General features: G+C 43.5%; 1 protein-coding gene across 4 annotated transcripts; it reads right to left on the minus strand.

Moving 5' to 3' along the window:
• Positions 1 to 4,629: 4,629 nt before the first annotated feature.
• Positions 4,630 to 56,751, minus strand: WNT7A (Wnt family member 7A). Of its 4 annotated transcripts, none has more exons than XM_080996822.1 (4): positions 56,181 to 56,751; positions 53,941 to 54,167; positions 20,607 to 20,878; positions 4,630 to 6,707 (listed from the first exon to the last, which is right to left on the minus strand). In XM_080996822.1, exons 1-4 carry the CDS (start codon positions 56,249 to 56,251, stop codon positions 6,228 to 6,230), a joined length of 1,050 nt encoding a protein of 349 aa, XP_080852948.1. In that variant the 5' UTR covers positions 56,252 to 56,751; the 3' UTR covers positions 4,630 to 6,227. The 4 variants fall into 4 exon arrangements, with proteins under 4 accessions (XP_080852948.1, XP_080852947.1, XP_080852946.1 ...); XM_080996821.1 differs by lacking the exon at positions 56,181 to 56,751 and adding an exon at positions 54,500 to 54,628 and having other exon boundaries at positions 53,945 to 54,167; XM_080996820.1 differs by lacking the exon at positions 56,181 to 56,751 and adding an exon at positions 54,477 to 54,628.
• Between the last annotated feature and the right edge of the window lie 4,197 nt (positions 56,752 to 60,948).

Here is a 60,948-nt window from a genome sequence, read left to right on the forward strand (position 1 = left end):
CGTCCCCAGCATTCATCTGGCAGCAAAGTTTCTCCACAGAGACCATATGTTCCATACATTTATCGCCTGATCAGCACTGTCAGCTCTACGTAACATCAAGCACCAGTAGGAAGAGGGAGAACAAGAGAGAAGTAAAGGATTGATTTGGTTCATGCACAGTCTCCCCCAATGTTTGCCCACTGAAGAACTGGGTGTGGGCCTGACTCAGCTCCCTGCATGTCACCTGACCAGCATTTTCAGTGAATGACACTTGAGGTGGGAGCAGGGCCCACAAGCACCTCAGCAGGTGAGCAGCCTTGTGTTCTGCTTGTGAATTCCAGGACTGAGGTTCATACCTTCATTGGAGCATCCATGGCATTCGGGATCATGAATCTTGATGTATAGTAATAATCTGAATGTGAATGTAACTGGCAAAGTATCATAACAACAAGGCAAATTCACTTCATTGGAAGTGCAATTCTAGCTATGCTGATACAAGTCACACCATGTGCCTTTTCAGCAACACGCATCTTTAGGACTGGGTCTTCCAGTTTGTTTCCATAGTCTTTTCCCTTTGTTTTTATTTATTATTTTATTTATTATTACAACATTTCATCTCATAATACTATAGGTGAATGGGGGTTTTTTTCATTGCTGGTTATTTGTTATACTTTGAATTGCTATAGAATGGCAGTGTGATTTTTGTTGAACTTTTGGTCATTTCTTCAGCCTTCAATATGATACAGTAGAAGGGTGGTACACAAATTATAAATTAAATGAAATATTTGCTTTCAAATATCCCCAGGGTTCCTACAGGGACATTCACTGAACACTTTGTTCATCTGGCAAAAGCCTTTTTGAGGGGAATCATATCATAAATTGCTATTGTGCCAATCTTTAATAAAGAAAACCCCAAGAGATGGTGAATAATAGGTTGGGGAGAGAGATAAAAAAAATACAGAGGTATCTCTTCTTCATGTTTATTTTTCATGCCATTGAGGCATCATCCATCTGTTGCTTCAGATGTCCTGGTTTCCCCTGATTTGTAAGACTGGACCCTGTTATCACTGTATGTCTGTTTTTAATCTGTTTGCTATAATATTTTTTATGTTTAAATCTGCATTTAGACTTTTATTTTTATTGTGTTCTATTTTTTATATTGCTTAGAGATTTTCAAATATTAAGCAATGTTGGTCATTTCAAATAATTTATTCATTTAACAATTAATTCCCAATACATGGCTGATGGATCAGATTAATTTTAGTAAGAGAAGATGTGGTTGGACTAACCTGTCCTCACTGCACAATTTAAAAGGACTGCTAGTTATAAAAGTTTTATTGACTTGAAATAAGCAAGAGAGATAGTCCAAACTTTTAAAAGGTTCTGTTCAAGTTAAAGCTGATTTCTAAACCTAAATTAGTGCAATATTCATGTACTTTCTCCCTAGTTCATTATGAATTTTCTAAAAATGAATTTTCTTTGTTATTATTGCAAGTAATTCTTATTATTGCAAGTAAATCTATTTAAAGAAACCAGATCTTTAGGAGTCATTGAGATAGTTATACACTGTGCATCATTAATGTAAAGATATACAGAAAGAGATAAATTCTACTTAATGTTTTCGTAGAGTAAAAACATACTGCAAATGTAATGGTTGGCGTTTTCTGTAATCCACGAACAATGTCTACATTACTAAATCACATGTCCACTTCACAGACATTTAGCTAATAGTGATTAGTGGACTACATAAAACTTTGAGAATCAGTTCTTATTAATGCAGTGATAGAGTTAGATGTTTCTCAAATCATATTTTGTGGATGAACCATAAGCTGAAAATCTACTTACTGTCAATGCATTGAACATTTCCTAACCCATAAGGTGCCATCTAAAGACATGGTTCATCCAGTGTTCCTCCTCAGTGCTTTGTAGATTGTAGCTTGAAAACTGTAGAGAATGTAATAAATGGGTGTATATAAAGTGTGACACTATTGAGCCAACCCAGCTTGCAGCTTCATTTTGGGAAGTTGCACCTGTTGCATTTATGATACAACTGTTCTAACACATCTTAATGATGTAGATGAGTATATTCCAGGCTTTTAGTTCCATAATTCATTGGTTCTCAAATTTCTTTGGGCTCTCAAATTTGATGAAACTAAACCACCCCCTCCACCGCTCTCATTCCATTCTGGTCCCTTCCAACTCTATGATTCTACAGCATTGTTGTGGCGCCCCCTGCAGCGCGGCGCCCAGTGCGACTGCCCTACTCATGCTAGCCTAAAATGGCCTCTGCTTAAACGCCACTGCGCAATTCAGCAGGTACAGCTCTCATTGCAACCCTGTAACAAGAGATGCTGCACCTGAGGAACTTCTGTCTTCCTCTAGGTTATTAAATTGTGAAACTCTCTATCCCATTGAGGATATTGGTGAGCATTAGCCCTAATTCCTTTTACACTTACCCACTCCGTTGTTGGAGGAAGTTGCAGGGAGGCTTGCTTCCAATGCACTCTTCTGCCCTTTCACCCCAAGTGGTTGTGCCAAGGAACAATTCAAACATTACTTCAGTGGTGTGTCTGCTACCAAGAAATTAAGTCCTGCTCTGATCTACATGGTACCATTTGTATGAAGTGACCCCCATGCGGTTCATGTGATTTAAATCATGACTCAAAATAAGGCTGTGTTTCCTCACATTCATTTCTGATCTCCCAAATGTAGCCCTTAAGACTAATTTAGAGTGCTAATAGTTCCTAAAGAAGGTAAACTACTGGGCATGTATGCATTCTTGTGATAGTTTTTAATGAGACAGGAGGACCTCACAATTTGACCACTGTCACTAAAGTCCTTGTGTGTATACTTTACCAACTTAAAATGCAGCAAGGTTGTTCCTTCTCTCGATCAAAGCTGTTTTGGGGAAAGATGAATCAAAGCACAGTAAAGTAAAGGTAAAGGACCCCTGGATGGTTAAGTCCAGTCAAAGGCGACTATAGGGTTGTGATGCTCATATCGCTGCAGGCCGAGGGAGTCGGCATTTGTCCACAGACAGCTTTCTGGGTCATGTGGCCAACATGACTAAAGTGCTTCTGGCGCAACGGGACACTGTGACGGAAACCAGAGCGCACAGAAACACTGTTTACCTTCCTGCCACAGCGGTACCTATTTATCTACTTGCACTGGTGTGCTTTCGAACTGCTAGGTTGGCAGGAGCTGAGATAGAGCAACGGGAGGCCATTATACAGATTTGAACCGCCAACCTTCTGATCAGCAAGCCCAAGAGGCTCAGTGGCTTAGACCACAACGCCACCCACTCTCCAGATCAAAGCACAGTATTTCATAAGAAACAGCAGGGCAGACATGGGATAGATATGGGTTGTGGCTAACGTTATATGTACACCGGTTCCCAAACCAGCAGTGGGGGACACATTAGACGCAGGACACAAAGCTGTAGACACATTCATTTAGAAGTAAATCTCATTGGTTTTAAATGAAAGGTTGGAATAGTGATTGGAATAGCAGCTTTAAGGAGTTGTCATATTTGATGCAATTGATTTAAAAATTGTTTTATGTTCTACCCCTTCCTAAAGCCTTAGGTGGGGCATAATAAAGTGATGTTTATGTCTCTAACAACTAGGTCCTGTATTTCCAATACATCAGTCTGAAACACACTGCCCAGGGTTTAAATGGCAGCCTTTTCCATCACATCGTGAAAGATAGTGCACACACCAGAGCACATCTGATGTGGCTCGAGGGGGCTGCAGCCTTGAAGAGAAATAAGCAGCCCCTCCATGCATACACACAAGTTCCTTAGGCATGGGGCTCTTTGGAGCCTTACAACCCAGAGGGCTGCATGCACAAGACAAAAAATTGTGGATGTCCAAGACTTCACATAAGCAACCTTCGTATACCTATGTGAAATAGCTTACATCAGGGATGTCCCTGGTTGATCCTGATCGATCGCGGGACCCTGATGCCCCCCCCCCAAAGGCTCAACAACTTTGATTAAGCTTTTCCAAAAAAAGAGCTAAACAACTCTGCTCAATCCAATGGGTAGATCACTGCTGGGTTTTTTTATAGTGGGAGTAGATCACACTCTCTTGGGAGTTGGACAGCCCTGGCTTACATCATGCAACAGATTTTCATGTACAATTTTTTACATTTCCTTGTGTGAGTTTCTTGCATGAAAGTTTCTCTGGATATAATGTGGAAAGGGGTCCCATTAGTTTCATCTTGGAATCAGGATGTGAAATAGCAAATTCGGGGGAACGAATTTTCCGTGATCCTGGTGGAATGATCACAACAATTCCCCCAAAGCAAAACAATTTAATTGAACATAATTGCAGAAGAAAATCTTAGGGATAAGAAAGGAAATGCCACAGTGCAGGAACTGAACACACACAAAAAGTAATGGGGGCGTGATTGAAAGTTTGTCTAAAATGTGACTTGATCTTTTTCACTAAGAACCTTCCGAGAGGGAAAGAGTAGGGCAAATGCCAAAAACTAGTTGGACAAAACCCGTAAGCTTTGTGTCTTATCTATGAGAATCAGTCTATGCGTGTCATGCTAGTTTTTACAGTCATAGTCTACAGTCTTGCACTGATAAAATCAAATTTGACAGTAGCACAATATAGAGGTTTAACTGACAGCACACACAGCACATTTGCTAGTCATAACGCCACAGTTTAATGACTGATGCATCTGGGAAGCTAATTCAGATTTTTTTCTGAATGGGATAAAGGAGCATCCAGTTAATACCAACCATGAATTCAAACCATGTGACAAAACTGATGCTACATACCCTGTTCTTGTTCTGCATATTCTGCAAATTGAACTGCAGGAAAAGAGCCACGTTGTACATACATCCGGAGAGAAAATTCATTCTGTATTTTGTACATCCACCAGTAACAACTGAATGCATCCAGCTTGCTACTTTCAGGTCAACAAAGTAATCAGCCTTTATCTGTTAAATAGCCTAACAATTACAAATTGTGTGCCTGTTTTGAGAAAAAGTACAGGTTATAGAATTATACAAGCAGACATAGTATAAATAAAATATTCATATAAAAATAGTCTCTTACAAAATATACTCTTTTATCCTATGGTTCATTTTCCAAAGATGGAAACTTGTCTGGAGTTTTGCATTTATGTGTGATGCATTATTTCCAACTGGATTTATGTAATGCTCCTTAAAATAAAATAAAAAACTGGACAGGTTATGCACTGGTATCTAGGTGAAGATGAATATCAGTTTGAGATTCCAGACAACTAGCAGCAAACAGCCAAACAAATTATAAAAGATGCCTGCTTTTGTACTTAACATCTATTATTGCAGGAAAAAAACATCCTGCAATTCCAACTAGTAGAAATATCTGAGTAAACAATAATATATACAGCTCAAGGGTGTCCCCTCCTTTCCATATCTACAAAATTATTCCACAAAAAAAGCAGGCTATCTAAATGCAGAATGGTTTTCAAAAATGTCGGTAGAGTTCTTTTTAATTAAATAAATTAATATTAGCTTTATCTGGATAAATTGTTAAATATTGCTATTATTATTATGCCCAGATGTCCCAAATCCCTGTGCTAAAATATCTGCAGCACGACAAAAAGGCAGATAAACCAGTGTTTATATGGAAAACATCAACAATCCTACTTGCAGTAGCACATTGTCTGAAAAAAACGGAAAGACAGGACCAGCAGAAGCTTTTCACAAGTGTAGAAATCCCTAAATCTGCTTAATCCACTCTCTTTAAGTTGAAATTCACACTGGCGCATTGTCACCCCATCCTGTGCAAAGACCATGTTTAAGAATTGTTTGTTCCCCCAGCCCTCTCTTTATGCGTGGTGCCTTTCAATCTCTCGCTCATCCAGTCCCAAAGAGCCCCTTGCCTTGGTCTGGACATGGGCTTTTCCCCTTAAGGCAGTCAATAAATTATGTTCTGAAGGCGCAGAATATCTGAGAGCATTTCCCCCCACTTATTTTTTTTTTTTTTTTTTTTTGATTAGGTGACTTGTTTGTTTCTGTTTCCTTTTTTAAAAAGTCTGATGTTGTTTTTGGACTATTTCTCTAAGTCTTTGATGGGTCTCCACTTAAGCGCTGATATATTAAGAGGGGAAGATGGGATCCATTTGCTGGTTTTCCTTTTGGAAACAGTGTGGGTCTTTGCTACAGTCGTGTGTAGGTGCACTGAGCTTATGTGCAAAAAAAAAATGTGTTTATTCCAAGGCTGTAGGTTTCCCCCTCCCAAGCCACACTTTCATTTACAGGTGTACACTTCTGTTCTTTCACTGCACGTATTACATTTAACATAACAGCACCAATGAAATTTACAGTTGCACTGCCACACTCTTGAATACTGATGAGTATTATAACCTCGACCGCAACACATCAGGTCACAGCCACTGGTCTGCTGGGCTGTTTTGTTGCACATTCTGCCCTGTGTTCCCACACTTCCAGTGACAGGGTCCTCTTCACAGTAGTTGGGCGATTTCTCTATGTACACTAAATCTGTATCCATGGGTTTACGGTAGGAGAGTGGTTTCTTTATCTTAAGAAAAGTTGGGCGTTTATTACGACTTGCCCTCACTGGTTCAACCTGAACGGCTTCGTTGTATTTGTCCTTAAGGATGTAGCCCAGCTCCCTGAATTTAGGAAGAGTTGTCCAGCATGTCTTAGTAGTACATGATCCCGACACACCGTGGCACTTGCATTCCAACTTCATGTTCTCTTCAAGGATCTAGAGTAAAAGGAGGAGAGGGTGTTATATTTAAAACCACAAGAGAGGATGGAGAAGAAGGGTGGTGCGCTTAAATCTGTTTCAGAATATGCAATAAGGACCCCTGATCATTAGGTCCAGTCGTGGCCGACTCTGGGGGTGCGGCCCTCATCTCGCTTTATTGACCGAAGGAGCCGGCGTACAGCTGGTCATGTGGCCAGCATGACTAAGACGCTTCTGGCAAACCAGAGCAGCGCACGGAAACACCATTTACCTTCCCGCCGGAGTGGTACCTATTTATCTACTTGCACTGGCGTGCTTTCGAACTGCTAGGTTGAATATGCAATACTAAGCTCTAATTTCAAAAGTTCTTTATCTTCATAATTACAATGAAGAACAAATGGTAAAAACCAGGCCAGGCTTAAAACACACATTGATGCTTATGGAGCCATTTAATCTAAAAATGCAGCAAACACAGTTTTGTTGCCCTTATTTTTCTAGCTTTACACCTTATGTAGTCATGCTACAAAGTCTACCAACTGGTGTCTTGACCAATGTTTAGAATGTGTTGCCCTAATCTAGAGACCCCTTGTAGGGACAGGGATGCCTACAGAAACAACAAAGAGCCTCATCACACCTTCAAGCAGCTTTTAAATAACAATAAATAAATAAATAAATTTATTATTTATACCCAACCCATCTGGCTGGGTTTCTGGCTCGGTCAAGCACTGCAATATGCTTCAAAAGCTCAGCAAAAAGAAATGGGAGACAGGAGCAATCTGACATGCAGTGTACGCTCGGGTTGCGAACGTGATCCGTGCGGGAGGCACTTTCGCACCCCACAGTGTCCGCAACCCACAGCGCCGCATCTGCGCATGCGTGGGTTGCAATTTGGCACTTCTGCACATGTGCAAAGTGCGATTTAGTGCCTCTGAGCATGCTTGAGCATCGAAACCTGGAAGTAACCCATTCCGGTACTTCCGGGTTTCGGCGCGTCCGTAACCCAAAAACGCGCAACCTGAAGCATCTGTAACCCAAGGTATGACTGTACATCTATTTTACAATTGTCACAGACTGTACTTTTTGCATTTCATGGCCTACATTTTTTTCTTTTCACGTGTTTGTGCTTAAATAAACCTGCCATCTGAGGATAGCGCTTTATGCATCTACTCCATGATGCCTTACATAATAAGTCTTCAAGGTGCTATAAGACTCCCTTTTGTTTTTACTACAATAGTCCAACATAGTTACATCCTCTGAAAATTAAATCTCTCTGTTTCAGGTGGTATAGCTTACCCTGAAATTTAAATGCTGCTGTTTTGAATTCTAGCTAGCCGTGTGGCTTTGTTCAGAGCAGTCTACACTTTTACAGTGCCCAAGTTCCAATTCAGCCCATGAACAGACAGTGACCACAGAGGGAATAAACAGCTCCATTGGAAAGAGCTGAGTAAGCTGCTGCAATGGATCAACAGCTGAAAGGACTTGTGACATGTGTTGAGCTTGCTGTTCTCTGTGATGTATCTTGATGCCAGCTGGAACCAGCTTTGAGACCTTTCTCGTCTAAAAGCGGGGCTGGGCACATGTTGCCATGCCCAAGTTTTCATTCATATCGAAGTGCGAGTCAGACTATCTTTTTTTAGGGACAGGTTATGAGTTAGAAGCAGATTTCGCATCTAGAGATTTCCAGTTAGAGGAGCTCAACTAAGTAAGTAGGAATGGGAGAGATTATTGCCTGGCACCCTGGAGATCTACCAGCAGGCAAGTGTAGTTAGTTCCTTTGTAGATGGCAACTGCTCACATCTAACTTCTGTGTGTCCTCAAAGCTCACTGCAATTGTTTCAAAAACACATGCTTCCTGGTCTAGCACGAGTTCCCCTTTTCATTTACCCCTCCAGTTTTGAAGTCCTGATGTCTTTGGTGAAAACATTCCTCTCCTCTTTCCACACACCCCTCCAACCACTTCCTTGTTAATATTGTCTGACAAACAATATAACAACTTTAACAAACCTTGGCATATTAGTATTCTTGTCACATTCCACAAGTTCCTCTCAGGTTCCTGTCCTTTTTTTCAAAGTCTTGCCAATATGACAAGAATAAAGAACTAACACAGATTACTGGTTTCCAGGCAGGTCCCAGTCCCAGTTAGCAATAGCCAAAATATACTCAAAGACTTCTGAAATACAATTTACACTATTTCTGTTGTTTTTGTTACCATCACCACCACTGGGTTAGCTGGGTTAGTCTGTTGCAGCAAAAGCAACAGAGTATTGTGGCACCCTAAAGGCTTAACACATTTAATATGGCATAAATGTTTGTCATCCAGAGTCCACGAACGCTTGGCCCATAATAAATGTGTTGGTCTTTAAAATGCTTCAAGGCTCGTTATTGTTATGCTTTTCTATTGTATCTTTCAGTGAACAAAGTGCCTTCCTGCCACCCTTTGACACAGGCTAGTCTGAGAGACACTGACTTGCTTAAGGTTACCAAGTGACCTTCATGACTGAACAGGAATGTTAAGCTGCATTTTGACCCAAATCCAAACCCAGCACCCTATTATTGCTATCTTCCTGGTCCCAGCAGAGCCTGAAAGGCTTGACTAGTTTGCCACAGGTAATAGTTCAAATTATACCAGCATATAATAATAAACACAGCAAGATGTGCAGTCTTCAAATTGCAAGCTTGCTTACACACACACACACACACACACACACACACACACAGTTCCAGCAGCAAACCTGTGGTTTGAAAGCAAAAGGTTTAGGCTATCCTAAATGCTGATATAAGCAGTCTTTTTAACCTTGCCCACATTTTCTCTAAGCCTCTGGGATGAATTGATGGCACTTGTTAATCTATCCATCTGTCTCTTCTCCCCCCTCAACTAATTAGCATCAAAAATTTGGGTGTGTGCACTGTGTATTATCTATAAGTAGTCAAAATTGAACTATGGTATTCTATACTTAATGCATAGCAATTCTACACTATTTCTAATCACAATGCAGAACATACAATCAAGAGTTTAAACCCTTGATTTCTTTTCTTCTGTTGCTGTACTACACTTCCACTAAGGAAAAATAAATTCTGGGGGTGGCGCATACTTGCAAAAATGTGTATACCCAAACCACCCCCTTGGAACTGCCCCTTACCTTCCAAACAAGCCAGAGAGCTTTTAAATTTTGGGAGGCTCTCACAATATCTCGCAGGGCCATCTGAGCTTCCACAAGATTTCTCAACAGCCTCCCCAAGCCCAGTAAGCAAGTCAGAGACTTTAAAAGTGTTTTCGACACTGGGAAAACTCAGAGCATAGGAGCTTTCAAGATCTCCACTTTGCGTGCAATTGATTTGTGGGATTTCAACCAGCCAGCTTTCAACCACGTAAGGTTGAAATGGGGCAAATTAATTGCACGCAAGACACGATTGTACTGTACATGCAAATTCCCCTCAATTGAAAGCAAATCCATATACTTTAGGGCCTGTCTGTTAACATCAGGTTTTTTTGACAGGTAAGAGCAACTTCGGCCAAAATGGGAGTGGTGCAGATGACCGCGTTGTGGCTTAACTAATGAAGAAATCCCAGCCTGCTCAACAGCGAGGAAGCCATGCAGCCATATTTTGCCTTCTCTGTGCAATTTAGGGGTGTTTGAAGCTGAAAGGGCAAAGCTACACATCAGAATAAAAAATCCCCTAAAAAGTGGTGATGATGACACACTTGGCTAACATTACCACTTTCCCCAAAGAGGAAAGAACCATCAAATATTTTGTTGAAACTGGCCATCCAGGATTTCAGGACACCTTTGACACAATTATCCCTGTCCTCCTAAATTTAGGTATGACTAATGGCCTATGGTTTTCAACTGGACTTCATCCTACTTGATTGATTGATTGATTGATTGATTGATTAAGGTGTTTTTATTCTGTATTTCACCACAACCATCACATGGAAAATAAAATCCAACAAAACATAATACATAATAAAGCCATTAAAACCAATTCACAGAGAATTAGTTGTACTCCTATTAATAATAATAATTTTATTGTTTATACCCCACCCATCTGGCTGGGTTTGCCCAGCCACTCTGGGTGGCTTCCAGCAATATAATAATAAAATGTTAGACATTAAAAACTTCCCTGAACAGCGCTGCTTTCAGATGCTTTATAAAAGTTCCCATTGCCCATGACTACGGTCAGGGGCATTGGGAATTTGCAATAATTTGTTATAAGAAGCCTACGGGGGGAGGGGGTTCCCTTTGCTATTTGCCTGTGTCATTTGACAAGAGAAACCAAGTAAAGGGATATTTTAATGTGTTGTTTGTATTTGTTGTTAACTGGATTTCTTACCTACCCTTCACCATAAGGTCCCAGTGCAGGTTACAACAATATAAACATGCAAGATTGAAATCAGTTGAAACCATTTACAATCAGAATAATATTGAGGGATATAGATAGATGTCAATATCAGGTGTCAACGACCAGGGCAAAGATGTATGTCTTTAGTAGGTTTGAATCAAGAAATGCACTCAGTACTGTTCTGCTTACACTTCCTCTACCCCCTACAGCCCCCTGTGTATCCTGCAAAGCTTCTCAAGAGTTGAGGGTTCTTAAAGTCTAGGACAACATGGAAAGTGATGCTGTGGGCTGGAGCGGGAACTATCAAAACCACTCCCTTTCTGTGAGGAACCTCTGCTGGTTCCCAGTTTCCTCTGTTAATTGAAGGAGCAAGTCTGGATCCAACCCATTACATTTATGGATACAGCATAAATTAGAAATTGAAATTTAGCATTTAACTTTTAATAGGAATAGATTTGTTCCTTCATTTTCTGAAATCAGCTTTCAAGTTCTTAATATATTATTGCTACTGTTTGTTACTTAAGCTTGATTTATCTTTAAGCTGCTTTCTGTAGTTAAAAGCTACTGCTTTGGTAGTTTGTATTTAAGTCATCTTCTTCCACCGACACCAATATACAAATATCATAGATGAATCATTACATATTGCTAATAGTTTTCAGCTATGTAAACAACTCCTAAAAAAAGGTGAAGAGTTGTCTGCTATTACATACCCACCAAGGCTAAAGTAAAAGCCAATAGGCTTATCAAGAGCAATTTTCTGACCAATCAGAATAGAAAGCCTATGAAAAATAAATTACTGAAGAAGTTGTAAATCCTTTTCATTGGATATATTTTATGGTGGACAAACACACCATTATATGGATGTCTTCCCAAGGATGAATCATGAGCTGCTTCCTTGGAAATGAACCTCAAAGAAACCAATAGGACTAACTTCTGAATAAATATAATTGGGGGAAAGTATATGTTTTAAGACTTAAATGTTGAGGAGACTTTAATTGCTGTGATTCTTCTGAGAAAATTCCATCTGCAACTGCAAAATTGAAATAGCATCCTAATTCCATTTTTTATGGAGAGCCCTTAAAAAGACAAAGGTCGTGGATCTATATGTCTAGGGGATAACATAGCCAGCAGCTTCTTTGACATTTGGTTTTTCTCCTCAGCAATGTAAGTGGCTAGATGGGAGACTTCAAATAAACCTCTGGCTGTGCAAGCAGTTCTCCAACATACACATGCCTACAGCTCCTTTGGAATGTAGCCATAAAACTCAAAAGGTTTGAAAGCAAAGATCAGCAATGCTAATCAAACAACAGCAAAGTGAAGGGGAGGAAAACAATTTTAAATGGCAAGATTAACACCTGAGCTTCAAGGCCTAGGTGGCTTTGCTGCTGATACCATAATATCACTTGATTCCAGAGGTATCAGAGCAGCCTCAGTCAGTTTTTAATTATTCAACAGTAGGATGTTCTTCTAGACTTCCTGGAGTCTATGGTAATTTTCAAAAGTTCCAGACACGTGAGGGCATTGAAAGCTTCTTCTTTTTTTCTTTTTCTTTTTCTGCTGGCATGACTTGAGATAGCTGAGTGCTATAGCACATATTTTTGGTTACCGTGGTTGTACATCAGATTTTTTTTCTATACGAAGCTTCTTGACTTCAAGGCCAAACTAAGAATGGCACATGTAGAAGAAGAAAAATCTTTCTCCTTGAGGTGCCATCTCCACAAATACACAACACATCAGCAAAGAGACCACACGCTGTCTCTCGTTCACTTTCCCCATTGTTAAAATGGTATACACAAACACCCTAGCAGTTTGCCACGGAAATTAGAAGCACAATTCTAATGAGGAAAGATGGAGGACAAAAATACCAGTGTTGATGGAGGTAACTTGCAATGACTAGCAAATAAAGAATGACCAGTATTCCTAGAAGGACAAAATAATAGGTGCATTACATCCACTTGCAAAACCAGTACAGGTATTTTGAGTTCTAGGAGTGGAACTTGAAAATGCAGGGGTAGCCATTGCTCTACCTGTAGAGTCATTCTGAAATTCTTTGAAAGTCAGTCCATTTATTTGAACTTTAGGTTTACCCAGTGCTTTTTTCCTATAAAAACGGTGTGGTACTCACCATGAAGTTGTTACAGTAAGTGCCACTCTTTCAACCTGTGCTTTTCTTCTAGAAAAAAGCTTGCCAGTGGACTGGAGTAAATTTACGGATTATTTGAAAAGTATTTGTGACGACCAGATGACATTTGTAGGTTTGCAAGAAGTTCTGTGAGGAATAATATTAGAAATATTGCAAAAATGGAGAAGGAGACGTGATATGTTAAGAATGTAAAGGCAATATTAAGTTAGGAAATGCGTAAGAAGTGATTAAGACGGAGGATTGTCAGAGGTGCTGATGGAAGTCCAATAAGAATGTATTTGTGATAAATTGTTTTATGTTTTATCAATTTGGATGTCAAAAAACAATAAAAATATCTTTTTTAAAAAAAGAAAAAAGGTTGCCAGTACTTACATACCCTTGAGTACCACCAGAAAAAAAGCATGAGGTTTACCTTTTCCTTTTTATCTTGATCTGTTCTGCTGCTGCTGCTACTACTGCTGCTGCTGCTGCTGCTGCTGCTACTACTACTACTACTACTACTAAGACTTGTGAAGCTAAATTGCACAGGAGTCCTCATCTTGACCCACAGGTTTATAGAGCAGAGAAATGTAACATGACTGGGTCAGTGGAGCATGAGACTCTTAATCTCAGGGTCATGGGCTTCAGCCCAACGTTGGGCAAAAGATTCCTGCATTGCAGGGGGTTGGACTAGATGACCCTCATGGCCCCTTCTATAATTCCACGACAAAACATGTTCAAGTTCTAATTCAAGGGTGGAGGCAATGGGCAGATATTATTTAGCATGGACCTAGTGAAAAGAAGGGTGGAATATAAATTGGAAAAAGAAATGGGAGAGGAGGAGGAGTCTGGGAGTGATATACCAAAATTCAAATTTTCACAAGCAAAAATATCCAAAGAGAATAGAGGAAGGCCTGTAGCCCAGTGGCAGGGTTCATGCCTTGCATGCAAAAGGTCCTAGGTTCAATTTATGGCATCTCTAGGCTGGAAAAGACCTCTATTTGAAACCCTGGTGAGCATCTCTATCAGTTGAACAGGTAACAAGGAGCTTTGTGGATCAATGGTCTAATACAGTATGAGGCTGCTTCCATGTTCAGCCACTCTCACACAACTGTTTAGAAATCGAGATTCTTCCATTGACCTTGCCTTTTTCATCTCCTTTCAAATCAGTTCCTATTTCGGCGTGCTCATTTTGTAACTTATGATCTCATCTTGATCAGCTATGTAAGACTTCATTCTTTGTTGTATTTGCTCCGAACTCTCTTATACCACAGATTTCTACTCGAGTGCTGAAGGAAAAGCAAAGTGCTCCCTGTGCAGGACATGATAGGATTACTAAGTCAGCACACCTATGTCCCTCTGCTGAAGAGACACATCAAATAAAAAGCCACCTTGATATGCCCTTGGTTGCAGGAGCCTTCTAATGCAGCCTGTGTCATGATTTATAACAATGACTCATAACACGGTGTTATATTTAATATGATGTAATGCTGATGCAAAATGCCATTCAGTGAATTTCAATGTCACGAAAGAGAGAGCAGGAGCACAATTCAATAATTTGCTTTCCGCTCAGAACCAAAATGTTGTTCTTTGAAAGGTATTGGCTCTTTCTTACACCCTATCTTATTCTACAGTAACACCGTCTGAAAATGCATTTCTGTTTTTCTCTAATAAATGACAGGCTTTCCCTGCTACACTCACATGGCCTCAGTAAAAAGGAAGTTGAATTTGCTAAAGCTAATGCATGAACATTTCTCAACCACAGCATGACTTTCAAACAAGCACCTTGTGGCAGAGAACCTCTTCATCACCCATCATTCTACTCCACTGCCATTTAAATGTTCCCACAAAAAGCCCCAACCCAAGGAGGCTGACAATTTTTTTAAAAAAACACAGAAAATAATGAATTCATGTTACAACATCAGCAAAAAAAAAAAAAAAAAAAAAAAAAACCATAATAAAACTATATAAAATTACAAAAGAGATTTTTTTAAAATCAGAAAAATGGCAACTAATTAAAAACATGATTGCATTTTTTTAAAATACAACGCGTAGGAAAGAGCAGCAGAGAATCATGAGGTGATATCCAACTTTCTCAGAGAAGATCCACCGAAATCAACAGACATACATGACTTAAGTCTATTGATTTCAGTTTGTCTGCTCCAAGTATGGCTGCTGGATATAGTCCACGGTCATTCTGCTATCTTGGAGTTTGCTTATAATAACGTTTTGGTGTTATGGTAATGATGAGCTTTGTGTTCACATGCTCCACCTGCCCTCACTCAGTTAACTAGCTACTTTCTCTTTAATGTAAATCCTAGCTTCCCATTACATTCCAAGGAGGCTTTGTGCTAAAGTGTGCTAATCATTCCTCAGCATCTATGAAATTATATTAAAAGTGCATTAAAGGCATCTTATGATATTAGAGTCACTCTGATGAAGTACTCCCAAATATCAGTGTTGATGTAGAACACAATTCCATATGTGTCCTAAGTCAAATATGTTGTAAGGGAGCAATCCTAAGCTTTTGGGAAAGGCAGCTAGGACAATGTTGGATACTGCAGATCTCCATTTCCATGGCCAGAAATGGAGGCCCACAGTTGGATGGAAAGGTCCAAGGATGAAGGTCTGCCCAGTGTGGAGCCAGAAAGTCCCACATTTACTGATCCAGCCTTGGAGTTCCACTGACTCCAAAGCTCCCTACATTTCCAGAACCAGCAAGGGAAAAAGGGGAAATAATAATAAAAACAAAAGCGTCCACCTCACCATCTGCTGTAGTCTGTGCAAGTCCAGTCCTCTGCTGTGGACTTTATCCTGTCAGCCCACATAAGATTGTTTTGTCTAATAATCAAGAATTTGGTAGATGTTCTAGGATATTGGTCTTTTGGTGGGTTATAATAAAGGTTATACTGAGTACTTTTATTATATTTGCAAGTATGAGGTCAACTCCATGTATTAGGTGTCCCCCAGCAAACACTCAAATTATGTGAGGATATATTTATACCACATGAAATAGCATCATTCAACACTTCTATCAATTTCTCCACTTCTCTGTAGACCTTCAGTAATACCATCCGGTCCAGTGTTGGACTACAACACCAATAGATTGCCAACAACTCCAAACAGTTCAGCAGTTCTACCCAAGGCATGCAGGAAAATATCTCCACATCAAAACAGATTCTTTGCCTTCTGGGGAAATGGCAGGTGGCCAAAGTCACCACACACCCTATCCCTTCAGATAATACCCTCAATAAAATGAAAGCTTTCATGATCAGATTGTTGGGTGCATATGGAGTGCTTAAGAGCCAGTTCTGCCATGATGTTTTACATCTCCAGGATGCCTTTGGAATGGATTCTGTGATTTGAACACTTTTCCATGAGAATGGGTTGGCCATACATCATATTCAAATGTGACACCCTGAGCTGAAGCTCCTCCCACCCCCCATTTATTGTTTGAAGAGCTAGTTCATTGAAGGATCTCTGAAATGACCCATTTCCAAAATGGAATTGGAATCTATATGAATAGTCCCATCAGCTAATCTGTAGATTCACAATGCTACACTAAAACTTGCACTAGCTAACAGAAACAACAATAGGTCTGTTTACACAACTCCATTGCCACCACCACAATAGATTAGCAAATGCATGACAGGAAGTGAAATTGTCTTCACTGGTGCATTGCCAATGCACTTGTTAACTATGTCCACTAGTGACTGCACATTTATCAATAGAAAGAAAAGTTCCCCTATATGTGCTGTGTGTATGTGACTTTTTTTTACCCTATTAGCAAATGTGTGCACTGGGACATGTGATCAGCTGGTACAAAAGCATATGGAGCACAGCCAGCTGATACAGTAACTGCTCCCTCGTCACATGTTCACTGAATCTGTGAGTGAGGATGATGTGTACAGTCTTTATGATCAACTCTGGTATGCAAGATTAGGGGAAGAGCACACCATGATACTTTGCACACACATGTTTATAAGGAATCTCTTGTTCCATTTATCTCTGACTCTGAACGCCCTGGTTAGCGCCAAGGTCGAGTGCATGTGGAGCCTTGTCATTCATTTCTGGGAAATGAAATTCTACTTGTCTACATAAATATTCTTCAGCAAATATATGTTAAACTCCATGAATCGCAGAATAAAACCTAGAGCACAAAGGAGGCACATCAACATTCTCACAGAGAAACTGAAGTATGTGCCATATATAAGGCCTTTTAAATTCAATTTGCAACTATATTTTAGCTGCATTTGCAGATTTGAATATGACATCATTTGTGGAGGTAGGATACTGAAGAACTCAAGTGCCTTGAAATGCATTGTCCTGTCATCCAAAATATAATTGTTGCATGATCCTACCCAGAGACATACATGCAGGGACAGCCATTGGGTGAGAGTGTGTGGAAGATGCTAAAGCTATAGTTCAGAAGGATGTATGGATCTAGAATTGGCCTCCACAGTCACTTACTGACTCACTGTTAAAACTGTGTTCATGGAAGACAATCCTACTTGTCTACGAGTGATCGCCAAAGAAGAAGAAGATAGTTCAGATGAAACAGATTTGGGGAAACACTTCCTGTCACTGCCAGCAGCATCACATTCAAAGTCATTCTGAATACCGTGATATTTTTGCTTCCATATTTCAGAAACCAGGTGGAACACAATCATTAATGTACAAAGCTTGAAATACCATGCACATCTCCTTCATCCCCAGTGTTTACTTTATTAAGTAATTTGTGCCAACCACACAAGAAAACCTGCATGCTATTTTTAAGGCATTGTTTTCTTGCCAATTGGGGTGGCAGGGGGAATTACCCAGGTGCCATATAGTAGTATGGTTTAATTGCTAGATTTAATTAAGTTTAATTGGTGCAACAAACCTTCAGATTAACGAACAACACAGGCAGACTATGATGAATCTTCACACTTCAAAGAGTTCAAAGCCAGGTTCCTGATCCAATGTTCAGGAGCAGTTATTAAAACTACTTTAAGCCAGGAGAACCACAAATATGGTAAATGAAAACGCTTAAAATGCATTCATATTTTGCCTTTGGAACCAGCTTTCAGAGATATCAGTTCTGAATACAAAGGTCAGACCAAGGTGTTTGGGCCACAAAAATAAGTCTATAATTCAAGCCCCCTTTGTGCTGGGTGTATCTCTGTGTGTGGATTGGATGGAGGTGGGCAAAGGGACACTAGTGTTGCTCTGCCAGCACAGACCCTGTTCCACCCGCTGAACATGCAGCTGGGTGGAAGTACCACTGGTGGGATCCCTGTGATAGTCTGCAGAAAAACCCAACACAGGGTGCTGCAAGAGTGAAATGGGACTGGAAGAATGGAAGCTGCAGCCACATCCTCTTTTTCCTGCCACTCAACTGACCTGCCAGAGGGACATCACAATTTACATAAGATTGGACTTTGCCCTGGGAGCAATGGGTTGCCCACTTCTGAACTAGAGACAGAAACAAACAAGAGGTTTCTGGGCAAGTACAGATACTAACCTGAGAATGTGCATGTTTCCCAGTGAATCTGTAAAATGCAGTCAACAGATGCACATTCCCTAAGGCCTGTTGCTGATGATGGATCTTGCCTGGAGAATGTACAAAAACCTGTTGACATATGCACATTACTCAAGGCCTATTGTAGACTAAGCAGTTATATTGAACAGGAAATGTGTGTGTTACATGTACGTGATCCATGAGATGTGGTGTATGTGCACAATGACCAGTTGTTATGCACATTAACCACTCTACTCACAGTATCTCTAACATACACATGGGTGTAGAGAGACAGAAATGTGAGGTCAGATGGAAATGAAATGGGGGGGGGGAGTCATGTAGCAAATACATTAAAACTGAAATGTGTGCAAAATAAACACAGTGACCATTTACAACAGCAGCAATTGATAAAACAAACATCTTAGCACTGCTTGATTCATGAGCTTTCCCATGTGCTTCTGTTCCACATTTTGCTGTTGGGAGTTGAATCCTATACATGCCTACTCAGGAGTAGCTGAACTACATAGCTGCAGAATTGCAAACTGAGGGTCCCAACCCTTTATTTTAACACCTTAGCAGCATTAGTGATTGAAAGCTATTTGCACTGCAGCCTCATCCATTCAGTTTTGAATCCCTTCCAGATGAGGCCAGAAAAAAAGCACAAAGTAAATACTGTCAGTGACAAAAGAGTCAAATGAGGGTAAGGCTTTCCTGAATAGCATTTTAGCTCTCTGAAATTTATCAGAGCTATTATGTACAGAATTGGTTAAGCAGCAATATCCATCATTAGTAAAATTGTTTTCTGAAATCAAACATTTTGTAAACAGCAAATCCAACTCCTTGTCAGCTGTAATATAGCTCAGGCAACATATGCTGGCTGTGGTGTGTTTTTTTTAAGGGATAACTAATTTGGTGTCCTCCGGTGTTGTTGGACTCCAATTTCCATCAGTCCCAGCCAGCATGGAAGATGACAGACATAGTCCAACAGCATATGAATGGCACCATGTCAGATCCTCCAAGTGTCCCTATATTCCAGGGACAGTCCTGAATTTACAGAAGCCATCCTGGTTTCTGATTTGATCCTGGAGTGTCCCAGTTTTCCTTAGGACATCCCTAATTTCATCAGAGAAATGTCGGAAGTATGGAGTTATGCAACCCCCAAACCAAGGAGATAAATAACTATACAGTACAACCTTTAGAAGACATCTGAATGTAGTCTTTTATACGGAAGTTTTTTAATGTTTAATGTTTTATAATGTGTATATATATGTGGGAAGCCACCCAGAGTGGCTGGGGCAACCCCATCAGATGGGTGGGGTATAAATAATAAAAAAATTTGTTATTATTGCAAAAATATGGGACTCACTCCTTCTAGAAAAGGTAAACCAAAGTTTCCTGCAACAGATTTGCCTCTCACTCACCCCCAGGAAAGAAAGCAGTATTAGGACAGGAAGTAAGCATGCAATTAATTGGTTCTATGTGATCTGCTAGATTCAAATGTTACCAAAGCAGAGTAAGAATTGAGTTCTTACCACACCTGTATTGTAAAGGCTAGCCAAAGAAGCTGCCACGTGGTGGGGGTTGCCAGGCAATCTAGATTACAGCATTCATCATTTCCCTCTGTTTATTTGTATATCTACTTGCTTTCTATAAAAAGCAAGGGTGGACCTTTGTATACCCCAAATCCCCCAAATAAATAATGAGGTGGCCATATGCAATCTAGAAACTTTTAAATGCTAAAACACAGTTTGCTCCATTTTGTTCTTTCTTCCTATTTTATGACTGTAAAGCATCGAGATGCAGTAAACCTTTGACTGGCTGCTGGTCTTGTGAAGTGCAAGTTTGCATACCTTGTGGACCAGCAAGTGACATTGGCTTCAAAGCATATGCACATACGGTAAATGTTGCTGTAGACCTGAGGTGGCCCTATTCAGAGGTGAGCAAAGGTGCCTACCTTTCGCCCCGCCTCGTTGTTGTGCAAATTCATGAGCGTCCTTGCATTCTGCTTAATCTCCCTTGCGTCCACAAACACTTTGGCGAATCCTATTCCGTATCGGATGTCTGCAGAGCAGCCTCCCCATTTCCATCCTTCGTCTTTGTGGTACTGTCCCTGTTTTTCCTTGTCGCAGCCACAGTCGCTCAGGTTCCCCTGGGTGCAGGCAGCAGTGATTGCATGTGCTACTCCAGCAGCAATGATGGCGTAGGTGAAGGCTGCTTCTCTACTACCTGAAATTAGGACACATTTCTCAGTAAAGGATAGAACATTTGGAAGAACAGGGTAGGGGGTGGGGTGGGGGTGGAAGAGGGTGGAAGAAACTGTGCAAGTCCATGCAGTGGAAATGCTTCAAGGTTTTTATTAGACATGCTATAAATATGCAAGGCATAAGCATTTCTTGACATTTCAAAGTCCTGGTCTTTTGTTGATGTTCAGGCACTCCCAACAGAATCAATACACATGCTGTAGTGAAGGCAGTGCATTTTGCCATGTCCATAAAGGTAAAGTTACCAAACCCAAAGCGAATCAATCAGTGCTTAATGATGCAGGTAAGACTGCTGTATCAGAGTGCAACCTTGAGTTCACCATGGCTTTCAAAAACCCAAGCACACAGCTTCGGATCAGGCCAACACACGGCCAACGCAAGTGCTGTGCTATGTGTATTCAGGGAACCTTGATGGTGTTGACTTAACATTGGTCATGGTGATGAAGTTCATCCCACAGAAATCCAGAGTGTGGATCACCACTTGCATGCGATTTGCCAAGTGCTGGTTGTGAAGGGCGCAGACTTCTCCGCCACACAGGTGTGCCCTAGGCAGGTCTAGGACAAACTTTCCGTGAAAATAATCCAAGCTGAATTTTAAATAATGAAGCGGAGTTATTAAATGGCCTCTGTTCTGTGCTTCACCCTGCCATAGTGATTATGAAGGCTTTGGCAGCGATCACTAACATAACAGAAGTGTGTTAAGTTAAAAATGTGTGTCTGCACACAAAATCGAAACTCTAGTTTTCACAGCCAAACTAGTCTGGGAATTGTATTTGTTTGAACTTGGGGATCTCACAAAACTACAGGTCCCAAGGATTTCTTGAGTGAGTTCACAACACTAAAGTTTGGTGTACAGTATATTTGGGGTTGTGGATGTTATTATTTTCTTTGTTTTAACCTTTCAGGACCAGATTGGAGCATGGGCTGCTATACCAAAATATAGACTAGGAGAGTACCGTATTTTTCACCCTATAGGGCACACCGGCCCATAGGGCGCACCTAGTTTTCGGGGGGGGGGGATCAAGGAAAAAATATGACACCCCCCCCCCGCAGCTCTGGGAGCAGCGGACAGGCTGCATGCAGCTTGTGCGCTACTCCAAGACCTTCTCCCTGCTTTTGCGGGAGGTGGCGGAATTCCCCCACTTCCCGCAAAAGCCCACAGGAGCCGCGCGTGACTCCTGCGGGCTTTTCGACCAGGAGGGAGAAGGAACTGAAACGGCCAGTCAGTCCCTTCTCCCTCCTTGGGGAAAAGCCCCCAAGAGTGGCGCACTCTTTAAAGGCTGCGTGGCTCTTGCGGGCTTTTCTGCGAGGTGGGGGAATTCCCCCACCTCCTAGAAAAGCCAGCAGAAGCCGCGCAGCCCCTTTAAAGAGCGCGCGGCTTCTGCGGGCTTTTGTGGGAGATGGGGGAATTCCCCCATCTCCCACAAAAGCCCACAGGAGGGATAAGGGACTGACTCAGCCAGTCAGTCCCTTCTCCCTCCTTGGGGAAAAGCCCCCAAGAGCGGCACGCTCTTTAAAGGCTGTGCGGCTCCTGCGGGCTTTTCGACCCAGCTTGTGGGGCTGGCGATGGCGGGAAGCGCTGTTTTCCCCCACCGCCAGCCTCAAAGAGCAGACTCTCCTGGCTTTAGCGAAAGCAACGCGAAGCCTCCAGAGCGCAGGCTTCCTAGGCTTCGCGTTGCTATCGCTGAAGCCAAGGAGCCTGCATTCGCCCCATAGGACGCACAAACATTTCCCCTTCATTTTTGGAGGGGAAAAAGTGTGTCCTATAGGGCGAAAAATACGGTATATTCTTCAGCCAAGCGTCCCTGAAGTCATTTTGGGTGAAATGTTAAGGACAGCCAACTTTTGGTTTCAAAAATGCTAGTATCTGGTCAGTATCCAGGATAGGTCAGGGGCTATAACTTGGTAAACTGCGGCTGGAGCAGGATCAACAGCATAAGCTTTCTTTTTGCTCCTGTGGCTTGTGCTATGCAAGTATAATGGCCTGAGCCTGCACTTTGGTTAGTGTGAACAGGGCTGTCTTAAGCATATGTGGTGCCGGGGTGCAAAGATCCGCCTGGCGCCCCCCCCCCCCCCAGGTTGCCCAGAGCTTTTTTTAGGGCGTGCTGGCAAGGCGAGCACGGCAGAGCTGGCCTAGCTGGCCGCCTCAACAACAACAGAGGAGGCCAAGGCGGCGGCAGCAACAGAGCAAGGCCGGGGCCGGGTGCCTGGGGGGTGGGTGGGCAAGCAGAGCCCAGCGCAACAGCAGTTGAGCCCAAGGCAGTGGCAACTGATCGCAGCCGGGTGCCTTGTGTGAGCAGCGTGCGCTGGGCAGGCCTCTTGAAGGCCCGTCAATCCCAGGCACGCGGGAGGGCGGAGTCGGCTGGCTGCCTCAACGCCTCACTCGCCCACAGAAGAGCTGCAGCCGCCGGGACCACATAACACCGGTCCTGAGAGATCTGCATTGGCTCCCAGTACGTTTCCGAGCACAATTCAGAGTGTTGGTGCTGACCTTTAAAGCCCTAAACGGCCTCGGTCCTGTATACCTGAAGAAGCGTCTCCACTCCCATCGTTCAGCCCGGACACTGAGATCCAGCGCCGAGGGCCTTCTGGCAGTTCCCTCCTTGCAAGAAGTGAGGTTACAGGGAACCAGGCAGAGGGCCTTCTCAGTAGTGGCGCCCGCCCTGTGGAACACCCTCCCTTCAGATGTGAAGGAAATAAGCAGCTATCCTATCTTTAAAAGACATCTGAAGGCAGCCCTGTTCAGGGAAGTTTTTAATATTTAATGCTGTACTGTGTTTAATACTTGATTGGGAGCCGCCCAGAGTGGCTGGGGAGGCTCAGCCAGATGGGCAGGGTATAAATAATAAATTATTATTATTATTATTATTATTATTATTATTATTATTATTATTATATTCTGACGCACTCTGCTCCGCTTGGCAGCAGTTTTCGGCTCTTCCCAATCCCTGGACTCCAAATGTCAGCCCCAGACTCTTGGCCTGGCACCCCTGACGCACCCCTAGCACCTATGGGTAACACAGCCCTGAGTGTGAAGGAGCTGCACAGGGATCTGGGTGTGTGATACCACAGCTGCCATAGCCCAGTTGCCATATTGCTCTCCCATCACCCATCCCACCTTACAGAGAAGCTGTGGAGGAAGAACACCAGTTGATCTATATTCGGACAAAATCTGATAAGACATCATCATAAATAGCCCTTGTTAGTCAAATGCAGGGATTCCACCAAATTGTGTGATACGTAAACATGCACTGGAGTACTGTAAATCAAATGTCTCTGAATTCCTGCTTCAGGTACTATAAGATACTGACAAACGTTTCACAGTTTGGATCATGTCTTCCAACTCATCTCCCTCAAGGACCTTGCCAAGATTATGGGGCACTTTGATGTTTTAAATGGAAGAGGGTGCTTCTAAAATATAGTGCTCTCAATTTCCATTTAGAACTATGTCTGGCCTCCACCATAATAGTGCCTTCCAGCTGTTTTAGACCACAGCTCCCATCAGCTCCAGGGTGTTCTGTGCTGGCTTTGAAGCCTCTCATGTCAGGGTGATGCATGCTGTAAGGTGATGCAGATTTGATGTCACTAGATAAATAACTTTTTTTTCAACTTCTAAGACAGTAACTTCTGAATAAGAATATTATGGTGAGATGTTTATCAGTATTAATATGAAACCTGTCTAATACACAAAATGGATTCAAATTGTGGATTGATATCCAACTAAGACATTCTCAGAGTAGCTCCAGTGAAAGCAATAGTTAAGTCATTTGATTTCAGTGGCTCTCCTCTGAATATGACTAACATTGGATATTTACATGCAGCCAAGATACACAGTTTAGTCCAGCCAGGGTTGCCATATTTCAAAAAGGTAAAACCAGGACACCCCAGAAGTTGTTGAGCTTTTTATAGGAAGGCCCCAAAATTGTTGAGTCTTTTTTTTTAGGAAACCCCCCAAAATGCCAAAAAAAACACACGAATTTTCGATTGACTTGCCTAAGATCCAGGACAAAGCGCCACATTTCAAAAATTCCCGCCAGGCATCAAATCCACCTTTGAATTCCCAGTAATGTCCAGGAAAATCCAGGCGTATGGCAGCCCTAAGTCCAGCTCTCTTGCCATTTCTGATGCATGGCCTTTATGGCTGAGCAAGCTATCTTTCCCATTCTAAGTTATTGCAAACTTTAAGGACCTAAAATGTTTTGGCACAAATGTGCTATGGTTGGTACTTGAAATTCTTTTCAAACTCTGACCTTAGATAAGTAAATCTTCATAGTTACTTCAAGATACAATCCCAAATCTCTGGTACTTGTACATTGTGATTTGTAGAACAAGCATATTTCTGATGTTTCTGTTTAAAAGAAGCACCAAACCAAAAAGAAAGACTCAGGCACTTTATTCTCAGCGGAATCACTCACCACAAGTGATCTATATATTAATGCTTGTCTCTTAGCGGTTCTTCTACTGAAAACATCTACTTCCTTATCATATGCCACAAATAGCTAGCAGCATAATGGATTCAAGGATGACATCAACAAATTCAGTTAATAGGTACCATCACGGCCACTTAGCTGCAGGATATGTATTAATAGAATTGTATACTATCCTTTTTTAATGTTTAGTTGTAGTTTTTTATCATTTATATAACTGCATGTAAACATAAGAGTTCTATAGTACTTTAGTAACAGTAAACTTTCCAAGGGGCTCCTTTGTCATGAGAATAATTTATAATTTAAACAGCTCCGAATGTATGAATTTGTACCAGCATATTTCATTTTAGCAGGATGTCTTGCAGACTTTGCAGATTACAATTTAGAAGCTCAAGATTTTACCACTTACATGGGCTGTGACCTTAACTTATTCGTAGCATTGGACAAACATCAAAATGTGTTTGATGGTAAATCCTGTTTATTATATCCTGTCCTTCCCACATCCCACCACAAAAGATGCGAGCAGCTTGTCTTGCCAAATGCAAGGTGGTTCTTTTGTTTGGAATTCAGAAGCAATATACAGTGGTATCTCTAGTTAGGAACTTAATTCGTTCTGGAGGTACGTTTTTAACCTGGAACTGTTCTTAACTAGAGGCGTGCTTTCACTAATGGGGCCTCTTGCTGCCTCTGCGCCACCAGCACACGATTTCCATTCTCATCCTGGGGCAAAGTTCTCAACTCGAGGTAACTCTTCCAGGTTAGCGGAGTTTGTAACCTGAAGCGTTTGTAACTTGAGGCATTGGTAACTCGAACTACCACTGTAAAACACAAGTGAGTGAGAAGATTTTATTCCTAAACAGCAAACAATATATACATACCAGGGCCATGCAATCTAAAGCTACCTGGGGGAGTCACTTCGTCACTTCTTTGAGGGCTTCCAAGTGGCAGATAGAAGCGCATGTCCTGTATGTATATATTCCTTGCTGTTTAGGAATAAAATCTTCTTCTCACTCACTTGTGTTTTATATTACTTCTGAATTCCAAACCAAAGAACCATCTTGCACTTGGCAAGACACAGCTTCTCAGCTAATTATGTCCCACCCAGCGGAATATTGTATTCCTATTTGACTCTCCGACATCATTAGAAAACATTGAAGTGGAAGTAATAGTACTTCAGAGATAAATAGGCCAAACATCTTAAGCTCTCTAGCAAAATTGGGATAAGCCAGTTCTAATGCTTGTGATGATGAAGCACTATTGAGGGGATGAAACTGAAGACTAATGCAAGAATCATTTGACTTCTGAATCGCAGCTGAAAACAGCACAAGCAATAGTAGCATATGCATAATTGTGGCTTCCTGCAATCATGACATGACTTTGTTTCTGAAGCAAAAGTATACTATAGCAAAAGTATAACAGCATTTATTCTGTATGTATAGCTACAAGATTTGTTATCTAACTATAGAAGAATGTCCTTAATCCATGTAAACTCTTAGATGAAAATAATCAGATGAAAATTAAATGATGGAAGCTCCATTAGAAGCATCAGCTGATACCTTCAGAGCAAACTGACAAAGTAGAATGTATGCTTGACTCCGATTAGGGACAGATAGATTCTGTCCTTTGAAAAGAATGGTAGAATCCTACACACTAAGGGTTGTAATCCTACCATGTCATACACAGAGTAGATCTAGCAAAATCAGTGAACTTACACCAGTCTGATTATGAGTTCATAGGATGCAACCCTATATACATGCCACCTATCAAATCACACAGTAAAAACAATCAGAAATAAATAACAACAACAAATATGAAAAACTGTCATTTTGGAATCACATGAGGCAACATAGGGTTTTATTTTTAATTTCGGAAGGTGTGGCATCTGACTGCACTAAGTATTCAATGTAAGCACAAATGCCTAAGAAACAAACAGCTTCTCCTTATGACTGGTAGTACAAGAAGCCACCTATGAAACAGTTCCATATATCAAAACAACTGCATACAGAACCAATAAAAAAAACCAATTATACATGTAAAATTCATTTAAACAACACATACTTAAAATCAACACAGATCCAGGACAGATACCAGTTGGGATAAAGACTTTAGAAGGCTTGGTTGTTGTTTTTATTTTGATTATATATATTGTGGTTTTTATGTTGATCTTTTCTGTGAACCGCCCGGTTATAGGGTGGTATATAAATTCAACAACAACAACAACAACAACAATATCTAACATTTTAAGCAGGTGCTGAAAGGCAATAGAAGAGGCACCAGTCTGATGTGCAATTGGAGAGAGGCCTGATCCGGACATTATGTGAAACAGACCTTTTATGATAGTACAGTGGTACCTCGGGTTAAGAACTTAATTTGTTCTGGAGGTCCATTCTTAACCTGAAACTGTTCTTAACCTGAAGCACCACTTTAGCTAATGGGGCCTCCCGCTGCTGCTGCTGCTGCACCACCGCACGACTTCTGTTCTCATCCTGAAGCAAAGTTCTTAACCCGAGGTAATATTTCTGGGTTAGTGGAGTCTGTAACCTGAAGCGTCTGTAACCTGAGGTACCACTGTATCTGCAAGATGCCCTTTCCTGCAGAACGCAGTGATCAGCTGGGTATGCATAGGGCTAGACTATATTTTATGCATCCTGGTACCAAGCTGATTGGGTTTTATACTCCAGTACCAGCACCTTGAACAGAACCCAGCCGCTAATTGGCAGCCAGTGCAGTTCCATCAGCAGTGGCCTAAGTGAGCAGTGAGCAATCAAGCTGCAACATTTTTGCAGCTTCCAGATCAGCTCAAAGACAGCCCCACATACAGAACATTGCAGTGATCCAGTCTGGAGGTTACCAGTACATGGATGACAATTGTTAGGCTACCGCAGTTCAGAAATGCCCATAGCTGTCTTGCCAACCAAAGCAGGTAAAAGGCACTCCTAGACACTGAGGTCTCCTGGGCCTCCAGTGACAGACCTGGGAGCATGCCCAGACTACAAATATGCTCCTTCAGGGGGAGAATGACCCCATCCAAAGCAGGCAATTGCCCAGTTACCCAGACTCAGTTGACCTAACTCTCCTGCTTGCCTCTGTGCCTTAATTTTTCAAGACTTCAATCTTAACTCCTTTTCCTCCTACCTGTCTGACTGTTTATTCAACTTTTCTATTGGGGGAAAGCTCTCCTGTCTCTGTTGGGATCACTTGGTATTATGGGCTGTGTGCTTCTCCCCCTCTCTCCTTGGGTTTCATGAAATTAGAACAGCTTTCAATACCCCTGTATGTATGCTGGTGAGTCCCCGCTGTACTTGGACCATTTCCCCTTCCAGTCTGCCTGAAATAGTCACTTGAGTGTTTCATGGACATCTCAATATGTCCAAGACCAAACTGTTCATCTTTTCTACCAAGACTTCTTCTCCTTGTTCACTCTCCATACATCCAATAAAGTTCACCATTCACCTGGTTAAATCAACCACACAGCCATGGCTTGATCTATTATTATTTTATCTCATTTGTTCCTCACATATAATTAGTTGCCAAGTTGTGCCACCTGGGCTATAGTCTTCAGTTTTTCTATCCCATCCAGTTCCCTTTGACCTGTATCCCTCAGTGTCATTGGAACCTTCCAGAATGCATGTGCTACAGGTGATACAGATGAAATTGACAAAGGGTCTTGTGCCACAAATGCATTCTTTTGAGTCTACAAAAAAAAGCTTATACCATAACAAAATGAGAGAGTCTTCAAGGTGCTGCTAAACCATTATGTGTCTGCTGCAGCAAAATAAACAAATACAGCTACCATTCCAGAGAAGGTACAGAGGGTATCTGCATATTTATTTCTAATGAAACACTACAGGCCCTGAAATATAACTTTGCATTGTACAGGTTTCTATTAAATTAATTCTTTGTACCAAATTTAAGCCCTTCAACCTTTGTTACCTGGGATTCTTGCAAAACAGCCTTGTTTTTATACCTGCAGTTCAGCTGACATGAGCATGAAAAGGGAAAGCTGCCTACCTTTGTGTCTGAATATTTATGGCTGCCTCATGTCAGTTAGAGAAATGTGTCCTGGAGTATGAAACTAGAGGGTTTTACCAAACCCTTTCTATGTTATAAATCTAGCCTTTGAATGTTGAGGTGGATTTAGCCTGCAAGACTGTGTGTGTGTGTGTGTGTGTGTGTGTGTGTGTGTTCACTTCTGAACTGTCAATTTCACATGTCACAATTTTGTGAGAAGATCAACATGCCCTCATCTTCCAGAGCTCAGAACAGCTCTGTGTCTTATGTTAGAGCATGGGTAGGCAAACTAAGGCCCGGGGGCCAGATCCCACCCAATCACCTTCTAAATCCGGCCCGTGGACGGTCCAGGTATCAGTGTGTTTTTACATGAGTAGAATGTGTCCTTTTATTTAAAATGCATCTCTGGGTTATTTGTGGGGCCTGCCTGGTGTTTTTACATGAGTAGAATGTGTGCTTTTATTTGAAATGCATCTCTGGGTAATTTGTGGGACACAGGAATTCGTTCATTATTATTTTTTCAAAATATAGTCTGGCCCCCCACAAGATCTGAGGGACAGTTGACCGGCCCCCTGCTGAAAAAGTTTGCTGACCCCTGTGTTAGAGATAAAACGGTAAAGGTAAAGGGACCCTTGACCATTAGGTCCAGTTGTGGCCGACTCTGGGGTTGCGGCGCTCATCTTGCTTTATTGGCCGAGGGAGCTGGCGTACACTTCCGGGTCATGTGGCCAGCAGGACTAAGCCACTTCTGGCAAACCAGAGCAGCGCACAGAAATGCCGTTTACCTTCCTGCCGGAGCAGTACCTATTTATCTACTTGCACTTTGACATGCTATCGAACTGCTAGGTTGGCAGGAGCAGGGACCGAGCAACGGGAGCTCACCCCGTCGTGGGGATTTGAACCGCCGACCTTCTGATCGGCAAGTCCTAGGCTCTGTGGTTTAACCCACAGCACCACCCGCATCCCTGTTAGAGATAGCAGTCCTCTATTTAAAGTGTTGTCAGAGGACAGTCCTCTATTTAAAGGGCTCTCTGGTCCAAATCTGCCTTAAAGATAAGAATCGTAAGAAGAGAGAGCAGGAGGGACCTTGATGGTCAGCCCCCATCTTGGCATAAATTCTCACTATCCATGATTTCTCTGCAACAAAAGTTTTTCTTTTTTTTAACATGCACACATTTTATATGAACTCTCTACAAGCTGAGTTAATGGTAAATCAAATTTGCACAGAGTAGTAACTAATTCCTTCAGCGAGGCCACACCTCTGAGTCAGCTCTCCAGGAACTGGCCTCCTGGGTCATAGCTGTTCCTCTTAAATGGGCCACATGCCAGCTGCTTAAGTGAAAGTGCATACATTACAATATCTGAAAGGTAAAGGTAAAGGGACCCCTGACCATTAGGTCGAGTCGTGGCCAACTCTGGGGTTGCGGCGCTCATCTCGCTTTATTGGCCGAGGGAGCCGGCGTACAGCTTCTGGGTCATGTGGCCAGCAGGACTAAGCCACTTCTGGCGAACCAGAGCAGCGCACGGAAACGCCGTTTACCTTCCTGCCGGAGCAGTACCTATTTATCTACTTGCACTTTGACGTGCTTTCGAACTGCTAGGTGGGCAGGAGCTGGGACCGAGAAACGGGAGCTCACCCTGTCGCAGGGATTCGAACCTCCAACCTTCTGATTGGCAAATCCTAGGCTCTGTGGTTTAACCCACAGTGCCACCCGCATCCTATATTGCAATATGTAAATAGATACAAATCCAGTAGGTGCCTCGTGGCTTTTCCTTTTTTCTGAAGTGTTGTTTGTTGTCTTTTATTAGCTAGATCAGGGGCACTGGCTCCAGGTGCCAATGTTGAGGGAGCAGAGGAGGCTGTGGTGATATAGTCCCTTTAAGATTAGCTTGCAGGTTGTGTGGGACTTTGTTAGAATTCCTGGAATACTGAGCCTCTCATTAAGGCCTCAAGGCCAGTGTCGAACGGTAATCAAAGACATGTAATGGGAGCAGGTGCCAATATTGTTGGGCAAAAGGGGTGAACGTCCATAGTCAGAGTTCCCTTAAAACTTGGGTTGGGGCGAGCATAAGGAGCTCTCAGCATGGACGGTCGGTGCCTGTTCGGATCTTAGAAGGTATTTTGCGTAAGTGTATCAGTTAGCTAGCTAGGATAAGATAGTTTTGTTATTTTTTAAGCATCTGAGCAGTCTTAATCTGTGTAATCATTTGAAGCTTTTCCTTTTTACAGAGTTTTGTTCTAATAAAGTTTCTTGTATGTTTTTATGGATATTGGTCTTGCTTGAGTTTCTAAACCTTCCCATTTTGACTACACTTTTCAAAGTGAATCATTCATCACAGAGGCCAAGCTTGAGAGAGGAGCTGTCAGCCGTTGAGGCCAGGCTGTGCTCAGCTCCATGCTCTCCTCCTCCCAACCACATGACGTCACGTACATGACATTGCATGTGTGCGTTCCACACACGCGTGACATCACACACGTGTAACATCAAGGTTCCTCCATCTTTGGCATAAGCTGGCACCTCTGAGCTAGACTATATTTGCATGAGGGCTGCAGTCCTAACTAGAAGTAAATCCCACTGAATTCAGGTAAATTAAAAAATTGTCCAGTAGCACCTTAGAGATCAACTAAGTTTATTCTGGGTATAAGCTTTTGTGTGCATGCACACTTCTTCAGATACCACACAAAACCTTATACCCAGCATGCACACAAAAGCTTATACCCAGAACAAACTTAGTTGGTATCTAAGGTGCTACTGGACAATTTTTTAATTTTTTTATTTATTTCGACTACGTCAGACCAATCTTGAATTCAGGTAAGTGAGGTTAGGACTGCAGCCTTAATCCTCTTCTTACAATGAATTTTAAAAACCAGTTGAATGCATTGCTCATTATTGTTCTTTTCATAAGAACATAAGAAGAGCCCTACTGGATCAGGCCGGGCCCCTGTTCTTAAATGGCCAACCAAATGCTTAAGGAAAGGCTAATGCTGCAGTTTTAAAAAGGACTCGTATGTGGTTAAGTGGCAGAAGTAATTCCAACTATCCAGCACACGAAGAGCAAAATATCAGATAGGTGTTAAACTTGCCCTCCCTGATGTCTGAGTAAGGGAAGCTATATAGAATTACAAGTTTATACTGAACAGTGAAATCAGCTTAATGAGAAAGGCTACAAACCTAATTCTGTTTACTTGGGAGTAAGGCCCTCTGAATTCAGTGGGACTTGCTTCTGCATAGACATGGTTCAAATGGCAGCCTTAGATGGCTTTGTGATCGGCCACTAGCCACTTAGTTTATTTTGTCTTTCAGGAGCTGCAGAACCACCCTGTTGTTCTTGCTGCAGAGGACGAACAAAGGAATACTACTTTATTTTACTTTTATTTGTAAACCCCATAAACTTGAAAAATGCTAAGAAATCTAGGGATCCCTGTGTGACATAAAAGCAATATCCTGAGATTAGAATTGACTCAGATTGTGTTAGATGGTACTAAATGGCACTAATCAAACCATAAGCCTTTTTCCTTCTTCTTTGCTGAAAACTGCTAGTGAATCTTCTCCAGTGGTGAAGGACAGAAGGAAGGGCAGAAAACAGACAAAAATCCAAAGCAATTTACCACCCCAGAGTTATAAAAAGCTTGATGCCATATTGATGAAACATCATCCTCTTGCCTCATTAAATTTAAAAACACTGTGGTTTTCACTGATGACTCATGATCCTGAGCATGATAGTATTTGTTCTTTAGAATGTAAATGAAGTAGAAAATAGTCTGGCATCGGTGCTTGTAATTCCCTTTTCTTATTGGGTTATTTTAAGGCTCTGTTGTATCTGAGAGATTCGTTTTACCCTTGAAAATTCATTTTGCCCTGAAATAACAGCTCTGATCCAGAGCGCATTTTGTGCATAAGTTCCAACGCCAGCCATTGGATACAATTAGGTGAAAGAATCTTAAGAAAAACCGCAAGGGCTCACCAACTTACTATTTCATGAATCTTTGTTAACATTCTTCATACTATATCATATTTTAAATACTGCTAAAACAATCCTTGTTTAATCTGTGGCCACCAGATATGCCCTAAAAATGCTCAGACTCATGTTTTGGTGGACCATAATGAGGAAAGGAATCCCAGTGTGATAAAATGTCACCAAGAAGGTACTCTGTTACTTATACATTGCTGCTTCCACCTGCCACCAAGAAGATTGTCTATGAGATATGGCCATCCCAAAATACGATCTAGTACTTCCATTATCAATACAAGTCATGTTAAAAGAAACAACTCTGGAAGAAATGAAAACTAGGAATATAAGTTAGTAGTACATTCAGAACAGACAACTGAGCACTTTTCATATTTCAAATAATTAACATATGGAATTTGCTCCTCAAGAAGTGAGTCACTGCCATGGACAGCTTTAAAGAGGAATTAAACAAATTCATGAGGATTAGGTCTATCACTAGCTATTAGTCATGACAGCTAAATTGAATCTCCAATTCCAGAGACAGCATGTGCCACATGCCCACTGTGAGAGGGCAATATTGAGAGAAAACCATTGCCCTTGGGCCCTGCTTGTAGTCTTCCCAGGGAGCATCTGGTTGGCAAGTTGAGGACAGCAGAATGCTGAACCATATAGGTCTTTGATCTGATATTCTTATGTTTTCTTTGCCCATATGCAGCAAGCCAGAGGCTACCAAGGAGGGGGTAGGTGAAGCAGGAACAGCAAAGAAAGACAAAACACCATCTTGGGACTGAAGTGGCCACAACTTTTTTATTGATTACAGATGTAAGTGGGCTTTAGGCATAGGCATTGGGTATATATCCTGAATCAGCCAACCTGGTTGCTGGCTGATACTCCATCAGGGTCAATCCTGGGGTTAAGGACCCCCCCATGATGCAAATCAATGGGATAAACCTGCCCGGTTGCCACTTCTGTGGCCTATTAGCCCCCATCTGGGCTTTAGGACAGAACCCAAACTCTGGACCCCTTTACCAGCATACCCTGCATTTGATCCTGGACTGGGGGGTGAGACATACACACACCCTGCTTAGACTAAGGATCCAACCCAATGCCACCTTTCCACCAAAGTTGTGGCAGTTCCTATGAGGAAGGCAAAAACCCCAGACAGGCCCAATTTGTCTACAGGCAAATTCCTCCCTGGCTCTGAATATGGTGACCAATTAATTACACAGTAAGGCTATACATATGTATAGCCCACTTACCTTCGGGCAGAGCCAACATATACAGGGTGGGTCGGATGTCTGATTTTCGACCATGCTCCCTATTCGCAGAGTGGGTGGCCTTTATGCTCTGGATGTGGACCCAACAGAAGTCTGGCTCTGATAGGTCTGCCGCCAGAGCAAGAGCCCTGATTGGCCCACAGAATTCCAAAAGTTGCAGGCATGTCCCAGCAGCCCCGATTACCGGCCAAGGCCAACAGTGGTGTCAGCCAGTCACGCGGGCATGACTCTTTCCCCCTCTCTAGTTCTCCCATGGCTGCTCTGGGCAGCAACTGCTCATTTCTTACCGAATTTGTCAACTGACATGTGGGGGTATAACGCAGCTAAAGTTACACTGAGAAATAGTGACTGACACAAAGTCATCTGGTGAATTTCATGGCTGACCGGGGAGAATTAAGCACCACCCAAAGTTACGGCAACAAATATTTAAGAATCCATGCAGTACATTTTATTTATTAAAATAGGTACAGAGTGAACTTGCAGGCTCCACTGTATTCCATGGGCCTTGGTTCCAAGTAAGTGTGCATAGGATTGCTGTATCAATAACTTGAACTTGTCTACATTTTTATGTCTATATATTCATTCAACCTTGTTTATTTGTGTGTATGGGCGGAAGCAAACTAAACCACTGCATGCACAGAACAATGCTTGTGAGCACAAGAAAACTTTTCCTCTCCTGTGTGCTCCCCCAAAACCGTTCTGGGTTTCCCCCCCAATCCTCCAGAGCAAATGTGGCGGCAATGCAGGGATGCGAAGGGAAGTTGTTCCAGATGCACAATAATTAAGTTGGCTACCACCTTTTGTATTGATAACAAAGTAAATTAATGCATGAGCTAATATTATTCAAAAATGCTGCATTATTACATGCCAAACATCATTTCCCCCTAAGAACTTGTTATCTGGTTGTCTGCTTTTCCTTAAGACAGATGATCAGTTTCACCATAACTGTTGCTCCCCTGTTCTTAAAATATTTGTATCCCACTTTATCTGAATGCTCAAGGCGGCTACATGAGCAGCTTCCCTTCCCCTTCCATTTTCATGTGAATCTGTACAATGCAAAAGAAAAAAGAATCCTTGGAGAATAGAGCCCAGAAAGCTACGTTAGAATAATGAATAGTAAATGGTGATACTTAAAGAGGGGATTGTTGCACCTGCCTGAACAGGGGTTGAAGATTGGTTACAAACTGCTTTCAGTCATTGTGTTTACAGTATTAGTTGGAAATGTGAAGTCCTACCAGAAAGCACAAAACAAGGTATCTTATGCTGCACTCACAAGAGTCAATTTCTATTAATTCAATCATGGAACTATTAATTTTGGCTGGTTAAGATTTGGCTGGTTCTGATGGTTACTAAAATCAATATGAGAATATGAGAGCAGTCCATACCACATTCAATCCATAGAGTAGAAAAGCCTGCTTTGTGGCCAGTTGCTTGTTATTGGTTCATGTTCTGCATCTGTACAAAGACAACTGGAGTAGCAGTGCTACTGTCACAAAAAGCTGACGGACGTGAGTGGGTGAAAATAAATGACATCAGTCATTCATACTGGGTGCCATGCATGTGATGTTTCTAACACTGTGTAAGAGCAGTGGTACACACCCTCTCTTGAAAAAGCATGCAATACTTTATCAGCGGGGGCGGGGGAGGGAATACGATCAATATATTGGGATGGATGGAATAAAGAACAGCTTTCTTTCAAAGAGTTTTATATTTTTCATAAATGTAGGTTAAAGTATTTACAGAAAGTTCCTATGCCCTAATAAAACTCATTGTTACTTTGGACAAGAGATTTACAAACAGTATTCATATTTGCTTTCATATACCCCCCATGGACATCAGTGAGACTTAGGGGATAAATCACATTGAATTCTGAGAGTTACTTATGATAGTTCAGTCTGTAGAGCATGAGACTCTTAATCCCAGGCTCATGCGTTCGAGCCCCACATGGGGTAAAGGATCCCTGCACTGCAGAGGGTTGGCCATGATGGCCCTTTCCAATTATACAATTCTATGAGGTAAATATACATAGGTTTGACTGTTAAAAATCCTCACTTCAGCCCTGCACTCAGTAGTCTCAAGGAAGTAAAGAGAAAGGAGGGAGTTTCCTCTGTAGAACAACTCCTATCGCAGTGGACATTGGGCTCCGAAAATGTTTAGAACCACCAAACCAGCTGTGCCATAAATTAGGTATTCTAGGAAATAAAAAAGACAAATTTGTATTAATCTCCCTGGAAAACATACGTTGCATTTTCTGCTATTTAAAGCCAAGAGGTCAGGGAGGGAGTTATCTGAAGAGACATGTGCTGAATTATATGTTGATTGTGAAAATATAAAGATGGAAAATACAGCAGAGCTTGCCAATTATGTGCCATAAGCTGCATTATTTCACATCTCTATAGAAGTCATAATTCATAGGCAGCAAATTGGAGACGAGGACCCATCTTTCCCCCGATTAGCTGGATCTGCCTCCTTCTATTCCATCATTCACTACAGACATGACCATTAAACAAAACCCTTGCAATGAAAAATGGTGGCCTTGAAAGTTATATAAGATACCCATTGCTCTGATAAATAGCTAGATCCTGCAAGATGCAGAACACCCACCACATTTCACTGGTGTTATTCGATTGGGCCTGGGGGGGAGTCTATTCTTCAGCTTGTGGAATCAAGTAGAAAAATGCCGCCCAAAGCATACTGCCTTTGAAACGTGTTAGCTATGAAACAGTTGCCAACTTAATGGATCGGAATGCATGAATGGATTTTTTGCCTGTTTTGTTATATTTCAGAAAGAGGAGCAAAGCAAGTGAGAGAGGAAATGCAAGGAAAAACAAAAAACCTCCATAACTAACAAGCCCAACTGAAAGTTGTGTTTAGTACTGAACTTTCTACCCAACTTAGAAAGCTAAAACATCATAGAAGCATAAAATAGTAGAGTTGGAAGGGACCCCGAGAGGCATCTAGTCCAACCTCCTGCAGTGCAGAAGGAGCCTTGTCTCATATCAATTTGTCCACATATTAAGATTATTAAGAGGCACTCCTGAGACTTCCTGGCCGGGGCTTGTGAAAGGGCCTTTTTGGTAGTGGCTCAGAATCAATGGCATGATCTCCCCACTGAAGGTCACCATGACTCAAGTTTACATTCTTTTAAATGCCAGATGACAACTCGCTTTTTGTCAGGCTTTTAGAGGTTGGTGGGTTAAGTCATTTTAATGATGATGCTATGTTATTAATGTAATTTGAGAATCACATTTCATTTTTAACAAAACAAAAAAATTCCTTCCAGTAGCACCTTGTTGTTGTTGTTTAGTCATTTAGTCGTGTCCGACTCTTCGTGACCCCATGGACCAGAGCACGCCAGGCACTCCTGTCTTCCACTGCCTCCCGCAGTTTGGTCAAACTCATGCTGGTAGCTTCGACAACACTGTCCTGGAGCAGGAACCGGCAAGCCACTCCAGTATCCCTGCCAAGAAAACCCCATGGACAAAGACAACAGTAGCACCTTAGAGACCAACTAAGTTTGTTATTGGTATGAGCTTTTGTGTGCATGCACACTTCTTCATATCTGAAGAAGGTCTCTAAGGTGCTACTGGAAGGAATTTTTAAATTTTGTTTTGACTACAGCAGACCAACACAGCTACCTACCTGTAACCAGAACTATGGAAGGCATTTCATTATTAGTTTATTGTGTTTTCTATTACCACATTTTTTTGTAAATTGGCCTGTGAACATGTTTGGTGAATGGAGGTAAAAAAATAACTAAGTAACTGAACACAGGTTTACACATACTTTAGTCCATTCATCATGGGAGCCAATGCTTAGGGGCTGTGGGGGCTTCTGCCTCCACAATAAAATATTTGAGGGCCCCCACATAGTTCATGGTGTGAGTGCACTGCATCATGTGATAGATTATGTGGGGCAGGCCTTACCTGGGCCCAACAATATTTTATTCAAGTTGACTCTCCTGCCATTCATTTTAATGTGCACTCCTAAAAGCACTTATTAGGGAGAAAGTTCCATTCAACACACTGAGACTAACTTCTGAGTAAATAGGTTTAGGATTATGCTGTAAATGCACCTAATTTTGTGCTGGATTTCAGCCCAAATGCTTTAGTGGTGGTTTTTGTTTTTTGTTTTTTAAAAAAAGATCCACTCTACATTCCCCAAACATGTATAATCACAAAATCATTATTTCACTGCACGTAAACATCATTTTTCAATGCAGAGGGATTGCTTTTTTTCTTGTGTACCAAACTTTTATATGACATTGTGACATAATTTTTTTTTTTTTTGTTTTCTTTTAGAGAAAGTTATAAGCAGAACTTTAGTAAACGTTAAGATATCCTACCCTTCTAACATACTGTAATGTAATCTTTTTGTTTCTTCTCCCAAACATGTACTCACAAGATACATTTGAAGGCAGGTATGAAATGAGAATTCCTGCAAAAGTGACCTTGGGGCAATGTTTTTTATCTTGCTATGACAGTCACTGCCTAGAAAGATTGACTCTCTGGCATAAAGCATCGTGCTGGTTTTTAAATACTCAGTGCCAGATTTCCAACCTGGCTTCTGTTTTTGCAAGAATACTTTTCTAGCTGCCTCCAAAGGGGGGAAAAAACTCCCAATAACTCTGTCCCTGTGTCTTCACAGTTATAAAATGTCATGTACACAAATTATTTACATACATATATTGATCCCAGTGAAGTCAAAACAAAATTATCACTCATTTCCTGAAGAGGCAGTAGTTCATTAACCCAGTACAGATGTTCCTAATCCCTGTAAAAAAACTGATCACACACATGTTCCATCTAAGTGAGGAGCCTTACTTGGGAAGAGCAAATTCACACAATATTTTCCTTTCCCTGTCATGAACAGGAAAATGGCAACTTGTGGCTTTTCCTGTTCACAGAAGAGGACCACTAGTCTCACACACTAATGCTCTCACACCATGAGAGTAGATCACTCTTATGAACAGGTATTTTAAGAGAAAGGGTGCTACAGCTCCAGTAGCATCTGCATTGGCTCTCAGTTGTTTGACCATCATGTTGAAGATTCATTGACACCGTGTGGAAAATAAAGTCTGCACGGTGTATGTTATTTGCATGTTCAGACCCAGAGACCTCCCCCCTAAATAAACACACATTTGACTCAAATTTTAGTTTTGGTTTTTGGCAGAATTTAGGCCACAACTTTCTTGATAACAGAAAAGTGAGTGGTTGCATAGGCTCTGGTTTGACTAGCTCCCTACACCCTTGCAGGTAGCGCTGACCAAGAGCTCTATCATAGTCAGCCAAGGGTGAACACCTGAGGCAGGTGAAAAGGCTGGGAGCAGACTCTGTTCACTCCCTAGATGCTCCCCTGGACTCAGGAATGGGCACAACCCCTTTTCGGGGGTTAGCCAAACCAAGTTGAGTCCCTGGATTCCTTTAACGAAATATCCTTCACATAGGGATGGCAAGACTGTTCTCCCATCCCTATCACATGAACCAGTGCCCATCCACAACCTTACAAGTTGTGACAAGTTGTGCAGGCAAAACCCAAATGGCAACAGCCAATTGGCCAAGTGGGAAAATTCCTGCCGTGCCCCTGTCCCAACGACAGACAACACACGACGGCATAGCAAGGTCAGTTGCAAAATGCCCTAAATATAGGAAGAGGTGGGCGGGTGTTCCGATGCACAAGCCAAAAGTGGAAGCTCTGGGTCACATGCATGGGTTTATATAGGTCCCTTGGCCCATCTAGACAGCTCCCCATTGGCCAGATTAAACCCAGCAATGAGGGACCTACCAATCGGGTGTTGTGGCTGTCCAATAGACCCACCCACAACCAAGAGGTCAGTGTCCAGGTCTCACCACAACATGTGCCCTCTTTTAGGGAGGACACGCTATATAGGAGACAGTTTTGCCATCCTGCGGCAAATTTCTGCAGTCTCACTGGATGGAGTGCCGAGTGGGTCTCAGTTCTGTGATGGATACAAGACATATTTGGTTCTTCCTAATCTGTTTGTCCTTGCCCGTATTACAATGCACAAATTATGGAGGGAAAGTATGGGGTTCCTTAATAAAACCTATATGCCTTGCCTTGAATCTCATATCAAATTTAGCCAAATCATGCACCACTCATAGTCCTCTGAAAACGGTAGCTAAGGGGACGGTCACAAAAGATAAGGGCCTTGGTTGGCAGGCGGGTGGAGGGACTCTGTTAAAATTCTACTTCTTTTTTAAAAACTATGTTCCAAATAAGGATAGGAAACATATTGAAAGGAAGGGAAGGCAGTTTCAAGCCCATCTAAAATAAATATCAAAAGTAGTCATTAGGAATATTTCCCTTCATATCTTTGAAAGTTCCTTTACAGTAATCCAGGACCAAATATTGCTTTACAGAAAATATCAGATGAATGTTATATTGCCCTGATGTAAATGGGGATGTTAGGGGCATATCCAAAGTACAAGCATAGACTATTTTTTATTCCCAAAGAATCATGGAAATTGTAGTTTGTTGAGGTGATTATTAGAAACTCTTAATTACAATTTTCAGGGGTTCCCATGAAGAAGGAATGACCGTCTTGTAGACCTGCTCTAATTCAGTTTACTTTGGGTTTTACAAATAGCTTCATTTTTGCAGACTCAGAAGGTATTGTTTTCACTAATGAACAAGTTATGATGTTGCTGGCTACTGGGAAAGAATGTGGCATGAGCACAGAGACATTAACATCCTAACCGAACTCACTGAATCACTGAGCATCTCTGACTGAGATTCTTTCAGTGTTGGCCTAAGGCTCATTTTACACTTCTGCTCATTTAAACCCCATGTCAAAGTAAAGCATGTCACAACGCAGCATCATACCTTAACGATCAGGTGCTTTCCTGAGTACACCTCACCATATGCGGAAATTCTACAGCCCCAATTAAAACTGGAAGTGCTGTATGGAGTAAGTGCCATTCTAGCTCTTTCTAGCTCAGCATCTAGTCTCTGAAATTACGTTCACTGATGTGGTCATGCAGGCACCGTAGAATTTGGCAATGCCAGGGCTATTGGCCCAGGGGAGGTTTCTAATAATATACAGTGGTACCTCAGGTTAAGTACTTAAATCGTTCCGGAGGTCCGTTCTTAACCTCAAACTGTTCTTAACCTGAAGCACCACTTTAGCTAATGGGGCCTCCTGCTGCTGCCGCGCCGCCGGAGCACGATTTCTGTTCTCATCCTGAAGCAAAGTTCTTAACCCGAGGTAATATTTCTGGGTTAGCGGAGTCTGTACCCTGAAGCGTATGTAACCGGAAGCGTATGTAACCCAAGGTACCACTGTACTATTTTATTCATGGTATTCATAAGGCAGTTATACCTTAAAACATAAAAGAAAACAAAGTTAAAAATTTGATAACTGTGACAATAGAATACAATGCAGCAGAAAACTTGTAAACTGGGGGATACTAAGGAAACCAGACAGAGGGCCTTCTTGGTGGTGGCGCCCACCCTGGGGAACGCCCTCCCATCAGATGTCAAGGAAATAAACAACTATCTTACTTTTAGAAGACATCTGAAGGCAGCCCTGTTTAGGGAAGTTTTTAATGTTTGATGTTTTATCGTGTTTTTAATATTCTGTTGGGAGCTGCCCAGAGTGGATGGGGAAACCCAGCAGGTGGGCGGGGTATCAATAATATAGTATTATTATTATTATTATTATTATTATTATTATTAACTAAAACAGTAGTAACAGGCTGAAAGGAGGTGGGAAAAGCAATACTATCATAGGCACCAATTCCCAAAACATATTGCGATTTAGCTAAGCACCCCCAATCTTGAGGGGCCAGACCCCGTCAGGCCTCACTATGAGGGGCCCAGTGGGCCTCCCCACAGCCATGGCGGCAGGCCCCAAAGCTGGGCAGAACCCAGCACCTATAAATCCTACGGTGGGTGTGTGGGTGTTGGGCAGGGGAGAATCCTTTCAGAACTACTGCCTCATCCTAAGCTCTGATGACTAGCTAAGGGGCAGGTATAAAGTGGGACACATCTCCCTTTTCCTATTCCCCACCCCCCAACCATCTCTGCTCCTCCCATTGACTGCAATGGGAGGGAATTAACCATATCAGAAGCAGGGCTACTTGGAGGGCCTGTTTGGGGTGTGGATCCACGGCCTCCCCTGACATGTCCCTGGAACATGTATTTGGGTCAGTGAGACAACAATTCCTTTTATGCAGGCGTCCTTAGATATGGAATAGTGTTTCTCATACCAGTCAATCAGCTTTTGGTGGGTAAGCCAATTTTGTGAGTCATCCAAAGTGGCATGCAATTCTGCCATGCTGAGTGACAAGCACAATTATGATTTTCTTAATAAATGAGTCATTTGATCACATCATCAGTCAGGCATGCTAATAAAATTAGTTGTCCATGTCCATTCAAATTGTAATGGGATTATCATCTAGTATTCTGCTGAAAGGATTTCAGTGTATATATTTCAAGATATAATATCATTAAAATTGACTTTTAATGAATTGGGCCAGATCCTTGCCTGTACCAAGTTGGTACTGCTTCTTTAAAACCCACAGAGCCCTTTACAACAGGAGAACATCTAATCCATTGTTAGTTCAACGAATGTGTACTGGTCTTCTCATATATTTTGATGAACACTTTTTCCAAAAGAGCAAATTGAAAGAGTGAAGATCATTACATTACATTTCACCAGATGATGATAGGCTGTGATCCAGGATGTTGCATGGACACACAGATTTCAGTTTTAGCTATCCACGTTCTTCAATACTTGAATTCAAAGCCATCTATAGCCACAGTGCATCAGCTAAACTGGATTTGGACTCAGTCTAAAAATCTCTTTGGAGTTCAAGGACATTATGCGTTATAGGAGCATTACCTTACAATCAATGATATTCTTGCTTAGATCTTGAGCATCCTTCAGTGAAACCAAATTATAGGGTTGGGTCCCAAAGAGAACCACACCAGAAGACTAAAGCATGATTACATTCATTCTTGAATGTACTGGGACCAGCATACATCAAAGATCCTCTTCTAAGTCCCATGCTGATCTCCTTGAGAACAGCTTCTGAATTATTCTGTATAACATAGGAAGCTACCTTATTCTAGGTGGTAGCATTTGTCCATTTAGTCCATTTGCTCATCTAGTCCCTTCCAACTCTACAATTCTATACGAGTCTACTCTGTTGTTTGGGATCTCAGATTGGAGCCTTATTCACCATCTGCTTCCTGATCCTTTTTTAAACTTAAGTTGATGTCAGGGATTAAATGTGGGACCTTCTGCATGCAAAGCATATTCTCTACCTTTCCTGGGTAGAGCATCTCCTTTGCCCTGATACTAAACCTTTCAGATGCAGGTAAGATTTTAGGATTTGCTTTGCTTAGCCTGATTTTAAAAATGTGTGTATCTTGTAATGCATACTTAGATCTAGGGATGGACTTATCTGGAAGGCTATGTTAAAAGGAATCAAACTGATGTATCTTATCAGCTATGCTCATTTTGTTTGTTTGAACTGAATTGGTTAAAAAATGTAATTTTCATAGATGGATGGGAAATGGATTTATGAATGAATACATGTGAAATGGACACCGGTGAGAAATAAACTGACCCGCCCATTCATATGCAATACACATTTTGATATGATCAGCAGTGTTTCAGTATTCAAAGTAGATCACTTTGACCTCTTGTGCAACAGGGATGGTACTGAATCCCCATTCAAAGTGCAGTCCTATAGATATATAATTAGAACTAAGCCCTATTGAGTTCAACAGAGGTTGCTTCCTTGCAGTCTTACTCCAGCATTTCCAGAAGGAGCTGACCTGATATTTCTGGATGTTCATAAGCAAGGGAGAACATAAAAGTGATGCTCTTTCCACCCTCTATGTTACCAGCAACTGATTCCCAGTAGTATATGGGTTCAGAAAAAGGGTGTTCCATTTAAGTATCATGACTAGTAACTGTTAATAGGACTATTCTCCCTTAATTTATCCAATCCTTCCCCCTTCCCCTTTTAAAACACTTTAAGCTTCTAGAGTTTACCATTTCTGGTGAATCCTTTAATTTAATTATGTGTGTTTTCTTTTTATCTACACTGAACTTACAACTTCCATTGGGAGTATCAGAATTGTTCCAGCAACAAGAAATGAGGAACATTTCTCTCTCTTTCCTCTCTCAAATCTGCTCATATTATAAAATAGATTGAAATGAAGCCAGTAGAGCTTACTTTCAAGGAAAGATGCTTAGGAAATATGTACCATTTGTATTCAAGGTGACCTGCCTTCGACGATATATATACACACAGCTTCTATTAGCATACAGGTTATGTTGGTGCATCTTCCCAAACTCAAGAGCAAAATATTATTCAATGTGATTAGGATACCTACACATTTGTTGCAGTAATAGAACAGAATAATGGTATTACAGCGATACAATGCAGTAAAATCTTTTCATTGTTGTTTGTCTGATTTCATCTTGGGTTACTTTAGAGTCTCAGTGAAATCACTGAACATTTGTGCTTCTCTAATGGCTTTATTGAAAATTGGAGTGGTAGACCGCTGGTTTCCTGTAGCCTCTTGAAACAGCTAGACTAAGAAAAACAATCAATCTACACACATTAGGTAATGTTCATAGTTCTTTTTTTAATCATAGTTAAGTGGCACTGATAAGGTCAGAACTGGAGGAACTAAAGCGATACAGCAAATGCTGAAACTGACACAAGCACACTTTTTAAATAAAAAAAACCCTTTGACTTTAATTTAGGGATGTGGAAAATTTGATTCAGTTTGCATTTAAGGATGAACATAAGTAATCACAAACAATATGGGGACCAAAACACAGTCATCCTTTGAAATTTGCCCATCTCTGAATTTTGCAATGCAATTCACCAGCCAAGTAACGTGTACAAAAATGCATACCCTGGGGTAAAATGTGCATCAAAATGCATACTTCAGTAAAAAATAGCATGCAAATGCGCATTACATTAGGAGAAATTGCTTGGAAAATGTTTGTGTTAAGCGAAACTGCATATAAAAATATGTTTGTAGGAGCAACTTGCACTAAAGTGTGGATACACTTTTATGAGGATATATTTTTATAACAAATTGGGATGGAAATGTGGAGAACTGAATTTAAGATTGGGAAAATGAGAAACTGACAGATTTGTCCATCCCTAATGTATACAAACTAGTCCACAGTTGAGCATATTAGAGGCATTGGGGCCACTTCTGTACTGGGAAGTTATCTGCAAGTCTTACAGCAATGAATGGAAGCTGCAAAAGACACCACGCTCATGTGAAACTCCCATGCATTTCAATGGAACATCTGCGAGAAAAATTGTAGATAAATTGAATCCTTCCTTTCTCAATTGCAACACACACACACACACACACACACTTTGTGGGGGGAAATCCTCCTCATGGGCCCTTGAACCGAAGTTTACTTTCCCTTGCCAGTGCAGAATTGGGACTGCACTTTAAGACTCCCAGATGTGCATTGGCAATTGCATCTCTACCTGCCTCACACCTGACATCACATGTGGCATCAGGTGTGGGGCATGGGGGTGTGGTTTGGGAGAAATTACTTTGTGGGTCAAATCTGAACCCTTGGCAGGCCAAGTAAATGTGTTAAATGTTTTTAGGTATTCTAAATCTTTGTGAATGTTTTTGATGCAGGTGACGCTGTGGTCTAAACCACTGAGCCTCTTGGGCTTGCCGGTCAGAAGGTCAGCGGTTCAAATCCCCACGACTGAGTGAGCTCCCGTTGCTCTGTCTCAGCTCCTGCCAACCTAGCAGTTTGAAAGCACACCAGTGCAAGCAAATAAATAGGTGGTGGAAAGGTAAATGGCGTTTCCGTGTGCTCTAGCTTACATCACGATATTTCGTTGCACCAGAAGCAGTTTAGTCATGCTGACCACATGACCCGGAAAGCTGTCTGTGGACAAACGTCAGCTCCCTCGGCCTGAAAGCGAGATGAGCGCCACAACCCCATAGTCACCTTTGACTGGACTTAACTGTCCAGGGGTCCTTTACCTTTACCTAAATGTTTTAGATTCCCCCCCCCCAATGTTTTTTAAATGTTTTTATTTTTAATTGTACTGTTTTAACTTTTTGAATTGGGCTCCTTTGGGAGAAGGGCAGGATACCAATTCAATTAATAAATAAATATTTCAGTTTCACGTGTGTTCATGCACCCTTCCTTCCCATGTTTACATCAGTCTGCCTAAACAAAGTCTGAATCCATATGGCCATCTGTATTTAAAAGATACATATTTAAAATGTGTATTTTATCTCATTTCTAAATGTTTTTTCATCTAAAGTACTATTATTAAAAGCATTTTGGTATATTACTGTTATCATACAGGAGTCAGAAACCTACAGCTCTCCAGATGTTGCTGAGCTCCATTTCCCACCAGCCTCTGCAAACCTGGCCTGTTGGCGGGGATGATGGCGTCTAGCAGTGGCATAGCGTGGGGGGTGCAGGGGGGGCCGGCCGCACCGGGTGCAACATCTGGGGGGGCGCGCTCGCACTCGCAGCTCTCTGCCCCTACCTGGCTCACTCTCTCTCTCTCACTGCAATGCTGGCTGTGCGAATCCGATCCGAGCTGCTGGGTCGCCGCTCACTGTGGAGGGGGTGGGTGCCAGGCGTGCGGTGCGGAGAGAGAGCGAGGGACTATCTGGGGGAGGGACAGTGCAGCGGCCGCCCAGCGCAGTGCTGAGCGCGGGAGAGAACCACACCAGACCAGCCCAGGCAGCAGCAAGAAGAAGCTGGCAGCGGCGGCAGGTTAGGGGTTAGGGGGCGCAAATTACTTGCCTTGCCCCGGGTTAGGGGGCGCAAATTACTTGCCTTGCCCCGGGTGCTGACAACCCACGCTACGCCGCTGGCGTCTAGCAACATCGGGAGGGGCACAGGTCCCTCCAACCTGGTTCAGTAAATTCAAAAACCTGTGAACTCCAAAGGATAATTGCATTAACTGTGTATTAGTCTGAGAGGTACAAATGAAGTCAGTTCACTTTAAAAAGGGGATCAAACAAAATTATCCTACGACCTACGATGGGACATAAGAATGTAGCCTTGAAACACTGCTATAGGATTCTCTTGATTATAATCAAGGAAGCACGTTGAATTATGCCCAGTAGGCTAATGCAGGCATCACAACACTGGTATAATATGCTTCATGCTCCGCCGTCAATCAGTAGAGCAAGCTCAATGCTTTTTGCCATTTCAGATATGACAGAACAAGAACAAACTGATGAGCACCTCAGATCCCTTTATAATCTTCAGTGGGTTTTGGAGAACACTCTCAGTTTCTCCTGAAAGCCATCCATGTTTGAGGTTGCATAAGGGATCCTGCTCGCCCACTGATGCCATCGAGGAAGAGATCCCTTTAATTTTGACACCCTCGCCAGCTACCTAGTCTGCCTGCTGCATTGTCGCTCCAAGCCTGCCTGCCTGGAGGGCCTCTGTAAGCAATGACTCAACTTTCAAAGAAGCCTTCAAAGGCAGCCATCCAACTCTTCAGCGTCAGGGTAAGGCACGAACGAGGACAGTTGCCAGGTTTGAATCTGAGAAAGTGCTGCTGAGTGTTGTGAACTTGGAGGGAGTTAATGAATTGTGATCCTGGCACCTGCGTGGCTTGGATGCCCAAGAACAGCCCGGGATTTTGAGCTTGAGTGTGCCAGAAGATCCCGTTCAGCAACTAAGCTGGAGACAGATGCAATAGGTTTGGAAGGTGGCATGCTGTAGAAGAGTTTAAGGTAATTCAAAAAGAGGACCCCTGCTCATGGTTTGCATGCATAGGGGTGGTCTGCCCATAGGCGCCTGCATGCTTGGGATGCCCTGCACTTTCACCATTTGCAAACAGGTTTTGCAACATTTTTATGTTGTTTCAAACACCAGCCAACCCTGTTTGACCAGAAGCGACATTACGACAAAAAGTGTTTGTGTGTGTGTACCATGGGAAGTGAAGCCTTTCTCAAACTACTTCCAAATCTTTTTCAAACTATTCCCATTTCCATCTCCAACCTCAATGAAGCTACTTCCTTCCACGCTGCCCTGGCCTCCTTCAAGAGGAAGGGTGGGATATAAATTGAATAAACAATAGTAAGTCAGAAGAGCTGCCCAGTGCATTTGCTTTCGCTTGGCCCAGATTCAACTCGAGTCAAGTCACAGGATTCCTATCCAATTTAGGTGGACTTCCAAGCAAGCGTGAGCCTGACAGACCAATCTGTGGACCTGGGTTTCCCCAGCCTCTGCCTCTTCAGCAGCAGCATTCTCTGAACTCCCAGCATGTTTCGTTTCAAAACTCCCCTGAGGCAGAAGTGGCTTTTGTAGCTCAGCACAGAAAACCACTGGAAAGTCAGATCTGCAAGTGGTGTTTTTTGGATGTGTCCAAAGCAGAAATCCTATGAGAATGAGCCCTGCTGAACTGGCTGGACTGGCTTCTGAGTAAAGATGCGTTGGGTGGGACCAACAGCAACGGAGGTGGGCAGTGGCATGTTGTACATTAGGTGCCATTCTTAAAGAGATAGGAAAGCTTACTGAGTATATATGCCTCTTCTAAAAGCACGTCTGTGAAACTGCTGAGAGGATAAACTGGGAACAGATAAGAATGGCAGAATGAATGAAGCAAGGGGAAATTTTAAGGGCCAACAGGTACAAATAATATTTGTATGTATGACTTTGTGCACACACTTGTGTGCACCTGTGCTTGTGTGTCCCAGGCAAACTCATAGCACAGACCACTCCTAATTCCAAAAGGTCATCTTGTCAGATGTCAGTGGGTGTGAGGACAGATCTTAGGGATGGCAGACAACCTGACCTGCTCTTGAAGAGGCTCAGGTTTGCAAGGAGGAGGAGGAGGAGGAGGAGAAGAAGAAGAAGAATGCTGTCAATTTCTTAAAAGGGCCTACTCCAGATTACCTTTAAGGTCCCTGCCGAGGCTTCCTTAAAACAGAGATCCATTCAATTGTTTATATAATCTGTTTTTAGTGTTTAAAGTCCTCCATATTTTAAAGTAGGGTTGTGTTTTTTTCCTTTATTTTACTGTATTATCTTCAAGGTTTGTTTGTTTTTGTTTGTTTCTTTTACAAAAAAGCTGTGTATAAATTTTATGAAATAAATGTCACTCTCTGTTTAGAACCAGTGAGCTAACCACAGACATATGAATAAGCACACGTGGTCTGAAGTACAAGGGACAATAATCTTCTGCCCATTGCCCCTGTGTTTTGATTTATTGGAAGCCATCCAATGTGGCTGGGGTGACCCAGTCAGGTGGGCAGCATACAAATAATTTGTTGTTGTTGTTAAAAAAAACCGGAAAAGGATCCATGGAAGGTTAGGTCCAGCCAAATTAGACTATAGAGTATGGTGCTCATCTCTGCATTCAGGCCGAGGGAGCCGGTGTTTGTCCGCAGACAGCTTTCCAGGTCATGTGGCCAGCATAACTAACCCGCTTATTACTATTATTCTGAAGATAATTGTCCTTAAAATATGACAATAAGGTTAGACCAACACCACTGAAGCTGAGGTGACAATATTCTCCCTCCATTTCCCAATATTCTCCCTCCTCATATTCTGCGTATCTGCTGTTGAATAAACAACTTGAAGGTGCCTGAGTTGCAGGGATTCTGAAGATCCCACCATTCCATTGACATTTGGAGCATTTTAAGAAGAAATATCTTGCTATCTGACTAAACTGAACTTGGAGGGGGAAAGCATCAGGACATCAGCCAATGTAGTGATTAAAGCAGGCTTCCTCAACCTCGGCCCTCCAGATGTTTTTGGGACTACAACTCCCATGATCCCTAGCTAACAGGACCAGTGGTCAGGGATGATGGGAACTGTAGTCCCAAAACATCTGGAGGGCTGAGTTTGCCTATGCCTGGATTGAAGTGTTGGAGAAGGGCCTGGGATACCTGGGTTCAAATCCTCACTTAGCCATGAATCTCACCGGGCAACCTTTGTGCCAGTCACTGCCTCTCAGCCTAACTTATCTCACAAGGTTGTTCTGAGGATGAAATGGGGAGCAGGGAGGACCACGTGTACCCCGCTGAGGTCCTTGGAGGAAAAGGTAGACTATAAATGTTCAAGGTTGCTCTCTCAACTGCATTGGCTTTGATTCACAGCGAAACACTGGTGGATTAAGATTAAATGGGGTTGGATAACCACTCCTGACAAATAAAGAGTCCAGATGTCCCTTGAGCATACCAGCCTCCTCATTCATAAGCCCCTTAGGCTGCCGCAGGACTCTGTCAATGCTCTTTCTCCTCAAGAATCTTTGCACTTTGACTGGCTCCATTCCAGCAATCCATAGGTCCAGAGTCATAGGTGCCCGCATGCCGCCTCTGAAAGCGGAATTTGTGTCATTATGTGCTACAGTTTTGATGGCGGATTAAAAGTACCTCACAATCACAGGCCTGGAACTCTGCCCTTAATATGTCTCATTGTGTTCAGAAATGGCTTGGTACTACAGACTAAACACTGAAAGTTTCATCCAGAGCGAAGCCATCATGAAATCACATTTTTCACAAGACTAAACTGTGTGGGTGGTGGCTATAAAATCACTATAAAAGCAAAGTCAATATTTAACCATGTGCTTATAGGGGCTCCCAGTCAATATTGTTGGGCTTGCTGTCTATTACACTTACGTGAGAGAAAAGTGGATGAAAATCATGGATAGCAAGATAGTTATTACATTGCACATTTGGAGAGAAAGCAACACAACTTCTGACAAATAACTCCTTACCTCAGATGCACCCCCAAGGGAGCTTTGTTATACAAGCACAAAAATAAGATAACATATTAATAACGTTAATTAGTTTTTGTTTTTAATGTTAATTGTTGTGGAAGACATTCAGTTTGTATTATTTATTTCTCCGATTTTGATTACTCATTTATCCAAACACAATAGCCACCAAGGCACATCCTTATATACCATATGTGTGCATTTGATAAGTGAATTGCTAGGACTTTTTTGAGTAAATAAACTAACAACGAAAAAAACAGCTGAATTTCAAATGCAACGCAAAAGTGATTGACCACAGTCCAAAACAAACCGCTATTATCCGTGGCGCAATAATCAAACAATAAAACACAGATACCCCATATCTGAGAGTTCAGCATGGAATGTGTATATCATTCTGATCTAGTTCACATTTCTGGATAGCTTAGTCAGTAGAGCATGAGATTCTTAATCTCAGGGTCGTGGGTTCAAGCCCCACATTGGGAACAAAGTTCCCTGCATTGCAGGGGGTAGGACTAGATGACCCTCATGGTCCCTTCCAACTCTACAGTTCTATGATTCAATATGTAAAAATCAGTAAGGAAAAAACCATAACTGCAGGGAAACTGATGTAATCCATCATCAGTGACGATATTATTATTGCCATTCATTGATTAAAAACAATGGCAGTGGCTCTGTGTTTTTTAAGCCACACACTATGGTTCCCAAATTGTGATTATCTAGGCTCTTCCCCTTTATTCCAAGCCTAAATATAACAGTGAAGCTCTAATAATCTGACCTGAACCTAGTTTTGACACCCTGGAAACATAACCCATTCCAGATACAGTGAGCCCACATACCATGTTTCCACCATAGCTGTCAACTTTTCTCTTTTCTTGCGAGGAATCCTATTCAGAATAAGGGAATTTCTCTTTTAAAAAGGGAAACGTTGATAGCTATGGTTTCCACAGCTCACTGGTGGGTCCAGACTGCTGAACCATGGTTCAGGAATCACTGCCACAGAAGACACCATTCCTAGTCACCATCAAATGCTAATCTCAAAGACTTCTGAGTTTAAAGAATAGGAACAGATGTCTTTGTAAACCCAGAAAAGTAGAATAGTTAAGAAGCTAAGTGAGCTTCTCAGATGTGTAGGACCTGTCTTAGACCACACTACTGTACAATGTGCTAATTAGACCAAAATCAGTTCTGCCAAGACAATCCACACTTTTGTCACCCTTTAACCACCTTGCCTCCTGATTTAAAGAATGTCAAAAAGCAGTTAATCCACTTTACATGATCACAGGGTTTAGAGCATTTCCACACCTCAGTCTGAAACCAGTTTTGGTAATGCAAATGTAAAAGCTGTATTGGCTAGAATGAACATTTGATTTTAAAAGGGTTATCCCCCACATTTCATCAACATTCTCCCATATACAGTAGTGCATGGGAGGCTCTCTGACAGGCCATGTGCAAGAGTGTTTTCTTGCGTTTCCACATCCAGAGCTTACACCTTTCCTACCGCCACCTTAAACTGCTCTGAAACATGATTGTAAAACCTAGACACACACTGGAAACCATCTCTATGGGTTGAAAGGCCTAAATAGCATGCTGTTGGGCATCTTAACTCAGAAGTAGGCCCCACTGACTCCAGGGAAACCTATTCCCTAGTAACTGGGTTTAGACTTGAAACCCAATCCTAAATAAATCTGGAGTTCAATTAGACAATTATTAGGAAGTGTATTGAGGGTTGCAGCCTTACAGTAGAAACAGTTGTGGTATGTGTGCGGGTTGGGGGGGGCGTGGATAACATAAAAACATAACGAAAGCCCCACTGGATCAGGCCAGAGTTTTATATAATCCAACAACCACAGACAGACAGTGGGGTGAGGTGCTATTACTCCAGTAGGTCACTCGCTGCTGCTTACTGGGAGTTAGAGCGGGAGGGGCGAGGCGGCAGGGAGTTTGGTGCAGTGCAAATGCAAATGCAAATGCACCAATAGGAGGGCTGGATTGGCTCTGCTGCTCCATTTGCACCCTGCTGACCTCACCACTACCTTGCCCTCTACCACCCAGTAAACAGCAGTGATGCAGCTGACTAGAGGTCAAGTATTTGGCATTGCCCCAACATGCAATCCACTGCTGTCTGACATCCTGTTCTCATTGTGGCCAACCAAAGGCATATGAGAAGCCTTCCAGCAGCAGTGGTGGACCTTGGGGTCTCAAGATTTCAGCGGCGCCAAAATTCAGTGCCCCTCCCCGCCTCTCATGCTCCATTCTAAATCATAGTTGTGGCAGCCCCTGGGCGCCCCAGAAGCTCCACACCCGGTGCAAGCGAACCGGCCGCGTTCCCCTAAATCCACCTCTGCAAGCAGGACCTGAGTGCAACAGCACTCTCTCTCCCCACTTGTGATTCCCAGTAACTGGTAGGCAGAGGCATACTGCCTCCCACAGGGGAGTAGGCCTCTGAGTGGAGTAACGGCTATATACCTAGTAAGGATGAATATACATCAGGGCTTTGCATATCACAGTTCTCCTAAGCAGCCTCCTGCAGATGCCATCACACCCTTTGCCTATCACACACATTTCTTTTGGTAACTCTTCGGTGGACTCGAGGCTCCACCTTGCCACAGCTTTTATAGTAAAGCGGTAACATACCCACTTTCAGCTCTTTTCCAAAAACCGTCCTCTCGCCCAGGGCAGAGCAATTCCACCGTCCATTGCGAAACTGAAACTGGCACTCGTTGATGCCCATTTGGGAGCCTTCTCCGATCACTATGATGGCATCGGGCCTGCTCTGACAGATCGCCCTCTGCCGAGGAGCTAGGCCCGGGATCTTGTTGCAGATGATGCTGGCCCCCAGAGCCACGACGGAGGAGAAGCCCCTAGGACGAGAAAAGGAGAGAGAGAAGGTGGAGGCTGGAAGGAGCTCGGCAGCAGCACCAGGTCCGGGTCACAGTCGATCGTTTAAACACGCCTTCTGAAGGAGCTAGATGTGGCAGGTCTTTTCAGCTTCTAAGTACTACATGGATGCCTTTAAAGCCCTCTTCCGCCCCTGATCTGCCCTTCGAAACGTGGCAGAAGCTGATGTTACACAGTGTTAACTTTTCACCAAGCTAAACGCTTAGCAGTTTGGTTAGTACGATTCCCTCTCCTTCCGCCTCCAGCCCCCCAAAACCAACACATACACACACGGGTTAAGTAAGGGGCGTCGAACCAGAGCGAACGTGCCCGTCTCCCTTTTCTCTCTCCCAGGCATTTTCACGTAGCATTTTCGCTCCAACCCTTCCGGGTGCTGTTTGCTAATGTCAACTGGCAGGTTGCGGCACATACTCGAGCAGAACCGAAAACATCATTTTGCTCAACCAGCCCGTGGCCAAGACAAGCCCGACGCGGCTCGGCTTGCCTTGCCCGCCCCAGCAGTCCCCCGGGGAGCCTGCGGGTGAAAAGAGTCAAAGGAGCGATTTGGGTCAATAATTAGATCGAGATCTCGGGAGATAAGAGTGTTAAACAGGGATAAAGAGGAGCACGTGGGCTTTTCCCAGAGCGCAATCCAACTTCCTGATATATAAATTAAAGCGCACAGACTCGGGATCAAGAAGCTTTCACCGTTTGAAACGGTGCGTTTCTGTCTAGAAACTAAGCTCCCCACCCGAGCGGCCTTGCTCGCACACGCCTTCCAACATCATCTCGCAAAGTGCCCGTGAGCGCTGCGTTGGGGATCCTGGTCATGTGTAGCTTGGCGCGCGCACGCGCGCACTCACGTGCAGTTAGACACTCACGGGTATAAAGCACCTACTAGTTTCCAAGTAGGGCCAAACCTACCTGAGAATCCAATAATGGGCTAACTCTTACCAGCTCCACAAGCCAGATCTGAACTGTACGTCATTTCCGTGGTTCTTTGAATACAAAAACCATATCTCAGGCGCGCTGTCCGGATTGGGGGAAGGCGACTGCCCTGCGTCAACCTGCGCGCTAAGAGCCCTCATCATTCGGAAGCAAGTTCCGATGTAATGAATGAGACCCGTCTGCAGGTCCATCTGCTTAGGATCGCGCGTCCTCCTAGGTATCACTTTCTGCGCGGTACCAAGCGGCGAGCAGCAGCAGCAGCGCCGACTTTTTGCGCTGACGGAGGAGTTGGGGTGTCTGCGATGCCACAGGCCAGTGGTCCCGAGAAAGGGCTGAACAAAGAGTTTGCGGGACCGGAGTTTGCCTTGGGCCGGAGGGATTTAGGAGCTCAAGGGAATCCCAAAACGCGGGCGAAGTTCGCAAACTTAGCTCTGGAACTTGTCTTCCAGCCCTGGAAGAGATCGTGCTGCCGAGCATGTGCAGAGCGCTTTTGCTTCCTTTCCCCACGTAACCCATCGATCCGGGATCAGGCGGAGGTTTTGAACCTAGCCAACTCACCCTTAGCCCCCACCCCAAATATAAACACTTTAAATAAATTTGCTCTGGGTCTGCCCAAGAAAAGAGCGAGGCTGAAGCAGGTAGCGCGCGCTCTCTCTGCCTGTCTCGCCTGAGCTCATTCAAGCGCTCCTCGCCGCGCATTAGAAAGCAAAGCCTGGATGGATTTCAGCGGGCAGCGGAGATCCAGCCCTCGGCAGCAGCGGAGATCTCCCCGCCGCCTCTTGCCATTCTGGTCATGCCTCTCGCACATCCACAGCAAGTGTTTTCTCTCTCCCCAACACGCCCCCCCCCCCGCGAGCCACACACTTAGAATATAATGTGGGAACAACAGCAGCAGAAATCATATTCTTACTCTGGCTTTAAATAAAAGGGAAGAACCGCTTGCAGACACAACCTTCCCCCCCCCCCGCCAGTTGAATGCTAACAGGTCCGGGCAGGTTTGGCACGATGTGTTTGCGTTTAAGGGGGGGGGACGGGGGGCGGCGACTTACCCAATTTTGATATAGACAATCCCTAGGCTCAGAAAGATGTGGAATATCCAGCGCCTGGTTTTCCTGTTCATATTCCTCGTTGGTTGTTGGGTTTCAGATCAACATGCGAAATTATGTCTTTTTTTCCTTATAATAATAATAATAAAAGCAGCAGCAGCAGTAGTAATAGTAGTAGTAATTCCTCCCTCACACTCTTTGCGCGCTGGTTAACTTCTCGGTGCCTCAGACAGTGCAACGCCAGGTCAAAGTAGTGCAGACAAAACAGTCCAGCCCTCCTGAGATCGGAGCCACCCGGAGCGAGAGGTGGGTGTTTGTAAATCCCAAGAGACAATCACCATCGCCCTCTCCGCTGGGTCTCTCTCTCTCTCTCTCTCTCTCCCCCTTCACTCCTTCTCTATCCCGGATTTGTATGCCTGTCACACGTAACACTTTAGAGCGCGCTGGGGGAAGAGAAGAAGGGGAGAGGTGGGGGGAGAGAACACCCCACACCACCACATGTATAGGCTCCAATAATCTCTCTCCCTCTCGCAGCGCGCAGCAGCTCTGGAGGATTTCCCCTCAGGTTCAATGTTACTATCTCTCTCTCTCTCTGTGTGTGTGTGTGTGTGTGTGTGTGTGTGTGTGTGTGTGTGTGTGTGTCTCTCTCTCTCTTTCTCTCTCTCTTCTTCAGCCTACTTGGGCGTGTTCTCCAAAGGAGGGAGTAGTCCAGCCGGGGTGGGGGGTGGGAAGGGAAAGAAGTGTACGGTTTGGGATGGGGGCGAAACGGGACGGCGGGAGGAGGGGGTGGGAATAAAGAATCGCACGCAGAAAGAGATCACCTGTTTGCCAAAAGAGAGAAGGAGGAGGAGAAGAAATCCCTCCAGGAGCTGACTGGCTTCTCCCCCACCCCGCTGAAAGAAGGAGGGTTTACAGCAGGCAAACCTCCCGCGATTTGAATGGCAGTCCGGAGCGCAGGATCAATTCCTGATCAATTCCCACTTGGTCCGATTGGGAAGGCTCCCTTGACGGAGAGGCTCGCCAGGGCAGCCGCCGCCTCTTACTCGGTTCCCTCGCCTCCCTGTTCTGACGCTCCTGTTTTTCCTCTCTGCCTGTTCAGGTCGGCGTGTGTGTGTTTTTCCGCCTCCCCCGTCCCCAAACCTGATCGATGATTTCGCGCGCTGTCAGGGAGGGAGCGGAGCGGAACTTTCCTGCCACCGCGCGTGGGGAGGGGTCGTGCGCGCAGGAGCGCGCTCGGCCCGCAGCACACACCTCGGCGCCCCACACCTGTCTAGCCCAAAGCAGGTCCCGCGCAGTTCCGTGGGGCTGGTTCCCAGGTCAAGGGGGACGGAGGGGGCAGGATCGGAGCCTACGTTCCCCTTGGGTCTGACAGGGTGCTTGACATACCGATCCCTAAATAAGACTCACAGAATCACCGAGTTGGAAGGGACCCTGAGGATCATCCAGTCCAACCCGCTGCAATGCAGGAATATGCAACTGTCCCTTGCGGGGATCGAACCTGCAACCACAGTGTTATCAGTGCCACGCTCTAGCCAACTGAGCTATTCAGCTGATTCCCCTCTTATTCTCCAGAGGGGTTTTCTGAGGTGCCCGCCCAACTTCCTTTCCTTCCATCCAGCCCCCCCGGCGTGTTTGTGTTTTGTGTCTGCCTCGGGATGAGCCGACGGCCCTAGACGCAGAAGCCACCACCCTCGCCTCTCCGCCCCAGCAGGAGCAACATCTCCCAGCTAAACGGGATAGCGAGGGAGGGAGGGAGGGAGGGAGGCAGGGGACGCTCCATCGGCGGCAGGGGCAGCAAGAGGCTGCCGAGGAAATAGATCTCTGTTTTGTTCAGCACCAGTAGCGAAAGCCTCGAGCCCAGGACAATTTAGATCCTATCGGCCGCTATTGACGGCGAGGCTAGACTCTCAGACAGCAGCCCCCGAAAGAAAAAGACCATTGTTGCCTCGCCACTTTTGCCTATATGCTTGGCTTGCCTTCCACCCCGCGCCCCTCCCCGCTCGCGCCGCCACTTCTTTCGGATCGATTTATTCCGGGACGAAAGAGGGGCGGGAGGAGGCCGAGCTGCTCACCCCGTGCTCAGGCAGGTGCCCTGCAGCTTCAACGGGGGGGGGGGGCGTTGTGTGTGGCAAGGCCCGGGGGAGGCAAGCGGGCGGGGGGATTGTTGCTGGGTGCTTTTGAGTTGCTTGGTTGTTTCATCCTCCACCTCTCCCCTTCCCAGTCGGGAGAAAGTGCCGAGCGAAGGTCTGGAGGGAGAGACGATTCCGATCGAGGGCACCTTCTCCTCTGGATTCCATGTGCTGCGGGATCTCTCCTTCAACTTGGATCTTTCCCTTCTCCCTTGCCCCCCACCCATGACCTGGCAGCCTTCGCCAAGTTGGTGCCTTGAGCACCTGCCTCGTGGGATTCCCCCCTTACACACCCGCCAGCTTTGTTGCAGAGGTCTTTTGTGTGATCCTAACAGCGGGACTTGACACTGCTGGGGGGCCGGGGGTGGAGTGACGGTTTTATTATGATCCCCTTATCACACTCGCACAAGGGAGGACTCGTCCACTGATAACAGCAGGGGTGTGGTGGCGGTGCTGGAAACGGCGCAGCAGCAGCTTTGGGTTTCAATAATAATCATCATCGTGATGGTGCCGGTGATACTAGAACAATCATAATAAACGTAAAAGGCATGAAAAAAGAGCGCTGCTGCTGTTGTCTCATGTGCCCTGCACAAACAGGTGATCCGAAATATCACTTAGCACATTTGACAGAGTTATGAGTAGAAAAGCAATTTGCAAATACTTTTAATTCCACTGATCTGACAAAACGCCCGAGCGCGGTGCTGTATCCCTCGAGGGCAATACGAGCTGTTTACTACAGTAGAAATCCACATTCCAAAACAGGAGGCTTATGAAACGGCAGGTCGGTCCTCCGCCCCCCCCCCCCCCGCGCTCCCGTCTCCTCGGAAAGAAGCCACCTCCTTCGGAGCGGGACAGTGGGCGACCACCACCCGCTCGTCCCACGTGCATTAAACGCTGTCCAATATATATTTATATATCTTATGCGCGCGGGAGGGTATAAATTTATTCTACCCCCTCCCCCTCCCCCTCTCCCAATACAAATTTATTTCAGGCGACAATCCAAACCCCACATTTTGCCGGAGAGTGTGAGGTGTGGGGCGATCACGGCTTCCGCCACCGAAGAGAAATCCCACGTGGGATTAAAACAAAACAAAAACTGGCCAGGTAGTCCAGGAAGGGGCAGATCAGGCGCCCGAAAGTTTGCTCTGTTTTCTTTGTCAATGCGCCATCTAGTGGTAGGCGAGATCCACGGCAGTAAACGGGGGATGAACTAATAATGGTCGAATTGACCTTTGGGTGAACGCCGTCATCATAGAAAAGAGGGTGGATTGGTTGGTTGGATGAGCTCATGCCTCGAATTATAAACCCTTAGCACGTAGAACTCTGGTTTTTTGTGCCTGTTTTGGGAAACATTTAATTGTCTGTTTCGAGCCATGGTTAATAGAAAGGTAAACTAGATAGCAGTAGTAGTAATAATAATAATTTATTAATTATACACCGTCCATCTGGCTGTTGTCCTTCCTCTCCCTCCCCCCACTCCCAGTTAAAAGCTCACTTGAAGAGGATTTTTAAAAGCTGTAGTTTACACAGAAGGAAGCAGAAAAGTAACCGGAGGGAAGATAGTCTGCTTAAGACAAGGGCAGAAAATGCTTAAATATAAGATGGGAAATACTAGGCTAGATAGCAGTGCTGGGAGGGGGAGGTCCGGGTGCATAATGAAGTAAAACGTGATCTTGCGGTCCAAAAAGCTAATGGAGCCACCATTTTAGGTTGCATCAATGGAAGGGTTGTTTCCACAGCCTGCGAAGCAGCGATGCAATAAGGTAATTTTAGACTCTGGACTTAATGGTCTTTGGAGGGGGCTCTTTAGGTGGTAGTATTACGCCACTTAGTTCCAGATGTAGTAAGGCAGGCCTGCTGCATTTCGGGGCCCTCCTGCTCAGTCTGTGAATGGGGCTCTGTGCGCCTGCCCCAAAGTCTTGCCCCGATGACTCCGCTCTTGGGAGGTTGTAGCACTGCTCTGCTTAGCACCCTGGAGAAGGGGGGTGGGAATCCCACTTTGAGTTATGTGTTCATCTCTGGGCATCATAGTCCAAAAAGGATGTTGCCTTGTTGGAAAGGATTCAAGAGAGAATTAGGAGACACAAAGCATTTTGGAATTCAAATGGCACCCTCAAAGGAAACAGCTCTATACTGAGTAGAATCATTGGCCCATCTTCTAGCTCAATGTTGTCATAACCACCAGTGTTTTTCCAGAGTTCCAGACAAGCGTCTTTTTTTTCTTCAGCCCTACCTGAATTAAACATGCATACAAACCTAAGACAAGCCCTGTCAATTCATGCCACTGGCCCCTCTAGTTCACACAGCAGCAGCAGCCCAGGTGCTGATGGGAAGCCTGCAAGCTGGACTTGAGCACAAACCTTTGCTGCTGAGCTACGGCCTTCCAGAAGCATGCATTCATTTCAAGGGCACTTGCACCAGAGAACTTCCTGGTCAGTATTGCCCAAGGCCCCAATATCTGGAAATCTAATAATGACTTAGAATCATAATCCGGAACATGTAACAGTGGAAGAGGATGGAGTCATCATCATCGATTATTATCTGTACCCCGCCCATCTGGCTGGGTTTCCCCAACCACTCTGGGCAGCTCCTAACAGAGGACTAAAAACAGAATAAAACTTCAAACATTAAAAACTTCCCTA

The sequence above is a fragment of the Podarcis pityusensis genome, assembly GCF_964106645.2.
Source record: "Podarcis pityusensis genome assembly, chromosome: 2".
NCBI classification, from domain to species: domain Eukaryota; kingdom Metazoa; phylum Chordata; class Lepidosauria; order Squamata; family Lacertidae; genus Podarcis; species Podarcis pityusensis.

Excerpts from the sequence above, each read along its gene's own strand:
- WNT7A (XM_080996819.1), bottom strand. The coding sequence starts at position 54,613 with ATGTGCCGCAACCTGCCAGTTGACATTAGCAAACAGCACCCGGAAGGG. Across the intron at positions 54,168-54,470 it reads CCCTTACTTAACCCGTGTGT|GGGCTTCTCCTCCGTCGTGG; the intron begins GTATGTGTTGGT and ends TTCTCGTCCTAG. Across the intron at positions 20,879-53,940 it reads TGGAAAAGAGCTGAAAGTGG|GTAGTAGAGAAGCAGCCTTC; the intron begins GTATGTTACCGC and ends TCCTAATTTCAG.